Source organism: Oryctolagus cuniculus, chromosome 12 (genome assembly GCF_051225735.1).
Source record: "Oryctolagus cuniculus isolate XC-2025 breed Fujian yellow rabbit chromosome 12, ASM5122573v1, whole genome shotgun sequence".
Classification (NCBI taxonomy): domain Eukaryota; kingdom Metazoa; phylum Chordata; class Mammalia; order Lagomorpha; family Leporidae; genus Oryctolagus; species Oryctolagus cuniculus.
Window position 1 is genome coordinate 69,448,183 of NC_142878.1, and position 72,089 is coordinate 69,520,271.

The 72,089-nt window shown below is 40.7% G+C and overlaps 1 long non-coding RNA gene and 1 pseudogene across 1 annotated transcript; one reads left to right on the forward strand and one right to left on the reverse strand.

Moving 5' to 3' along the window:
• The first annotated feature begins 18,170 nt into the window (after nt 1–18,170).
• Nucleotides 18,171–26,848, forward strand: LOC149123099 (uncharacterized). Its single transcript, XR_016217569.1, has 2 exons — nt 18,171–18,667; nt 25,960–26,848. It is a non-coding gene; the product is annotated as an uncharacterized LOC149123099 (long non-coding RNA).
• Nucleotides 26,849–40,666: 13,818 nt separating this feature from the next.
• LOC100352859 (eukaryotic translation initiation factor 1 pseudogene) lies at nt 40,667–41,143 on the reverse strand (annotated as a pseudogene).
• Between the last annotated feature and the right edge of the window lie 30,946 nt (nt 41,144–72,089).

Consider the following 72,089-nt stretch of genomic DNA (forward strand, 5'->3'; position numbering starts at 1 on the left):
ATCAAAATGACAGCTGTTGTAGACAAGTGCTGCCACCTCTAATCTGCCACTCTAGTTAGATTTCTGCTCTTTGCCGTCTTCCGTCCTCCATGAATGAAGACGTCCTCAAGTGGGATGAAGCAAGAAAAGCTAAAGAATGAGCTAAAAGTATAGGAGATGAAAGGAAGAGGAAACCCCTATGGTATAAAAAGAATGTACAAAAATCAATAACAAGAATTAAAAAAGGAGATACTATAAAGGTCATAGATATTAGAAGTAAAAGAAAAATAACTTGATGCCAGTAAAATTTTAAATGTAGTTGAACTGAAAACTTACCTTACTAAAACTGGCAGTAAAATGAACCAAACATGAAAATGCCTTATAACAAGTAAAGAAATTAAATGTGTGATTAAAACTTTCCTGTGAAAGAAAGTCTTCAATTAGCTTCACTATGGATTTATTTCAAGCATTTAAGTTAGAAATAATGCCAACCTTACAGGAACTCTTTGTCTTATGAGGTCAGAATGATCTTCACACTTATCAAGGCTAACATAGGAAAGAAAAAAAGAGGTATGGGACCAGCATTGTTGCATGGTGGCTTAGCCACTGTCTGCAATGGCTGGCATCTCATATGGACAGCAGTTGGAGTCCTGGCTGCTCCACTTCTGTCCATCTCCTTGATAATGTACCTGGAAAAGAAGCAGAGGATGACACAAGTGCTTGGGCCATTGCACTCACATGGGAGACCCAGATGAAGCTCCTGACTCCTGGCTTTAGCCTGGTGAACCCCATTCATTGTGGCCATTTGGGAAATGAACAAGTGGTTGAAAGATCTCACTCTCTGATACTCCTTCTTTCTTTCTGTAACTCTACCTTTCAAATAAAATCTTTTTAAATAAAAAGAAAGAAAAAATGTAGGACAAACTGATTCTTTTCTTTTTTCTAAATATTTGCTTATTTATTTGAAGAGCAGAGCTAGAGAGAGTGAACAAGAGAGAGAGATTTCTTCCATCCTCTAGTTTTCTTCCCAGTTGGCCACAATAGCTGTAGCTGGGCCAATCTGAAACCAGAATCCAGAAGCCTCTTTCAGCCTCTTTCAGGTGGGCACCAGGATCTAAGCACTTGGGCCATTCTCCACTGCTTTCCATTTTTGCACATTAGCAAGGAGCTGGATCAGAAGTGGAGCAGCAAGGATTTGAACTGGCACCCAAATGAGTTGCCAGCACTGTAGGCAGAGGTTTAACCAGCAATGCCACAGCATTGGCCCCCAAACTGATTTTTGAACATAGAAATGGAAATAATTTTCAACAAAGGAAACTGAATCCAGCAGTATCAAAAGATCGATTCATTGTAACTAAGTTCTGTTTATTACAGAATTTTGACATTAAATTAATATCTAAAAGCCAATTAATATAATTTATATCAATACAAAGAGAACTATCATATTATATAACTATCTTAATGCATGTGGGAATACAGGTGATAATATTCATTGTTCATTGACAATAAAAACTCCTGAAAACTAGAACTAAAATGAATATATAGAAAAATGTATAGAAACGTTCAATTTTAATAGTATATGATCATAACAGTTTCTCCTGGGAGGAGGGAGGAGATATAGAAAGTGTTATCACTATTTCTGTCATATCATACAGTAGTAGATACAGACTAAAATAGCAATATTAAAAATGAAGGAGGAAAACTACTTATTCATATAAAGCATGATTATGTGCACAGAAAATCCAAGAGAAACTGTAGTTAATTAGTTAATTATTAAAACTAGGGGCAGGCATGGTAGCGTAGCAGGTAAAGCCACTACCTACAACACCAGTGTCCCAGATGGGGACCATTTAGTAACTTGACTGCTCCACTTGGATCCAGCTCTTTGTCATTCCGCCTGGAAAAGCAGCGTATGATGGCTCAAGTGCTTGGGCCCCTGCACCCACATGGGAGACTTGGAGGAAGCTTTGGGTTTCTGGCTATGACCTGGTCAAGCCCCAGCAATTGTAGCCATCTGGGGAGTGATCCAGCAGATGGAGGATTTCTCTTTCTTCCTCTCTCTCTAATTCTGCCTTTCAAAAATTTTTTTAAAATATAAAAATAAATAAATAAAGCAGTGATTAAAACTAAAAAATTGTTTATCAAACTTGTTAAGTACAAGGAAATCACAAGATGGAAATAAATTTTATTTCTCTATACCAGAAAACTGAATATTTTAAATTTACATTTACATTTAGCATTGAAAACATCAAGCATTAGTATGAGCACTTTGGAAAACAATTTGGCAACATCTACCAAAGATGAATGCATACATATCTTTGGGACTCAGCAATTCTACCCTTAGGTATAAAACCAACCAAAAGTCATTTATTTATAAGCTTACAGGAGCACCATTCACAATGGCCCCTTTCAGGTGGCATAAATAGTAAAATGGAAAAATAATTACTGTATTTTCAAAAGGCCATGAAAGTTAATGAATAAAACATCAAAATTGTGGGTGAATTTTTTAAATATAATCTTGGTCCCAAGAAATCAACTACAAAAATATTCCTCCTGGATGATTCAAATTGTTTGAAGTTCAAAAGTGGAGTTCACTGGGCAGCAGAGTGGCTTCTGAGATGCAGGCAATGTTTATTTTTTGATCAGATGTTGATTATAGGGGTTGTTTCAAAATTCCTAAAAAATAATTGAATTGTTCCTTGATGGTTTACATGGTTTTATTACACACTAACATGTAAAAGTTCTAATAGATTGTAAAATGTCTTTCACAAAACTACTGATATGGATTGGAAAAGTCAAACTTTTAATCATGGCAGTTTGCCAAAACTAATATATAGATTTGATTACAGTCTCCATGTTCTGAAAATTGACTAATGACTCTAAAATGTATGTAGAACTTTAAAAGTTGACATAGTAAAAACAAATTTGAAAACTAAAATATGGTAAAAAGATTTCCTTTTCTGGATCAATACTCACACTAGAACTATAGTAATTAAATAGGGAAGATATTTTTTAAAGGTAAATAGAATAGATTTGCATGGAAATGAAACCATGCTGTAATACTGCAAAAGCACAGGAAAAAGGCACCTTATTAAAAATTTTAGTGTGATAATTAGATGTTAATCTAGAGACAGAAGTTCATTCTATGTGACTTTTGAAACTAAATGTGAAACAAAGCCAATAACGTTTATAGAAAAAATACAGCAAATTATCCATATAGCTTCATGATATATAATCACTTTTTTCAAAGATTTATTTATTTATTTGAAAGTCAGAGTTACACAGAGAGAGGGGAGGCAGAGAGAAAGAAAGATCTTCCATCCTCTGGTTCATTCCCTCATTGGCCAAATGACTGGAGCCGCACCAATCCTAAGGCAGGAGCTAGGAGCCAGGAGCTTCTTATGGATTTCCCAAGTGGGTACAGGGGCCCAAGGACTTGGGCCATCTTCTACTGCTTTCCCAGGCCACAGCAGAGAGCTGGATCGGAAGTGGAGCAGCTGGGACTCAAACCGGCGTCCATATAGAATGCTGGCACTGCAGACACCAACCCCTATAATCACTTCTTAAATGTTGACATGAAAACTAATGATAAACAAACACTTTAAATTAGTTTATAATAAAATATCAATAATTGATAAAAATTATAAACTGACATAAACATTGAGATTAAAAAATAATAAACACAAAAACATGGAATGAAGAAAACAATTGCCACACATATCATTAATTATTAATTAGGTAAAGGTACCTACTCAAAAAATACATTTGCAAGTTCTACAAATAAAAAAACCTGCACACATCTCAACAGAAAAATGGCAAAATACTTGCATGTGAAATTTACCAAAAGGGATATTGAAAGACCAAAGGTTGTGCAATGCCTTTATTAGTCAAATAAACAAAAACAATAGCAATAGTGTAACAACCAAGAGAATGGCTAAAATAAAGTATCAAATGTTGGGAAGGATTTGGAACAACTGGAAATTCCAACACTTACTTATGGAAGCATAAATTAAGATTGTTTTGGAAGGCCATTAACTGTTATCAGTTAAGTTTGAAGATATTCCTATCTTATAACTCAGGAATTCTATTCTTAGCTATATACAGAAATGCAGAAGCAATTCAATTACATGTGTGCCAATAAGATATTATTAAGAATATTAACAGTCACAAAATTCACAATAGCTCCAAAAATCAAACTTACCCACTTTCTGTCAATATTAGAAAGAATAAATAAATGTGGCATAATCATAAAATGAGAGAGTTTGCATCAATGAAGGTAGTGAGAAATAGCTATTTGTAACAACATGAATGAATCCCATAAACTCAGTGTTGACAGAAAAGAGCTTCACCATGAAAGAACCCATGTGGTAGAATTGCAGTACAGAAAGAAAAGAATCCCATGATCTCATTCACTCTTAAAATCTCATTCACTCTTAAAAAAGAGTCTCATTTATGTAGCACTCAGAACAGTACACAAGAAAAATGTAGCACTTAAAAATGCACATTTATATGTTAATACTATAAAGGAATACAAGGGGATGAGAATGAAAAATATCAGGGACCTGTGTGTTAACTTTGGCTGGGAGAGGAATTAGAGACTGAGCTGAAGCGTGAGGATGGGGCTGAGTCTTGCTTGATGTTACCACTAAGATATTTTTCACCACTTTAAACAGACTGGAAAGCAGGGAGGTCACATGTTCTGCCCTCACCGCCTAACTCCAAGACCCCCTTCGTTATATGTAGGGTATATGCTGCAGAGTGCTTTCTGATGCTACGCAGTAAACGAACTAGACAAATTCCAAATGAACAAAAATAGTGTTCTCTCCCTTGGATATTAATCTTAATCCCGGGGTTCTCTTTAATCCTAGTCCTGGCATAACTAACATGTTTGTGAGGGCTCAAATTACTTAAGTATCAATAGGTCTCTTAATGAGATGGCATCCTTCATTGGTATTTAATTTTATTGCTTACTTTGTTAAAATGTTTGTGGTGCTTTAGTCCATTCACCAGAGAAATATGAGGGTCACAATGCAGGTGGCTAACTGTGTATCTTTTTGACAGGTTTTAGATGTCTGTGATCTTCCCCCATGTGGACTCTTCTATATTGCAAGTTAGGAGCAGCAGTTGAAACTTCTTCCTCATGACCATTCACATGAGACTTAGGACTTGTCTTTACTTTGTGAAATTTTTTTCTTAGGAACATTATAACGTACAGATAAGTTGAAAAACTTCTACACTGAATATTCACATATTCAGTTACTATACTCCAGCATTAACATTTTTAAGTTGCTTTATCACAATAACTGTCCATATCCATCATTTATTAATCATGAATCCATCTAGTCACACGATTACTATTGTGTTTCATAGATCAATGATTTTTCATCAGGTAAACCTAATGCAAGCTAGACTCAATCCAGCAAATAAACATTTTTCAATAACACATCTCCCGCCCACCATGTCTTCAGTACTTGAAAAAAATAAATGATCCCAGGAAGGACTTTTTTTCTCTTAACTGTGAAACATTTTTTATAACTTTGCTTGCTTTGTTGTACCTATTCTCTTCTTTTTTGTTATTTTTACCTGTAAGTTGAAAATAAACATAGGATTTAACTTAAAGTTTTTTATTTTTTAATATTTATTTATTTATTTGAAAGTCAGAGTTACACAGAGAGAGGAGAGGCAGAGAGAGAGAGGTCTTCCATCTACTGGTTCACTCCCCAATTGGCCGCAATGGCTGGAGCTGTGCCGATCCGAAGCCAGGAGCCAGGGGCCTCTACCTGGTCTCCCACGTGGGTGCAGGGACCCAAGCACTTGGGCCATCTTTTACTGATTTCCCAGGCCGAAGCAGAGAGCCGGACAGGAAGTGAAGCAGCCGGGATTCGAACCGGCACCCATATGGGATGCAGGTGCTTCAGGCCAGGGTGTTAACCCACTGCGCCACAGCGCTGGCCCCAAACCTAAAGTTCTGCATGTAGTTTCCTCATAGATTTCCTAGAGCTTTAGTATGTTACAAATTCTTAACACTTCAACCTAGAAGACAGAATATTTTTATAAACAACAAATACACCAGGCTGAGTCAGTAAACAATTTACAGCTATGTCTCATGGGATATTTGCTAATGTATGTTTTCTAAATATGGGTAATTTAGAGCTCATATATGCCATTATCTGGTGAAACAATTTGCATTGAATCTAATGTAACCTAATGTTTTTAATGTACTTTTTTTCTAAATTCCCAAGAGATACGATTACAGCAAACTGCACAGTGAAGAAAGCTTTCATTTTTCCTGTGCAATGGTTTGATTTTTCACATGTCAGCTGGAATGAAAATTAGATTCACGGACAGCTCTACACCTGATGACTCTGACAAGGTATGAAGTGCTAAGCTTTCTATGCGTGTGATGAACATATGCAAAGTTCTTTTTTTTTTTTTTCCCCTTTTGTCTAAGGTTTCATGCTGTCTATTCTGGAGTAAAGAAATTCTAGTCTTGAAGGCATCAGCTGTTCTGTCTGTAATGTCTGTGTTTTCCAAATGCTAAGTATAGAGGAACGTCAGTTCTCTGAGGCCTTGTTGTATGTAACATGACTTGATTTTCCGAGGACTGGCAATCTTCGTGGCCCTCCTGGTTGATTTGCTGAGCTTCTGTTTGCTTACGAGCCGGCTTCCTTTGGAGACGTCCTTGAAGAAAATTCAGCAAAATTATAGAACTCTATGAATGAGTGGAGACATTAGTCTGAAGTAGAGGAAGCAGAAGAAATCCAGGGGGCAGACTGTTTGTTGACTTACATGGAAGCATTACTATTTAGTTGATTATTTTGCAAAGTATAAATGATAGTTTATACCTAAAGCACATTCAAATCTTAAGCATGACTTAAATTTTAGCATAGCCGCAAGAGCAAAAGAAAGTGTGCCATTCTGTGCATGTGAGAAAATGCATTCTGAGTTTGTTGCCAACTAATGTTGCTGTAACTCCTCAAGGGTAAATCAAGTACTGGTGAGAGTGGTTTAGAGACCTGGATCCAGTTCTTGAACTAATTTTTTAAGCCAATATGCAGCAAGATAAGTTAAATCTCCATTGTGTGATACAAGATCAACATACAACACTGGCAGATTTCTTTTTTTTTTTTAATTTTTTTTTTGACAGGCAGAGTGGACAGTGAGAGAGAGAGACAGAGAGACAGAGATAAAGGTCTTCCTTTGCCGATGGTTCACCCTCCAATGGCCACTGCGACCGGCGCACCACACTGATCCGAAGGCAGGAGCCAGGTGCTTCTCCTGGTCTCCCATGGGGTGCAGGGCCCAAGCACCTGGGCCATCCTCCACTGCACTCTCGGGCCACAGCAGAGAGCTGGCCTGGAAGAGGGGCAACCGGGACAGAATCCAGTGCCCCAACCGGGACTAGAACCCGGTGTGCCGGCACTGCTAGGCAGAGGATTAGCCTGTTGAGCCGTGGCGCCGGCCAACACTGGCAGATTTCTATGCATTAGCAAAGAAGTATAAGGTGTGCACAATGATAATTGAAAGAAATTAAACAAATAAAAGTAGAAAAAAATCCACATTCATGGACTGGAAGACAATGTTATTAATGTGGTAACATTACCTGTATTCATTCTCTAGTTCTCATGTAATAGATTGTCACAATTTAAGTAATTTAAAACAATGCCAGTTTATTTTCTTACAATCCAGAGGTCAGAAGTCAAGCATAAAATCAACACATTGGCAGAGATGGCTCCTTCTGGAAGTTCTAGGGTGGAAATCAATTCCTTGCCCTGTTAAGTTTATTGAGGCTCCCAATATTCCTTAGTTGTAGTCACATAACTCAAATCTCTAATACTAGTATCAGATTTTCAATAATGGTGCCAGACTGTTCAAATAGAAAAGAGGAATTTTTTTAAACAAATGAGTGGGAATAAATAGATTTCCACATGCAAAAGAATGAAATTAGACTTCATATCTCACATGTTATTAAAAAAAAAAAACCTCAGATTGATTGAGAATCTAAACATAAGAATTAAATCCAAAGATTTATTTATTTATTTGAAAGTCAGAGTTACACACAGAGTTCACTTCACAAATGGCCACAACAGCTGGATCTGCGCTGATCCGAAGCCAGGAGCCAGAAGCTTCCTCTGAGTCTCCCATGCAGGTGCAGGGGCCCAAGGACTTGGGCCATCTTCCACTGCTTTCCCAGGCCACAGCAGAGAGCTGGATCAGAAGGGGAGCAGCAAGACTTGAACTGGTACCCATATGGGATGCCGGCACTGCAGGTTGCAGCTTTACATGTATGGCACAGTGGGGGCCCCAAGAATTAAATCTATAATGCTCTTTTTTTTCTTTCTCATTGTTTTCTGAATCTATAAAATTCTCAAAAGAAAACGTAGGTATGTATCTTTGTTACTTTAGGTTGTCAATGGCTTCTTAGATGTGATATCAAAAAGCAGAAAGAACTAAAATATATATCTGAATTCATCACATTTAAGGATATTTTTGTGTATTGAAACACAGTGAGGAAAGTGAAAACACAAATCAAAGAATGAGAGAAAATATTTGAAAATCATATATCTGATAAAGGTCTAATATATAAGACATATAAAGTACTCAGGAACATAATAATAAAAATATTGGGGCTGGTGTTGTGACATAGCAGGTAAAGCCACCGCCTGCAGTGCCAGCATCCCATTTGGTTGCTGGTTCAAGTCCTGGCTGCTCTACTTCTGATCTGGCTCTCTGCTATGGTCTAGGAAAGCAAGATGGCCCAAGTCCTTGGTCCCCTGCACCCACGTGGGAGACCCAGAAGAAACTCCTGGCTGACGATTGACATAGCTCCAGCTGTCGTGGCCAGCTGGGGAGTGAACCAGTGGATGGAAGTCCTCTCTCTCTCTCTCCCTCTCTCTCTACTTCTGCCTCTCTGTAACTCTGTCTTTCAATAAAATAAATAAATCTTTTAAAACAATAAAAATATTAATAGTATAACTAAAAATGAGCTAAGGATTAAATTTTTCTCCTAAGAAAACATGGATATGGCCAATAAACACTTGAAAGTATATTCAATACCATTAGTGATTGAGGACTTGCAAATCAAAATCAGAATGAGATATCGCTTCATCCACACCAGGGTGGCTGTAGCAATACTTTTTAAAAGGAAAATGTGTATTGATGAGAATGTGAAGAAATTGGCACCCTCAAACATTGCTGGTGGGAGTGTAAAATGGTGTAACTGCTGTGGAAAAGCTTGGCAGTTCTTCAAGAAGTTAAATAGACTTATTTGTCCTGGCAAATCTACTCCTAAGTTTGATACCCAAGCAAACACAAAACATATGCTCACCCAATGTTTATAGCAGCATTATTCATAAGAGCCAAAAATTAGGAAACAATCCAAACATCCATTGACTGATGAATAAATATGTAAAATCTAAGTATGTACTGATAGTGGGATACTATTTGTATGTAAAAAGGAGTTAAGTATTGGTACAAGGTACAGGATGAGTGGTTCTTGAAAACATGCTAAGTGAAAGAAATGAAACACAAGAGGCCACATGTGTATGGTTCCACTTATATGAGATATGCAAAAATGGCAAATTCATAGAGACAGAGTGTAGATTAGTGATTGCCAAGCACTGGGAAGAGGGGATATGGAAAATGATTTCTGGCAGGCACGGAAAGTGACTGCTAACAGGTAGTGAATTTTTATTCAGCATGATGAAAATGTTCTGAAATTACATGGTGGTGATTATGGTACAACCTTCTGAATAAACTAAAACTGAAACTAAAAATTAAAAACCTTTAGATTGTTTTAAAAATACACATTACAGAGTATAGAGATCAATCCAGGAAACAAATAATTCCTCTATTACTTTTTGAAGATACTGACATTGTTGTTTGACTCTGAATAATTTGTTGAAGAAACAAGATGTTGAATATTCTGAGCTCAAAAATTACATTGTGTGTTCCAGTGGGTAGTGAATGATGTCTTGTGCCTTCCTTTCTCTTAAACAGAATAGGCTACTGCTATGTCATATACTGAGTCTGTATGTGACCAAATCCAGTGTTGATGTGTGACACAGAGAGAAGGGACATGGAACAGGTGGGATAGAAAGTGAGTACAATGTGGTGTGGACTACATGTTTGTATCCCTGCAAATTCACGTGTTGAAACTCTAACCCCTAATGTGATGGGGTATGTCATTAGGTTTAGATGAGGTTGTAAGAAGGGGGCCCCCATTGATATCAGCTAATCTTATTAATAATTTTAATATTAATAGTTTTATGGGCTCTCACCATCTATTCAGATAAGAATTCTGAGTATTGGCTTAAAATAAACCAGACTACATGGCAAGTTTTTAGTTTTATTCAGTGAAGGAAATGCACAGGAAAGTGAGGGCTTTATTTAGGGGAGACAGAAGTCTAAAAACTAACTTGGGTCCATCCCAGGCAGAGAGCAGGCCAGGAGCCATGTGGAGCAAGGCGTATGATTGTGAGTAGCTACATCTAGCTTAGCACGGGCAGGGAAGCAAAGGCAGAGAGGTGGCCAATAGCCCGTGTCCCTGAAGGTGCTGGACAACAAGGGAGGGGCCCACCGTGCTCTAGGCCTTTTATTTACTTCCAAAGGGGAGTGGTTATGTAGTCTGATTGGTAGGTGGTGTCCAGGTGGGGTTAGGTAGGGGAATGAGATCACATAGGGGGTGTGGTCTTCCACCTCACAAATTTAATCTATTTGATCCTATCTGCTTGCCTATATCACTATGGTGAAATTTCCCTGTAAGAAGACAAGAGAGACCAGAGGTGTCTCTTGCTCTCTCTCATGTGAGGGCAGTGAGAAGGCAGCCATCTGCAAGTCATAAAGAGGACCCTCACCAGAATATAAATCCGCAGACAATTTGATCTTGGACTTCCTCAGCCTAAGAATTGTGAAGTAGAGGGGCCAGCGCTGTGGCACAGTGGATTAACGCCCTGGCCTGAAGCCCTGGCATCCCATATGGTCTCCAGTTCTAGTCCCGGTTGCTCCTCTTCCCATCCAGCTCTCTGCTATGGCCTGGGAAAGCAGCAGAAGATGGCCCAAGTCCGTGGGCCCCTGCAGCTGCGTGGAAGACCTGGAAGAAGCTCCTGGCTCCTGGCTGATGTGGCCGTCTGGAGAGTGAACCATCGGATAGAAGTCCTCTCTCTCTCTCTGCCTCTCCTCTCTCTGTGTAACTCTGACTTTCAAATAAATAAATAAACCTTTTTTAAAAAAAGAATTGTGAAGTAGAAATATTTGTTTATTTAATCTACCACCCAGAATATGTTTGTAGTAACATCTCAAATTCACTAAAACATTATGCAACAAGATAGGGTAGGAAAATGGAAGAAGACTAGTGAATAGAAAATTATTTAATTAGGTCAGAGAGATTTTGCGAGGGGGCTGATGTAATATTGCTTCAGTTGTTTTATTTTTTTAATTGAAAGTATTTGCATGGATTACAAATGGATTGTAGGTGGATCATAGTAACATAACTCCAGTAATCAGATTCTCTTAACTTCTTTTTTGAAATAAAGTTATAGTAGATTAAGTATGCTTATTAGTTCTTATTCATATAGGAGTCATAGAGGTGATGTCGCTTTCATTATGTCTTGTGATATAATGATGGGCATGCCACTTATAATGTCCTTGGGGAAACTCTGAAGCAGGCAAAAACGAGGGTCTGTAGAATTCTTTGACATTGAAATGGTCATTTTACTTTTGTTTATGTGTAGTAGCTGGAGCCTTCAACATGAGAATTTAAGAGGTTTAACAGGTAAAGATGAGGTGATTAACAAGGCAGTAGGTGAAAATACAGAACAAATTAAGATCCTTGCCAGTGCTAAAGGGAATGCCTTCATGTGAGAACACGGAGATTTCTCTTTGTATGTTTGCGACTAGAGCTCCCTTTCACATCGAGCCATTCCAGTCATGACTCTCTCGGCCAGTGGACATGGTGTCATCTTGTTATTCCTGGCATTCCTTCAGGCTGAACCACTGTGCAGGATAGCAAAGAATAGCAACAAACTGCGGTCAGTAAGCAAACTAGATCTATGAGTCACTGGACTTCTGCAAATAGTTATGTTCCAAATAGAGATAGGTGCAGCCATATGCAAAACTTGCTTCTTCCTTCAAAAACTCCCATGTACAAATTTATCCTCAGCTGATTCTCTTCAGCTTTTGAGGGGAAAAATGTCTGTTCAGCTTTCATTCAGAGAGTTTCTTCTCTTAAGCATTGTCCTAGCTTTGTCTTAAAAACTCGGCACCAGTAGCTATGTAATCTTGGGGAAAATGCTCCATCCTCCTTACCTTATTTGCTCATCTGCAACACGGAAATAAATAATGCTTGCCTCAGAAGAAAAGATAAGTGGCGATTAAACTAGATAATATCTTTAAAATGCTTCACAAAATACCCAAAACAATAAGTATCCAATTTATGATAACATATTTCAAAGCTAGCATTTCTTCAATTCAGAGTTCTTAGAACCAGAAATCTCATTCTCCTTTCTTTTCTCCATATGCATTAAACCTGGTGACTGTCTCTTATTTTTTTATTTTTATTTTTTTGACAGGCAGAGTGGACAGTGAGAGAGAGACAGAGAGAAAGGTCCTCTTTTGCCGTTGGTTCACCCTCCAATGGCCGCAGCGCGCCGGCCGCGCCACGCTGATCCGATGGCAGGAGCCAGGTGCTTCTCCTGGTCTCCCACGGGGTGCAGGACCCAAGTACTTGGGCCATCCTCCACTGCCTTCCCGGGCCACAGCAGAGAGCTGGCCTGGAAGAGGGGCAACTGGGACAGAATCCGGCGCCCCGACTGGGACTAGAACCCGGTGTGCTGGCGCCGCAAGGCGGAGGATTAGCCTAGTGAGCTGCAGCGCCGGCCTGTCTCTTATTTTTCTTACCCAGTACTTGTATAAATAACCAGTCTTTTACATTTCCAGTAGTAGCTGTACTCTCTTGTGCACTAACCACTCACCTTCATTGCACTAGATGTGTCAATTTCTCCTCATCTTCTAAATACATTAAATCACAGCCTGATCCATCAGTCTTCCCCCCCACCCCCAAAAGCTATAATTTATTTATTCATTTGAAGTGCAAAGTGACATCTGCTGGTTCACTACCCAAATTGCCACAATGGCTGTGGCTGAGCCAGGCTGCAGCCAGGAGCCCAGAACTCCATCCAGGTCTCCTACTTGGGTGGCAAAAGCTCAAGTACTGGGTTGTCTTCTCTGCTGCCTTGTGAGCATATTAGCAGGGGCCTGGACTGAAAGCACAACAGCCAGAACTATAGCAGAACGGCAGTACTCTAAGAGACGGTGGTGTCGCCACCTGCTGTGCCACAGTACCACCCCGATCTATCAGGCCTTAGCCTTTATGTTGGAAAAGGACCCAAGGATTTAGGCAGCATCTTTCTAAAGTCCCAGAAAACTAACCGTGCACTTACAAATCTGCATGTCTGACCTTGGAGCGGGGTGCACTAAGGAGCTGGCCCAGAGGCTGGAGGTCCTAAGGAGCATTTCCCCACAGGAAGTGAGGAGGGCCGACTTCTGCACTTGCCTGCCACTGTTTTCATCCACGCCCAGCCATTGCACGGCTTAGAACCTCTTCCTTCCAAATGCCAGTAGTGGGCTAAAGAAATCTGCAAATCACCGATGAGTACCTTAGGGTGCATTCAAATAAGGTTCCTTTTGGTGGCATTTCTTTCCTGGGGATTTCTGAAACTTCAATACCTAATCACCATCTGAAGTTGCTTATTGCAGATGCAGATTCTTCATTCATTTCATCTGAAAAGAATCCCAAATGGTTTTAATGTAGGTGCTACCTGTTCCACACATTGAGAAATGCTACTTAGAAACTGGAGCAGCAGATCTCACATCTTACAGGGAAGGAAGCCGAAACCCTGAAGATGCGCTCACAGCTGAGAAGCCAAACATACAATATACATTTATAAAAGCAAAACACCTTAATCAATATTTCACTCTGTAAACATGAGCATTTAATTTTCATTTAAACCAGGTAAAATCAAAGTCTTTTGCTTAAATCAAGGAATGAGTATACTTCAAGGAGAAGTCAGTCCTTTGAGACATATTACAAACGCTGAGGATTGCATGCCCTTTTATGAATTAAATCCACCACTGGTGGCTTTGTTCTTATTATCCTAAGGAAATGGTTTGCTTTGGCTGAGATTTTAGAAGAAAATTCTGAGAGATCAATTTTGAAGACATTGGAAGAAAATATCATTAACTACAGAGAAAGTTCAGGCGAGATGAAATCCATGAAATGGGAAAAGTTTTCCCTAAGAAGAACATCATTATAGCTTTTTCTGTAGGTGCTTTAAGGGAGAAACTGCTACATAACAAAATGGTTTTGTTTTTGTGGAAGTTAATTAAAAAGAATCTATCTGTAAAGATATGGGTTGCATGAGCCATGGAATCCTGGGAAACAGGAGCTGAGGCAGAGGTGATGGCAAAGAGGGAAGAAAATAAAAGCAAAACCATGATGATGGCACAACCTGCAATGTCTCCAGAAATCAGGAGAATGGGACCAACAGGAATGAGATAAAAGATAGGACAGAGCACAGAAATGGTGGTTTTAAATCTTTCCACCACACACACACACACACACACACTGGAATAGATATTTTCATTTAAGCAATTTATTTGTTAGAGTCCCCTTTTAGAGAGTATCTCCCATTTACTGGTTCACTCTCCAAAATGCCTGCAACAGCTGGAGCTGGGCAAGACCTAAGCCAGGAACCCAGAACTCAGTCCAGTTTTCCCACTGTGGTGGGCAGGGACCCAAGTTATTGGACTATCACCTCCCTTCTCCAAGGATGCACGTTAGTTAGCAGGAAGCTGCCATCAGGTGAGCCAGGTCTGACACCCACAGACTGAGATATGGGATACAGGTGTCTCAAGTGGTGTCTTAACTGCTACACCAAACTCCTACCCTTAAAGTGTTTTTACTTTCACTCTTTCCTAATAGATTTGTATACATGCATAGTTTATATATTTTTGTTATTTATATTTTTAATAACATAAGGAAAACAGATTTAATGTAGCTCATAGTTACATTTTCTTTTTAAAGTTTTTGAGATAATTTTTGAGTTCACTTTATAGTCAGATTTAATGCTCCACTAAATAGATTATTCAACAGACAAAAAGTAGAAAGTTTTTATATTCAGTGGGAATATAGACAATAGCTATAAACAATAGTCAAATCCTTAGATGTCAATTTCACTCATATACATTTATTTTTCAGTTATTTATATATTAGCTACCACTGATCAGAGAAAACATGTATTTATCTTTTTGAGTCTGGTTTATTTCAGTAGCATAATGATCTCTAATTGTATCCACTTCTTTCTTTTTAATGGCTAAGTGGGATTCCAGCACATGCACATACATGCATGTGTGTGTATGTGTGTATTGTTTTTGCTATAAAATGAAACAGAGACAGTTGAGAACTAGAATTATTCAAACACCATTTCTGGTTTTCCCATTTATATACAAATATCCTTAATCTTCAACAACCTGCCTTTTACGTTAAGCCACGTTTAAAATCTCATCCTAGAACTTATCTGTGTTTTGTTTTTGTTACAAAATTTACTATTTGTATAAGTTTTTTTGGTAAAATTCTGGTCATGTATCTTATGATCTTTATTTTGAAAAGTTAGCTATACCCTTTTCACGGAGTGGGGTGGGGAGGATGTTTTTAATCTGAATTTTCTTTTCCTTTATTGTTCACATAGCTTTTTTTCTTCATTGAAACCTTTTCCTTTTTCATTCTTTGACTTTCTTTCTCTTCTCTTTTCTCTCTCACTCTGCCCCCTTTTCCTCCTTTCCTCCCTCTTTTTTTTCCCTATTTCATTTTCCTTTTTTAAATTTTTTTCTTTAATATTCAACAGGCAACTTCCATGTATCCCTTTGTGTACCTGTGAAAAGCTGAGTTCACTCGCAAGACTCCCAAATACTCATTTACAGAGTTGTGCTCTACATGCCTATCACCTGCAGTACATAGACATACATATATACATACGTACATATATATACATATACTTACAATGCACCTATATATATATTATATATTTATTTAAGGTATCTTAACTTTCAAAGTCTTAAATGAGTAACACCCAAGTTTATAGTCAATCCATGAAATAATCAAGGCATGACAATTTCCCTTCCTTCTGACCTTGTCATCTTCATCTCAAGATTTTTAATTTCTAAATTCTTATGCATTCTCTAATTCTCCTTTTTCCATGGCCTACTCATGATTAAGTATATTGACTCTTTACATATCCTTGATATCTCCATACTCTTCCATTTTTGCATTTATGACTATATCTTTTTGGCCAATTCACATTTAAACCATTATATGCCATTTTTTCCTTTACTTAAAAGAATTTAGTGTATAGAAGCCAATTCTTATGAAAACGTGACAGGAAAGAATATTAAGGAAATTACAGAATAAAATAAATCAATCTTTTGCTTAAATCAAGGAATGAAAATGTTACAAGTAAAAGTCAATTTCTTATGGGCAACATTACACAGTCTGGGACTTGTATACCCTTTTATGAATTACAATCCATGGGTGGTTTTGTTATCTTTTTTTAGGAAAAGGTTTGCTTTCACTGAGATTTTAAAAGAAAATTCTGAGATCAGTTTTCAAGGCATCAGAGTAAAATATTACAAACCAGAAACTCAGAAAAGACCTCTTATTTCGATTCCAACCTTAACATTCCAAGATATCTACATCTGTTTCTTAGGTCCATGCTTTCACTGTATCTATGACACTATTTTTCTCTGCTCTTATTCTATTTTTCAAATCTACCAGGAATTAAAGGGGAGAGAGAATCACAGTGCTACAAGACATATTATCAAATCTTGATTTTCCAAATATCACCAAACTACTTAGTGATGACAAACTTCAGTTTGTTGCTTATCTAGTCTACCTTAAGAAAATCTTAGTAGTGGCCGGCACTGTGGCTCACTAGGCTAATCCTCCGCCTTGCGGCGCCAGCACACCGGGTTCTAGTCCCGGTCGGGGCGCCGGATTCTGTCCTGGTTGCCCCTCTTCCAGGCCAGCTCTCTGCTGTGGCCAGGGAGTGCAGTGGAGAATGGCCCAAGTGCTTGGGCCCTGTACCCCATGGGAGACCAGGAGAAGCACCTGGCTCCTGCCATCAGATCAGTGCAGTGCGCCGGCCACGGCGGCTATTGGAGGGTGAACCAACGGCAAAAGGAAGACCTTTCTCTCTGTCTCTCTCTCTCACTGTCCACTCTGCCTGCCAAAAAAAAAAAAAAAAAAAAAAAAAAAAAAAAAATCTTAGTAGTGTCTCAGAAGGGACAGAGAAAATGTGGGATATTTAATAGGATTTTGAAATCTGGTTTCAAGTATGTCTTCAAGTGCAGAAATTTGTTTTGAACTGGATAATATAGAATACATGAGGGGCTGGTGCTTGGCACAGTTGGTTAACACCCTGGCCTGAAGCACCAGCATCCCTTATGGGTGCCAGTTCAAGACCCAGCTACTCCACTTTTGATCCAGCTCTCTGCTGTGGCCTGGGAAAGCAGTAGAAGATGGCACAAGCCCTTGGGCCTCTGCACCCACGTGGGAGACCCGGGAGAAGCTCCTGGCTCCTGGCTTCAGATTGGCACAGCTCCGGTCATTGCGGCCAATTGGGGAGTGAACCATCAGATGGAAGACCTCTCTCTCTCTACCTCTCCTCTCTCTGTGTAACTCTGACTTTCAAATAAAATAAATAAATCTTTAAAAAAAATTAGAAAACATGATATAATAGTTTAGGATTGGTAGGTACAGGAAGACAATTTCTTGGCAATGAGTTCCAAGAGTTAGGATATGAATTGTCTTTTATTGCTTTCTAGTCAATAACTGATGAATCTTTTAAGTTTTCTAATAGGACATCTTATTTTCAAGTTTAATCTCAGAAAGGAGTTTCTTGGGATAGTAAAGTTATATTGAACTATTTTCTTAAATTCTCCTTTTCTTCATAAAGACTTTTAAAATTACTTAGTTTTAAGGCATATATTACAACTGCAATAATGCATATATTTGTATGAAAAAAATAGGCAGAACAATATTTCACTTGCTGGAAACAAGTGCTTTTGAGTTTCTACCAGCTTCAGAAACTTTGCATTTTTAACAATTTTTCTTTACAGAAGAATGGCATACTGTCGGGGACCACGCAGCATGTGACCTCTTAGTTGAGAGACAGGGCTGGACAGGCCAGACCTGATAGTACTGATAACGCAACCTTGTGTGACCTTGTGCCTTAAGGCCTTGTAACCTTTCCCCTACTTGCACTAGCATTGCAGCTACAAGATAAGCCCACCCTCCTTCCCCCTCCCGATACCCTGCCTCGATGATATATAAGTGTGTGGTTGAAAAATAAAGTCGCAGCTTGATCGGCACCTGTCTTGCTGCCATCCTTGTGTCTCCTGTCCCTTTCATTTCTCCTTCTAGGTGCTCGGCCCCAGTTGCTGTCCCGCGGGACGGGACAACTGGCGCCCAACGTGGGGCTCGAGTGTGGCCCTTGGGGTTCGAGTGCCTGTAAGATTGGAGGAACGCCGCCTTCCAGGAGGAAAACTTGGATCCAAGTGATTGTGCGACCGGCTCGGAACTGCCCACCCGAGATCATTAGCATCGGTCGACGCTGCGGAGTGAAGACGGCGCAAGGTAAGTGACAGCCATGGGACAGGCATTATCGTCACGGGAAATGTTCATTTCAGGTCTCAGGGAGGCCCTCAAGACACGAGGAGTTCGGGTTAAAAATAAGGATCTAAAGGCATTTTTTGAGTATGTAGAAAGATTGTGTCCCTGGTTCCCCAAGGAAGGAACAATTGACGAGATCAAGTGGGAAAGAGTTGGAAGTTGTTTAAAGGATTTTCATGAGATCTTTGGCCCTGCAAAAGTGCCTATTACGATTTTTTCATATTGGAACCTGATTAATGACATTCTAAAAACCCGTCACCTAGATAAGACTATTGATGCCCTAGTAAGGGATGGTGAGGAGACGTTACAGCAATCCTCCCGACCTGCATCTAAATGCCCATCTGTCATTCTAGATATACCCTCCACTGATGATGACCCCAACAATAAAATTAAAGAGTCCACTTTAGCCCCTACCAACGAAGCGAGCCGACTATATCCTGCCATCCGAGACAAATTAGATTCAGATGAGGAAGCTGCCCCAGAGGAAGAGGTCGTGCACTATCATAATTCCAATTGGCCCCAAAATGTTAAAAATCCCCCGCCATACAATACTCACCCGCACCTTCCCATTTGTGCCCCCGCTCTCTATGACTTTAACCCTCCTGTGCCTGACTTGTCGGCCTTGCGACAGTCACTTCAACAGAGACGAGAGCACATCCAGCTCCTTAAGGAAATAAAATCCCTTGACGAGGAGCTCCGCCACCTTGCCTTAGAGCAGCCCCTTCCAAAACCTAAACAAGGTAAAGTCAGGTCCAAAACCCAACCCCTTCTAGCTTTCCCTGTAACCAGGAGGCAAGCCGGAGGTCATTCTGAGCCTGCTGCTGATGGGGAAAATGAGGCTGAGGAGAATTCGCCCCACCACTCTGAGGAAGATAGTGAGGAACCTGGGTCGGAGGAGGAAGATCAGGTCCCCAATCAAGGACCTGGTAATGGACAGCCGCCACCCTATAAAAAACTTAGTCTCAGATTTATTGAAAAACTTAAAACTGCTTGCACCCAGTATGGTCCCACTGCCCCGTATACTCAGGCCTTATTGGAAAGCCAGAGTGCCCGGTGGCTTACACCTAATGATTGGGACTTCCTCGCCAGAGCTGCTCTCAGCGGAGGTGACTATGTCCTGTGGAGGGCTGATTATGTTCAAATTTGTAAAGAAATAGCCCAACAAAATTTTGCTAAAGCTTCATCTAAAAATTGGACCCTCAAAAAACTTTTGGGAGATGCCCCGTATAATTCCAACAATTCACAAGCCCAGTTCCCTGATGGACTTCTGGCGCAAATTAAAACTGCCGGACTAGGGGCTTGGAGAAAGCTCCCTCAAAGGGGAGCAGTCACTACCTCTTTGGCTAAGATTCAGCAGGGGCCCGACGAGCCTTATAGTGATTTTGTCTCGCGCCTTAATGTTGCAGCTGAGAGACTAGTTGGCCCAGGAGAAAATGGAAGTGCATTTGTTACGCACCTCGCCTTTGAAAATGCCAACCCAGCTTGTAAAGATATTCTTTGGCCTCATAAACATAAGGGTGATCTTTCAGACTATGTGAGGCTCTGCGCTGGTGTGGGATCGGCCCATGCCATGGGCTTGGCAATTGGGGCCGCACTCAAACTGACCCAAAATCCCTCCAAGGGGACCTCCACTTGCTACGCCTGTAAACAGCCTGGACATTTTGCCCGCGAATGTCCAACTGCCTTATCAAACAGGCCCATGGCCCAAGGCGCGGCTCCATCTCCTCCAGGTAGGCCGCTCCCCTCCACCCCATGCCCCCGATGTCATAGGGGTTATCACTGGGCAAATGAATGCAGGTCAAAGACTAATTCTTCAGGCCAACCCCTCCCTCCTAGTGTGCCGGGAAACTCCCAGAGGGGCCAGCCCCTGGCCCCAGTTTCTCAAAGGACAAACCCTGGGGCAGTACGGTTTGTCCCTTCCCAGCCTCAGGCTCAGCAAATACCTCAACAATTGCTTCTCTCCAACGAGCAACCCCCGGTAGCGCAGGACTGGACCTCTGTGCCGCCTCCGATACAATATTAGATTCCACCCAGGGCCCACAAATTATCCCTACAGGGGTGTGGGGCCCCTTGCCTTCGGGTACCTGTGCTTTTATTCTTGGCCGAGCATCAGCCACCCTTAAAGGCATTCAAGTTTTTCCCGGTATTATTGACGGTGACTTTACCGGGGAAATAAAAATCCTAGCAGCCGCTATCAATGGAGTAGCTGCCGTTCCACAGGGCACCCGTCTAGCACAACTGGTTCTTCTGCCTTTAATTACTGGAAGTACATCCTCAATTTCTTCCAGGCCCCGAGGCATTACCCCTTTGGGCTCCTCGGATGCTTATTGGGTCCAGCCAATTACAAAAAATAGGCCTGTGTTAACCCTTACTATTGAAGGAAAGGATTTCAAGGGCATTTTGGACACAGGGGCAGATGCCACGGTCATATCTCAAGATCATTGGCCCGCCCATTGGCCACTGACCGCATCTCTCACCGATTTGCGAGGTATAGGCCAGTCCAATAACCCCCAAGTCAGCTCAAGGGTATTACGCTGGAAAGATAAGGAAGGCAATCAGGGCACTGTGACTCCTTTTGTATTACCAGGCCTTCCTGTTAACCTGTGGGGACGTGACATTCTCTCCCAAATGGAAGTTATCCTGTGCAGCCCTAATGCTGTGGTCACACAACAAATGCTGCGCATGGATTATGTGCCTGGCACAGGACTTGGAAAAATGAGACAGGGCATAACTCAACCTATTACAGCCCCCTCTAAAACAGATAGACATGGGCTCGGATATTCGGATTTTTAGTAACGGCCACTGGCCTTCCTGTACCCCATGCAGATAAAATCACATGGAATACTCAAACTCCTGTTTGGGTGGATCAGTGGCCGCTTACTCAAGAAAAGCTAAATGCCGCTACAGCGCTTGTACAGGAGCAGCTCACGGCTGGACACCTAGAGCCTTCCAATTCTCCCTGGAATACGCCCATTTTTGTCATAAAGAAAAAATCTGGTAAATGGCGCCTTTTACAGGATTTGCGCGCCGTTAATAAGGTCATGGCACCCATGGGTGCCCTCCAACCTGGCATCCCAACCCCCGTGGCCATCCCAAATGGTTATTACAAAATAATTATAGATCTCAAAGACTGTTTTTTCACTATTCCTCTACACCCTGATGATCGTCCTTATTTTGCCTTTAGCCTCCCCCGTGTTAATTTCCAGGGACCGATGCAAAGATTTCATTGGAAAGTCTTGCCCCAGGGAATGGCCAATAGCCCCACCCTTTGTCAAAAGTTTGTAGCACAGGCAGTGGACCCGGTTCGTTTACACTGGCCGCACATTTATATTCTACATTATATGGATGACATTTTACTGGCGGCTCAAAACAAGTCAGACCTACAAGATTGCTTTACAGCACTTTCTAAAGCCTTTCTTGCCCTTGGTTTACAAATTGCTCCTGATAAGGTCCAGTTACAAGACCCCTTTACCTATTTAGGTTTAAAATTACAACAGGATTTGGTTTTTGTGCCCCGCATCCAGTTCCGCTTGGATTGCCTCCATACCCTTAATGATTTTCAAAAACTTCTAGGAGATATTCAATGGCTCAGGCCCTATTTAAAAATATCTAATAATGTCCTTTTGCCCCTCAATGACATTCTGCGAGGAGACCCAGATCCCTCTTCCCCCCGCGAGCTCACCCCTGCTGCGGGAGACGCATTAAACCAAGTAGCGCAAGCCATCAGCCAACAGTTTGTTTCACAGATTTCTTATACTCTCCCCCTGCTTTTTGTAGTTTTAGCCACACCACATACGCCCACTGGAGTTTTTTGGCAAAAATCCATCATGCCCAATAAAAAGGGTCAACCTCTTTTCTGGGTTCATCTCCCCATTTCCTCATCCAAGGTAATTGCAGTATATTTGTCTCAGGTTGCTTCAATAATCATCAAGGCTCGTTTCCTTTCCCGCCAATATTTTGGAAAAGACCCCGATGTTGTAGTAGTGCCATATACCCGAGAACAGACCCAGTTCCTTCTTCAAACTTCTGATGACTGGGGAATAGCCATGTCAGGATTTATGGGAGTCATTGACAATCACCTCCCTGATGACCCCGTGTTACAGTTTGCCCAATCCTATTCCTTTATTTTCCCAAAAAATACAAAAAGTAACCCCATTCCAAAGGCTGTTACGGTGTTTACAGATGGGTCCTCCAATGGAATGGCTGCCTTCGTGGCAGATAACCGTTCCCACGTATTTAAAACATCTTATCAGTCGGCTCAGTTGGTTGAGCTGTATGCCATACTTCAAGTCTTTACACAGTTTTCCAGTCAGGCTGTAAATATTTATACCGATAGTGCATATGTAGCTCACTCCATTCCGTTGCTTGAGACTTCTCCTTTTCTTAAAACAACTTCCAACGCTATGCCCTTGTTTATACAAATTCAAAAGCTAATACGAGAAAGACAACAGCCCTTCTATTTGGGACATATTAGGGCACACACAAGCCTACCAGGGTCACTCTCAGAAGGTAATGCCCAGGCAGATGCTGCTACAAGGCTTACCTTCCCCACAACTGTGGGATCAGTGCAGGAAGCTCAGAACTCAGAAGGTAATGCCCAGACAGATGCTGCTACAAGGCTTACCTTCCCCACAACTGTGGGATCAGTGCAGGAAGCTCAGAACTCAGAAGGTAATGCCCAGACAGATGCTGCTACAAGGCTTACCTTCCCCACAACTGTGGGATCAGTGCAGAAAGCTCAGAACTCAGAAGGTAATGCCCAGACAGATGCTGCTACAAGGCTTACCTTCCCCATAATTGTGGGATCAGTACAGGAAGCTCAAAACTTGCATAGGTTGCATCACTTAAATGCTCAATCTCTCCGTTTGTTTTGTAAAATTTCACGAGAACAGGCTCGTGAAATAGTCAAAAAATGCCCCTCATGTGTTACAAGCCAACCTGTACCGCATTTAGGAGTCAATCCGCGTGGTCTTCTCCCTAATCAACTGTGGCAAATGGATGTCACACACTTCCCAAAATTTGGCAAACTAAAGTATCTCCATGTCTCTATAGACACCTATAGTGGCTTTGTCTTTGCCTCCCCCCACACAGGAGAAGCTGCTAAGGATGTTATCTCGCACCTTATCACAGCTCTTTCTGTACTGGGAAAACCTGTTAAGATTAAGACAGACAATGGTCCTGCTTATGTCAGCACTAAGTTTAAACAATTTTGTGAGGCGCTCCATATTAACCACATTACAGGAATTCCCTACAATCCACAGGGACAGGGAATTGTTGAAAGAGCCCATCAAACACTAAAAACTTGGCTCACTCGGCTTGAAGCCACTTCCTTGTCTTTTGCCTCTCCCCGCGACCGATTGAATCATGCGCTCTTTGTGCTAAACTTCCTGACCTTGGATAATAATAATCATTCAGCTGCGGACCGTCATTGGCACCCTTCCCCTGATACGGCTCCGCCTATGGTAATGTGGCGAGACCCCCTCACCAGTAGCTGGCACGGCCCAGATCCAGTACTCATTTGGGGACGTGGCTCAGCCTGCATCCTGGACCAAAAACAATCGGCACCAAGATGGCTACCTGAAAGATTAATTAAACAAGTTAATCCGCCAATTCCTACAAATAATGATGTTGTTCCAGAGCCTGTACTTGGCCCTGAGAACGCCTTTTCTTTATACCCACAGGAATGAAAAGACCCGGCTGGACGCTACTGGGACTCATTACAGGACTCCTTATTATTGCTGGAATTGTTGCCATTGTTGCTATTTGTGTATCTTATCTTCTCTCTATTCTCTCCTCCCCTGCTACATTTCCTGAGGGCTCACTGATTAACCCCTCCAAAGGGCCCTAATACAATGGCCCTCAGCCTTGCTCTCCTGATGATGGCAATCTACACCATCCATTGGGCTCCACCAGTCTTTGCAGGGCTTGACAACCCTCAGGGCATTCAAAAATACCTTCAGCAGCATCACCCTTGTACCTGCTCAGGGGGCATAATAGTATCCTTCCCACGAACCCGTGGCCGTGGCCGTGCTCAAAAGCCGCATTTTACACAAGACTGCGGAGATAAAACTGCTTATCTGACCGTCCCGGGTTCCTGATGGTTCTGTGTTCCCAAACCTAAGCTAGACTCTTACCGCACTGGGGATCAGTGCCCATCAGAGTGCAATAAAACTATCCATTACTCCGTGCACTCCTCCTGTTATACACAGTATCAAACCTGTAATAAGGGAAATCAGCGTTTATTGTTTGCCGTTATATCAGGAGATTATGAGGGAACGTTCGGAGGAGAGTTGTCCTCTTCACGCTTCAGCTCCCCCTCCTGCCCCACTAAGGGACAAGTAGCCTGCTGGTACCCTATAGCCCCTGTGGGAGTGTCTGACGGTGGAGGCCCTCAGGATACCCTTACTAAATTAAAAACACAAAAGGTATTCGAAACTGTATTTGAAAGCCTTTACCCTTCCCTCCAATACCACCCCCTGGCTAAAGTTCATTCCAGAGGAAATAAAGACTTGGATGTCAATACCATCGATATCCTTACCAACACCCATAAACTGCTTAATCTCTCTGCCCCAAACCTTGCAAGAGACTGCTGGCTCTGTTTACGCCAGGGACCCCCCCTTCCTCTTGCCATTTTTCTACCGCTTAATAATACCCTTGAGTTCAATAGTTTCTTGGGCCACCCCCCTATGCAGCCCTTTCCCGTTCTTCCTGTCCCAACGGAAAATATCACTTGCCTTTATAAACCTCCCAACAACAATCCCTTCGATATCGATGTAGGCCTTGCTCCTTTCTGTACAAATAATGTAACAGTAAACTACCCTCTTTATGCCCCTAATTCCACCGTTTTTGTATGTAGGGATAATTTAGCTTATACCATTTTACCAACAAATTGGACCGGTAATTGCATGCATGCTATACCTTTTCCTGATATAGAGATTATCAATGGAGATACCCCTGTTCCTATCCCCTCCCTTGATTATATTGCAGGGAGACAAAAACGAGCTATTCAATTTATTCCTTTATTAGCCACATTGGGAATTTCCTCAGCTATGGTTACAGGATCCACAGGACTAGGAATCGCGGTCCACAAATATAGAGAATTGTCCCAACAACTTATTAATGATGTGCAGACCCTATCTACCACCATTCAGGACCTTCAAGATCAAATTGATTCCCTAGCGGAAGTGGTTCTACAAAATCGTAGAGGCTTAGACTTGCTTACTGCTGAACAGGGAGGTATTTGCTTGGCTTTACAGGAAAAATGCTGTTTTTATGCTAACAAGTCCGGCATTGTTCGTGATAAAATCAAGACACTTCAAGAAGATCTGGAGCGTCGTCGATGTGCCATGGCTGAAAATCCCTTTTGGACTGGATGGAATGGACTGCTTCCCTATTTGCTACCGCTTTTAGGCCCCATTGTTGGGTTGCTTGTTGTGCTATCTATAGGTCCTTGTCTCCTCAATAGGCTGATGACCTTTATCAGACAACAAGTAGATAATTTAGCAGCCAGACCAATTCAAATACATTACCAAAGTCTGGCCATGGAAGATCCCATGGAAAACGTTATCTCTCTCTCTGGCCGGTGAAGTCTGGCCAGCGAGGTCACAGTCCCTCCAACAACTGACTCTCCCCTTCGGTCTGCTGCTGCCCCAGTCGGGAGCCCAGGAAGGGCCCCAGGCCTATCAATAAAATGAGCAGTAAGCCAATGACGGGCACCTTCCCGGAACCTCACCCACCTAAGACAGGAGTCCTTGGGGACTGGCAAGGATATCCAATGACGGGTAAGAGGTGATGGAGCCCCGGGTCGATTCCTAAGACAGGCACTGCTCGCTCATCATGCTTGGCCTAACCGGTAGCCATTTCTGTTTAATTGATAAGAAAGGGGGATATGTCGGGGACCACGCAGCATGTGACCTCTTAGTTGAGAGACAGGGCTGGACAGGCCAGACCTGATAGTACTGATAACGCAACCTTGTGTGACCTTGTGCCTTAAGGCCTTGTAACCTTTCCCCTACTTGCACTAGCATTGCAGCTACAAGATAAGCCCACCCTCCTTCCCCCTCCCGATACCCTGCCTCGATGATATATAAGTGTGTGGTTGAAAAATAAAGTCGCAGCTTGATCGGCACCTGTCTTGCTGCCATCCTTGTGTCTCCTGTCCCTTTCATTTCTCCTTCTAGGTGCTCGGCCCCAGTTGCTGTCCCGCGGGACGGGACAGCATACCTAAATCAAAAGTCACAAGCTCAAATAGTTAAATGAGCCAGGACCAAACCATTAATGCATCAACTTGTGGATCCCACAGTCTGGGTTAGTCAGGACTATGGAAACCAAGGAGCTTGAGAACATTCTTCATTTAAAATCAAGTTAAAACATGTTAAACTTGTCCTGGTCAAATACAACCTATCCTCAGACCAGCTTCTATCCCCAGGCTACCATTTTGCAAGCTTTTTTAATCTGAAAGGATTTCGATGACCTCACTACAATTGACATTGATTATATAATCAAAAAAGTGTTTGAAAGAGATTCCCAGTATCCATTTACCTACTTAGTATCGTATATACAAATAAACATGGAACTCTGTGACTAGCCGGACCCAGGGTTAATGAATAGGCTAAGTTTGCAGGATTTATAGTGATATGGAGCATCACAATGCGGTTCCTGGCAGTTCAGAACAAAGTGAGAGGATTGAGACCTTCAATTACACTTGGGGGAAAATCAAAGCTCTTTCGATTATGGAAGACACTCCTCTAGCAAAGCAAACATTCACAAGTGTTTTTATTTTCATATTTTTTGTGTGGCTTTTCAGCACTGAAATATATTTAACAGCATTTGAAAGCCTGTGCCTTCATTACAAAATCATCATCCTTCATTGTAGATCTGAAAAAAGAAAAGTAATTGGGGGACAAACTGTTGGCAATCTCCATCAGCAGACGGATGAAGTCAGCTATTACTCTCCAGTGTGACTCCTGCCATGACTGCTTAAATGCTCATTTGGTTCTTGGTGTCAGTGAGCTTTCAGATCTGGCACTTTTTGCCTATGCAGCTTCAGGAATTCTATATGGTACCTTGATTACTTACTTTCTGCAGCAGGAGAGGCTGCAGTAACCTGCTATGTCCTAGCTCAGTCCCATTGCCATCAGCAAGAAAATCTCTGAGAGCTTTCAAAGGACAGGCTGTGAGCCAAAAGACAACAGAATCAAATTTTGATGTAAAGATGCAACCAATTTTTGATGTAGAATTACAACCAATTAAACTATGGTTGTTCGTGGAGGTAATTTGTTAGTCATGTGAATGCCTCTTCTCTCTGGCCACTCTATTTGTTTATGATGAGGGCTGGCCTGGAAAAAAATGTAGTCCATAATTCTGGTTAAGAGCCTTAATCATTGGGCTCCATATGGTTTAAAGTGTGTAATATTCCATTTAAGATAACTCATTTCAGTACAGCTGGAAAAATCAGTCTTGTAGGTCCATCTGCCAACCGAGCAATCTGTATCTTTTGGATGCCACTGCCTATGCATTTGCCACTGGCTTCCTCCAAATGTGGGGAAAGCAAATGTGCATGTCCTCAGTAAAAATACAGATGGCCACGTAACAAATTGCTTACTATCCATTTCCAACAGAAAAGCTAACTCTTTATGAAATCTAACCATGCAACAAGGGCTCTGAATATTGCTCACCTTGGAATGTAGGGAGCAGTGGAAAAGTGGGTGAGAGAGTTGGCAGTTGTCATTCTAAGTTAAGAACAGTCTATTGGAGATACATACATATGCTGACCTGACTCTATAAAGAAGGCTGTGTGATGTCTCCTGAATAATGTACATGGAAGAAGGAATCCCTGACGATTCATGGTGACCCCTAAACTGACCTGTCCTTGGAGGTCATTTCACACTTCCCATACTGTGGCTTTCTTCCCAGTGCTGTCTGTGTATCCAGAATACAAAGTCGTCTCAGTCTCTTAGTGTAGTAGAGCTTACTCTGCTGAGTGTTGTCTTTTTGGTATTCATATGTGTCAGATAATCTAGAGTCAAGTAGAAGCAATTTATTGTTGAAAATAAATTTTAGTGAACAAGAAGTGAACTAGAGAATCTTGGTGTTCCTTCTCTAGTAATTCAATCAGCAAAAACACCATAGTCAGTTATTAGGAAGTAGAAGAGATAATTGATACAATTTTCAATTATTTTTACTTAATTATAACTTTAAATTCTGCTAGGAATTTCCTTTAGACAACAGGCTTGAAACAAACTAATACATAAAGCAGAATGACATAACTCATGTAAATTTTGGGAGAGATATTAGAAAGCATCTAACCCATCATTTCACAGTTTCTGAACCTACTTGAAACATGAGGAATTAAGAGCCAGAGAATACAAGTTCCAAATTTCAACTATAACAAAGATCTTGAAGTTAGAAAAATGAAGTCAAATTATAGAGTAATTTGTGGCATGACCTAAAACATCACATTCCTTTTAAAACAGAGAATGCATTAAAATCACTACTTAATTAGTATACCTGAAAGTATAATATGGGAATTACTTTGATTGGGTTCAACTCAGTGCCTCTCATTCCAGACTTATAGAAGCAAAACATCTAGAATTCAGGCTTGGGAACTTACATGTTTTAACAAAGTTTTTGTGGGATACTCATATTAATTCATACACTGAAATTTGAAAAAAACACTTAATACAGCTGCTAAGAATCCATCAAAGGTCTTTAGCAATTTCCAGTGACTGCATTTCTTATCTGATCTAAATAACTATAAGTGTGGTCAGGAGGATGAGTGTCTTTGTACATGAGTGTATTCTAATCAACCAAAGTCAGGAATCTCCGTGAGAGGAGGGGACAGAAAAATAGATGCCTTGCTTTCTGGCCCCAGGGTTGCTTCCCTTCATGTGCATGATACTCTTGTCACCTACAAGAGGGTGGATAGCAGCAACTCCCATCCATGAGTTGCCATCAGAGACTTACCTGATGTTATGGAAATGATCCCCAGAGGGAACCATTTTGCCCTTTTTTCGATCAACAATGAACACATTTCTTACCATTATCTAGACTTCATATTACAGGTTCTGTCTCTAACTTTTTAAAGGAGCAATTTAAAGTTAAAATATGAGAATCACCACAAGATAACTCTGTATAAAGTGTAGAAATATATATGGTGGTTTTTAAAACTTACAGTGTTTTTGGCTGGTGCCGCGGCTCAATAGGCTAATCCTCCACCTTGCGGCGCTGGCACACCTGGTTCTAGTCCCGGTCGGGATGCTGGATTCTTTCCCGGTTGCCCCTCTTCTAGGCCAGCTCTCTGCTGTGGCCCGGGAAGGCAGTGGAGGATGGCCCAAGTGCTTGGGCCCTGCACCCCATGGGAGACCAGGAGAAGCAACTGGCTCTTGCCTTTGGATCAGCGCGGTGCACCGGCTGCAGCAGCCATTGGAGGGTGAACCAACAGCAAAGGAGGACCTTTCTTTCTCTCTGTCTCTCTCTCTCACTGTCCACTCTGCCTGTCAAAAAAAAAAAAAAAAGCTTACAGTGTTTTTGCTCACATGGACCTTTCTAACACATTTTATTTTTACACTATATGCATCTATAATTGACATATCATACTTGGCACAGATATTCATGTACTACCTGTATATTTTGACATATATACATACCCATGAAGCATCATTAAAAATAAGGTAGTGAATATATCCATCAACTGACATGGTTTTCTTATTCCCTGTTGTAATCTCTTCTTTCTCTTCTCTTCACCCATTAGAGTGCCACTTTACCCTCTACACATTCAAACATTTTCAGAACTATGGGTTAGTTTGTATTATCCAAAGTTTGGCCCAATGGAATCATGTACCTTGTGCTATCTGGTTTATTCTACTTAGCATAATTATATTGATTTTCTTCCATTATATATCAGTGGCTCAGTCCTTCTGAAGACTGAATAGTATCCCATGGTTGATTTAACCATTCATTTGTTGATACATTTAGGGGGTCTTCCCATTCTGGATGTTGCAAATAATACTATTATAAATGTTTGTGTACAAGTCTTTGAGTAGACATTGTTTCTTTTCTATTGGGTCAATACCTCGTCCAAGTCAAATGTTAGATGTGTGTTTAATTCTATAAGATGCTACTGAACTGTTTTTCCAAGTGATTATACCATTTCCATTCTATTCAGCAGTCTATGAAGGATTCAGCTTTACATCCTCACCTACATTGGATTCTTTTCATTTTAAATATTTTAATAGCTGTCGTGTATAATATTGTAGTTTTCACCTACACTTCCTTAATTATGAATGATGCAGAACATCTTTTCATTTGTTTATTTCCTATCCATAAGAAGTCTGTTCAAATCTTTTGCATGTTTATTTACTTGATGCTCTGTTTTCCTGTTGTTGAATTTGAGGAGCTGGTTCTGCATTCTGAATAGCATCCTTTATCAGGCATGTGCCATGAAAATATTTTTTCTTATGCTCTGGGTGCCTCTTCATTGTCCTATTAGTATTTTTTAAAGAATTATTTGTGTTCTTGAAAGACAGAGTTACAGAAAGAGAAGGAGTGACAGATCTTACCTAGCTGATTTGCTCCCCAAATGGCCACAAAGCTGTGGCTAGGCCAGGTTGAATCCTGGTCCCAGGGACTCTCTGAGGGTCTCCCACATGGGAGACACAAACCCAACTAACTGGATAGTCATCTGCTGCCTCCTGGGTACATTAGGAGGAAGCCAAATCAGCGGCTTGGAATAGCCTGGACTCAAAGCTGATACAGGCATTCAAAGCACTGGCTTAACTTTTTGACCCACAACACCAGCCACCAACAATATTTTTTTGAATAGCAAATATTCTAATACAGACAAAGCCCTATTTATCAATATTTTCTTTTTTTGATCATACTTTTGATATTGTATTTAAGAAATTATTATCTAACCAAAGGTTAGAAAGATTTCCCCTTTTGTGTTCCTCTTGAGTTTTAAAGCTTTAGTTTTTTTTTAATCTATGTCTAAGATTTTTTTAATTAGGTTTATTCTCCAAGGATGGTTCAGAGGATACATGACTTCTTCTTTGAAACCCATCATTGTCTAGGCAGGATTTGTGGCATTGTGATGCTCAAAGGGGCATTAACAAAAACAGGGTCCTATATGTAGGAATAGAGACTAAAGGCAAACCACAAATATGGAGGTTTTTTTTTAAGACGTATTTTATTTGAAAGGCAGAGTAATAGATGCAGAGGGAGAGACAGAGAAAGAGAAAGATCTTCTGTCTGCTGGCTCACTCCCTAAATGGCCCCAACAGTCAGGGTTGGGTCAGGCCAAAGCCAGGACTGGGTCTCCAATGTGGGTGCAGGAGGCCGAGCACCCAGACCATTGCCGGCCTCACACAATGGAGTTTTTAAAGGTAAGCGCCCAGGCTGACAGGTGTTTCCATTTCTATTGATGATGAGATTTCCTGCATTGCTCTCACCCTGATCCTGATGGGGACATTTGGAGAAGGCTGATTGGGGATGGGGAGAGTGATGCAATCATTATTGTGACACACACTCCAATTCTCTTTCATTTTTGAAGCAGAAGCCCCTCCCACTTCTCATCACCTGGCTTTTATCTCCTTAGTTGGCTAACCTGCACATTGAGAAATCCTGGGAGAAAAGGGTATGCTCAGAGATAGTGCCTTGTATATGGGTTTGTAGCCCTCTGATGTGAAGAACGGGAGGGTGTGCAGTACTTCCTACAACAATTATGGAAACATAAACCTATAGCAATCCATAAATTATTTCTGAATTTATTTTAAAATATTCAGCTTTGTAGAAGTATTCAGCTTCAGTCTCTGCACATAAATATTCTGCCAAAACAGCATTTTCATTAACAAGATTGACTGTTAATGGGAAAATGTTCATACCATTTTGTTAAATGAAAAATTTAGATTACAAAACAATATGTAGAGTTATGGAGCTACTTTGCAAAAAAGTCTATGCATATTAAAGGACAGGAAATACACACAGAAATTATTTTAAAATTGTCTTTATATGGTAAGAATGTGATTTTTTTTTAAAATCTGGGGCTGGCATTGTGATGTAGTGGGTAAAGCTGCCACCTGTAATGCTGGCATCCCACTTGGGTGCCTATTCACATCCTAGCTGCTCCACTTCCAATGCAGACCCCTGCTAATGGCCTGGGAAAAGCAGCAGGAGATTGCCCAAGTGTTTGGGCCCCTGATGTCCACTTGGGAGACCTGGCTGCAGGTATAGGCACCTGACTTTTTCCTAGCCCAGGCCTGGCCACTGCAGCCATTGGGAGAGTAAACCAGTGGATGGAAGTTCTCACCTGATGTGTCTCTGCCTCTCTCTCTCTGTAACTCTAACTTTAAAATACATAAATAAATCTTTTAAAAATGTATTTAACTTTCTATTTTGAGATGATTTTACCCACATGTAGTTAAAAGAAATATTACACAGAAATATATTTACCCATAATGTATTACAAAGTTATAGGAAAGGTCTTCAAAAGCTTCATGGAAAAAAAGTACTATGAAAAAATTAGGTATAGCTGCAAAATTTGTTTTGGAAAGATATATTCATTTTTTGAAAGGTAGCGTTATGGGACTGGGGGAGAGACAGAGAGAGAGAGAGAGAATATAAGATTTTCCATCTGATGTTTCACTCACCCAGGGCCTACAATAGCCAGGGCCAGGCCAAGCCAAAGCCAGGACCATGGAATTTCATCTACGTCTCCCACATGACTTGCAGTGGCCCAGGTACTTGGGTCATCTGTTGCTGCTTTCCCAGAAGCATTAGCAAGGATTGGAAGAGGGACAGCCAGAACTCAGGCACCTGTATGGGATTTGGGATGCTGGTGTTGCAGGTGATGGCTTAACCAGCTATGGACCCGGGACTTCAAAATAATAATAATAACAATAATAATAATAATAATTTGGAGCAAATTGAACCTTTAATTGCATTTTTCTGTGAACTATTTTTTCACAAATATTTTTCCTAGATGATCTCCCTCCCCCCCTTTTTTTTCCTAGATGATCTTCTAATGAGAATGAAGTTATATCCCATAAAACCTATCTTAAGTTGAAAGTATCAGAAATCAAATATGCATTTAGGGGGCCAGTATTATGACACAGCAGGTTAAGCCACACCCTGCAACACTGGCATCCCATGTGAGCTCTGGTTCTAGTCCCAACTACTCCACTTTTATTAAAAAAAAGGTTTAAAAACAAGATTTATTAGAGTCAGAGACCACCAGGCAGAGTGGCATGGAGGGGGACAAAACCTAAAGGTATTGGGGTTTTAAGCACAATTTGACTACTCCATTTTTGGTCCAGCTCCCTGCTCATGTGCCTGGGAAACCAGCAGAAGACGGCCCAAATGCCTGGATCCCTGCCACCCACATGGAATACCTGGATGGAATTCCATATTCCCGGCTTCAGCCTAGCCCAGACCTGGCCTTTGGTGGCTATTTGGCAAGTGAACCAGTGGATAGAAGATCTATTTCTTTCTCTCTGTCTCTCCACTTCTATCTCTAACTCTCCCTTTCAAACAAATAAGTCTTTTTTAAAGAAACATGAATTTAGGGGCAGGTGTTCATTGGCGCAGTAAAGATGCTACTTGGGACACTCACATCCAATATCAAAGTGTTTGAGTTTTTTTTTTTTTTTTAATATTTATTTATTTGAAATGTGGAGTTACAAAGGCAGAGGCAGAGAAAGAGAGAGCTGTCTTCCATCTGCTGAATCACTCCCTGGACAGCCAGAGCTGAGCTGATCCAAAGCTAAACCAGGAGCTTCTTCCAGGTCCCCCATGCAGGTGCAGGGGCCCAAGCACATGGGCCATTTTTCACTGCTTTCCCAGGCCATAGCAGAAAGCTGGATCAGAAGTAGAGCAGCCAGGACTTGAACCAGCATCCTATGGGATGCTGGCTTTGCAAGTGGCGGCTTTATATGCTGCTTTATCTGCTACACCACCTTCCCAGCCCCAGTGTGTGATTAAGGCCCAGTCATGTCCTGATATTAGTTTCCTGCTAAAGTGCTCCCTGGGAGACAGCAGGTGATAGGTCAAGTACTTGGGTCCCTGCCACCCGTATGGGAGACAGACTGAGGTTTGGGCTCCTTGCTTTGGCCTAGCCCAGCCCTGCCCCAGATGTTGCAGCCTTATGGGGAAGTGAACAAGCAGGTGCAATCTCTTTCTTTCTCTCTCTCTCTCTCTGTGTGTTTCTCTCTCAAATAAATACAAATAAATATCATTTTAAAAAGTCATTTACTACAACTAACCTGACAAACATGATTGCCCAGCAGCACAGCACATGGTAGCATAGCAGCTGTTTACCCTCAACATCATGTGGCTAATAGAGATCTGTGGCACACTTCCTCTGTCCAGTATTGCAAGCCGAAGCTTGTGAAAAGCAGCTGAACAGTAAGTTTCCCTTAATAGGATTTGCAACACCTGTGTCAATAAAGTAGTACCCCGTGTGCTGGTGACCATGATACAAAATATAAAATGCCCAAATGACACTCATTGCTACATTAAATTCTACAAAGGAAAGATTCAGCCTGATCACTTGTTATCTGCATTACTCAGCTCACTTTAGTCACTCCGCATTCCAAAGGGTTCCATTCAGGTGGAGCAGCTTTTTCTGCATTGTTATTTAATACCCCTCTGTGTCCTCACATATCTGAGTCTGTAAAATAATTCCGTTCTAAGATACCAAGATGAGCTCCTGAGGTTGAACAAAAGATTTCACTTGTCTCACGAGGAATTCCTACTGCTTATAAAACAGAAATCCTGCTTCCCTTTAGAAACAGGGTAGCCATGAATCACGGCATCACGCTGGCTCGATCATAATCTAACACTTCATGCCTCAGACAACAACTTGATTTGTCAAGAGACTGGCCCTGCGAGGGCTGCCAATAGTATCGATGCCCATTGAAGAGGATATAATTAAGCCCTTGGTGAACTAATTTCATTTTCTTTTTTAACAACTTGGAGTGCATACGTACAAAATAGAAAATAAAGAGAAGGCTGTAAGGAATCTTGCTCTGCCCAAATACCAGCAAGGATTTCACTTTTCTTTTACCTGACAAAGGGTGTTTAGAGATTGAAAACAGTCTTCTCTCCAACACCCCACGTGCGCATATTTGTTCCTACCCACTAAGCACTATCAGGTGTTCTCTAGGTATAACATTTTCTTACAAATTAACTGCAGAAAGACTCAGTGCTTCCTGCTTGTTATCTGCTTCCATTATGGCTTGAGGACAGAGAAATTGATTCTGACTCACTCTACCACTTGCTATGAGCAGTTTGGAGTAAAAGGATTTGTCGATTTGGATAATTTCTTAGAAGCTTGTTATTTGCTTGGGAATACATCTATTACTCAACGACCGGAAATATAAAGAGCTGAATCAGCCATATTTTTAAGTTAAACATTTTAAGTTGAGATGGGGAAGGAGCAGTTTAATGGTAATCTTAGTCATTATCATATCAGTATAAACTCTGAAATTTGGAGAAGCTCACGTTCTGGTAATGCAAAGAAATAAATTCTCACCCAAAAGCCTCTCTACCTTGGGCTGTTACCTGTCTTCTGTACCAAAATGAACACTACAAAATACAGGGAAGTGAGCTTATTATGCTCATGCTACAAGATCTGATCAAAAACATTTTATTAGTGGAATATTAACACAATAGCATATATCATCTTTTTTTTAAAGATTTATTTATTTGAAAGAGTTACAGAGAGAGAAGCACAAGCAGAGAAAGACAGGTCTTCCATCTGCTGGTTCACTCTCCAATAGGCCACAATGGCCAGAGCTGCGCTGATAAGGAGCCAGGAGCTTCCTCTGGGTCTCCCACATGGGTGCGGGAGCCCAAGGTCTTGGGCCATCAGGCCACAAGCAGAGAGCTGGATTGGAAGTGGACTTGAACCAGCGCCCTTATTGGATGCTGGCACTGCAGGCAGAGACTTTACCCACTAGACCACAGTGCCAGCCCCACAGATATCATCTTAAGGGATTTCTGTTCTGCTCTGATATCCGCTTAGTTAAGCATGCTGGTGTTTCGCTTGTACCTCTCTCCCTAGGCTGATGTACAGGCTGCACGTCAGGTCAGAACCTGTGTTGAGAGTAGGCTGGAGAGCCACCCTCACATCAAGCCCTGGCTCTGTGGTAGGCAAAGCTGGGTTGTGTAGTCGGTTAGATTAGAACTAAGGTTATTGAAATCATGTGGTCAAAATTTGTCATCTCAGGGTAGACATGTGGTGCAGCAGCTAAGATGCAGCTTGGCACACCTGCATTCTGTATTAGCGTGTCTTGTTCGAGTCCGAGCTCTGCTTCTGATCCAACTTCCTATTGATGTGCTCCCTGGGAGGCAGCAGGTGTTGGTTCAGGTACTTGGATCCCTGCCACGCACATGGGAGGCCTGTATTGAGTTCCTGGATCTCAGATTTGGCCTGGCCTAGTTCTGGCTTTCATGGGCATTTGGGGGGAGTAAAGCAGACTTTCTCTGTTTCTCTGCCTTTCAAATAAAAAAAATTAAATATCTCATGTACAGAACCTGTCTAGGTAGTTGTTTTGCCCCTGGAATACAACTTCATGTTCCAGAGTTTCCAGTGTTACAGAAGAGTCAGAGCTAGTATGTAGAGCCGAGGAAATCTGGGTCATTATGAGAAAAGCACAAACATGGTAAGTATAGTTTGTATATCCTCGCATTTCCTTGCTGACTATTTTGTTCTTCCTTTGCCCTGTTTCCCAATACTGGCAGGTTCCCAGTATTTTCAAGCTATGGGGTTTTCTCATTCCAAGAGAAAACATTATCTCATGATTCACTAATATGTTTGTGCATGTGATTAGTATATTTTGTCCTAGGATCATTGGAAGATCCAACAAGAACAAGTAGTGAAGCATAGAAAGAAAACTGAATTGATTTGTGGCCCTTGATGGGAGAGAAACTTAGAAATACAAGATCTTCCCCAAACTTCCTGTTTCAAGTTATATGGGCACTTCTCTACCCGCTTCTTGTACAGATTAGCTGAATCATTGAGCTTGCTCCATGGGACGTTATTCTAAAAGTTTTGTAAACTTTCAGGAGGCTAGGCTTCTGATTCGAGATTGGAAGCCTCATCTCCATTTTCAGCCCTGTGTGTCTAAATAAGTTTTGAATCCTTTCAGTTGCAACTAACAGAATACCAAATCAACATATGATTTAAACAGGTAGGGCTGGGCTGCTCTCACATAACAAGGAGTCCAGATTGAGTTGCTGGAATTGTTTAAGAACTTCAAATCCACATATTGACTTTTTGTTGTCATGATTTTCTAACCTTACCTTTTGATATTTGTTACAACCTAAATCCTGAGCCTCATAAATTAGTTCTAATCATTTGACACACTTGTATACTTTTCTATCTCTATCTGTATTAGTAGGAAACTAAGTATTGTTTTCTTCTCAAAAGAGGGACAAAATAAATTGGAGGCAGAGGCAGTAGCCAGTCATGGTTAGTAGACTGAATGTCAGCTGCTATCATGGTAGCTGGGCTAGTATTTAATCTCAGGAATGGGTTAGTAGGATCCACAATGTTTTAATGGCTATATCTTTGTAGGTACATCCTAAAGACAGAGCACTTTTTTGTTCTAGCTCTGCAGTCCCTTTGGCTGCATATGTATTGGCTCATCCCCTGGACTTTCTTTGATCTTTCCCTGCAAGAACCCATGTTTCAACACAGTGTTGTACCTAACAGCTACACTAAGTGCAAAGTCCTAAGCCTTCAAAATGAGGAAACAGCTATGGTTCAGGAACTATATATAGATTCATTTCCCTGGAAGGTACCAGCCTTTCATCTGCACAAATCCTGCTGTTGGCTTTGAACCAAAACTATCCTACTTTTGGCCTTTCTCATGCTCACCAGAGTTGGAATTTGTTTCAATGGTTTGCAATCCTAGTATCAGAGAACTCTTTCCCACAAAATTTTCTCCACTCCTCTCCCGAATAAGCTGTCATGATTTTCAAATTTCAGTAATTCCTGTTCTTTATAGGGCATTGCCATTTTTTCCCATGATAGCCTGCCCTGCCTCGGCTAGACTTCTTGATGCTTTCTGAGTGCCCATGCCCCTCGATTCTTGTATTACCTGAGACATTTCTTTCCCTCTCCCTCTCTATCACTCTTTCTCATTTCTCATTCAGCTTTACATATACATCCATGTTTCCTGTAAACTACCAGTTTTTTTTTTTTTTTTTTTTTTTTTTTTTTTTTTTTTTTTTTTTTGACAGGCAGAGTGGACAGTGAGAGAGAGAGACAGAGAGAAAGGTCTTCCTTTGCCGTTGGTTCACCCTCCAATGGCCGCCACGGCCGGCGCGCTGCGGCCGGCGCACCGCGCTGATCCGATGGCAGGAGCCAGGAGCCAGGTGCTTTTCCTGGTCTCCCATGGGGTGCAGGGCCCAAGCACCTGGGCCATCCTCCACTGCACTCCCGGGCCACAGCAGAGAGCTGGCCTGGAAGAGGGGCAACCGGGACAGAATCCGGCGCCCCGACCGGGACTAGAACCCGGTGTGCCGGCGCTGCTAGGTGGAGGATTAGCCTAGTGAGCCGCGGCGCCGGCCAAACTACCAGTTTTTTAAAAAATATTTATTTATTTATTTGAAAGTCAGAGTTACACAGAGAGAGGGAGAAACAGAGAGAGTAAGAGATCTTCCAACTGCTGTTTCACTACCCAAATGTCTATAACAGCTAGAGCAGGGCCAGGCTGAGGCTGGGTTCAGGAGCTTTGGATCTCTCATGTGGGTGACAGGAGCCAAGGTACTTGGGCCATCCTCTGCTGCTTTTCCCAGGCCATTAGCAGGGAGCTGCATTGTAAGTGGAGCAGCTGGGACATGAACCAGCACCAGTATGTGACACCAGTGTCACAGGGTGGTGGCTTTACCTGTTAAACTATCTTTACCCCTAAACTATCTTTTTCTTCCATCTAACCACTAATTCTAGGTTGATCTATTGCTTCTTTTTTTTTTTTTTTTTTTTTTTTTTTTTTTTTTTTTTTTTTTTTACAGGCAGAGTGGACAGTGAGAGATAGAGACAGAGAGAAAGGTCTTCCTTTGCCATTGGTTCACCCTCCAATGGCCACTGTGGCCGGCGCGCTGCGGCCAGCGCACGGCGCTGATCCGAAGGCAGGAGCCAGGTGCTTCTCCTGGTCTCCCATGGGGTGCAGGGCCCAAGCACCTGGGCCATCCTCCACTGCACTCCCGGGCCACAGCAGAGAGCTGGCCTGGAAGAGGGGCAACCAGGACAGAATCCGGCGCCCCGACCGGGACTAGAACCTGGTGTGCCGGCACCGCTAGGCGGAGGATTAGCCTAGTGAGCCACGGCGCTGGCCTGATCTATTGCTTCTAATTATGTACCTACAGCCAACTCTATCCTATTCTCCTGATATTAGGAATATTATTAATAGTTGCCTTTTCAACATCTCAATCCCAAATGTTAACCAGAATTTTCATTTTCAATGTTAAAAATGTGATTCATGACAAATCACATATAAAATATATTCAACATCAGTAGCAATAAATAAATGCAAATTAGAACCTCAAGGAGATTACTACACACCCTAAGAGTGACTACAGTAAAAAATAAATGCTAGTGGATCACTCACAGAATATGGGTGGGAAATTAAGCCCCCAGAGTGACCCTGGGATTCAGTTTAGTAATTTCTGAAAACATGTTATGACCTATGACCTGGACTCTTGGGCATGTACCCCAGAGTATGAAGAGTTATGTTCACATCAAAACTTAAACATGGATCTTCATAGTAGCTGAAAACAGTCAAGATGATCATTAATGGGTGACTGGTTAAGCAAACTATGGTGCAGTGTGTCAGTGTCAGCATCCTGGTTTTGATACTGTACTGTGGTTTTGCAAGATGTTAGCAAGCTGAGTGAACAACATGGAAGATCTTTCTGAGTTATTTATTTACTTTTTTTTTTTTTTTGCATGGCTCTTTTCAGTTTATTGCATGAAGGAGTTACACTAGTCCAGGTTAAAAGCAGACCCTAAATGGTTACATCATACAGGCTGTGAGATATTTAAACTTGTGACAAGGGACAGAAAGGCAATTCTACTCATTGCAAGGAAATCCTGTTACGCTTCTGTGCCACAAACACTTGAAACCCATGAACCTTCAGCTGATTGTCCTTAGCCAGTCCAGTCTCTACCAGGAACTGGCGCTGGTTCTTGTGCTGGTTACCCTGTAGCTGAATTACTTCTCCATATTCTGGGTGCTCCACATATTTCTTAAACACCTTTACTAGTTTCTTTTTATCATAATCATCAACAATCCCTTGGGCAGTAGGAAGGGTCTTCCTGCCAGTTCTCTGTTGAATTCTTACACGGATATAATCCTCAGTGCCAGCAGGAACCAGGTCATCACCCTTACTGACATCAGCAAAGGGGTTGAAAGAGTGGAGGTTCTGGACAGCGGACATAAAATACAATTCCTTTTCCTCGGCAGACCAAAATGGCCTGCGGAGAAGGTGGGGGGGTGGGGGACAGAGCATCTGGAAGACAGAGGGCTCGAGGGAGGGGCTGCTGAGTCCTCACTGGCAGCTCAGTGTCTGGGGCCTCTGAGTTATTTCCAACAACCGTATGTGAATCTACAATTACCTTCAACTTTCACAATTGAATTTAAAAAGTTAATTACATTTGTTTAGGGTAGAATAGAATAAGAAAGTTGGTAAAGCATATGGGTGGGAGCGTGGGCATGGTGGGAAGAATTACTATATTCCTAAAGTTGTAATTATGTAATTTGTATTCCTTAAATAAAAGGTTTCTTTGGGAAAAATACAAAGAAATTAATTTAATTCTGAATATTAGAAAATGCCCTTAAAATTATAATCCGTGGTGTAACTATGTCCTTAATCTTATATTATTTCATTAAATCTTGCATTAACAGTAACCTAAAAAAACTTAATTCTTCTTCATTTGATACACTTGTGCATTGACTTTCTCCTTTTTTTCCTGTTAGTAATTCTACATGGAGTCATTCTGTCTTGGATTTCCACAGGAGTCCACACCCAAAAAAAAAAAAAGAAAAAAAAACAGGAAAGGTCCTTTTTAATATAAAGATACTCATGTTCTTTTCTTTTATAAAAATTTGTTTGTTTACTTCACAGGAGACACACACACACATCTTCCATCTGCTGGTTCACTCTACAAATTGGCCGCAACGATTGGTGCCAGGCCAGGCCAAAGCCAGGAGCTTCAGCCGGGTCTCCCATAAGGGTGCAAGGGCCCAAGCACTTGGTCCATCTTCTGCTGCTTTCCCAGACATATTAGCAGGGAGCTGGATCAGAAGTGGAGCAGCAGGGACACAAGCTGGCGCCCATATGGGATACCAATGTTGCAGGCAGCTTAACCCATTGCACTGCAGTGGGTCTTGTTAAAAGACATTTCAAGTATGTCTGACTTGAAACAGATAATATTTGATTAATATATTGTACCAATGGCATGCATCTTTTATTGCTCTCTGTTCTGAAGGGAGGGAAGAACTTCCAGTTCATGCATGTCCTTACCCAAGAGTTGAAGGGGCCCATGAACCCAGGTGGCTCCCACAACTCACATGACCATCACACTCCTGGAGCCCTGATGCCCCTGGGTGTTGCAGGCATGACTGTGGATTTTCATATTGATACAGAAGCCCCTTAGTCTGCTCTCAATCCCCAAGGTGTAACCCTACCCTCAAGGAATTGTGTCATCATGGGAGTAGATGGCAACTCCCACTCCCAACAGTTCACTTTGCCTTTCAAGTACTACCTAACTACCGCAGTTAAATTAAAGGAAATTTCTAGTGGAGTACATATATCAAGAATTAAACCTCTACCTCTGGAGTTCTCACAGACACACTCAGAGGATAGCTCTGCCTACTCTTCTGAGTCAATTGAGTACCTAAAATTTATCCTCAAAAGATTAAAAGGTAAGTAGAATTTTTGCTTTTGCTGTAAATTTCTCCCTAAAGAGAACAATTGGAATTGTTGCGCTTCCCAGATGACATGCTTTTCCTACTTTTTCTATCTTAGTCTGGAAACTGGCCCTTTGCAGGAAAACTCCCTGGTAAACTATTCCACTCTTATTCCTAAAGGAGAAAACCATATTGTAAACCATAAAGTCACTTGAAGAAATCTGCTGTCTTGGGTGACTGAGCTCAGACTGCTGGCCAGGCTCTAGAATGACTGTAAGATTCTTCAGATGCCCCAGCTAAATCGGCCGTGGACAACCAATTAACCCTGGATTACCTACTGGCAGAATAGGGCAGAGCATGTGCAGTGATTAATAAAACTCATGGACCTTAATGTAGCAACAGTGAGCTTGTGGAAGAAGATATCAAAGGGATTTACGATCAAGCCAAGAGGCCCTATGATTTTGGTAATGGAAGTCCCTTGGCTTCCACCATCCGCAAACAGTAATAAGTGCTCCTGCATCTCTGCTCTTTCTCCTTTTCAGCCCATGTAGACTCATCTTAATTGTCAGATTTTTCTCTTCTAGAATCCAATGGTTTCATGTAAAGATGATAGATATGCAGGCATTCTAGCCATTACCAGTGAATGGTGACAGACTTCTAGCTCCTCCAGTGGAATACCTAGGTCATTTAGCAAGGAATTTTCATTCCCTGGCTAGGCAGGGACAATGTTCTGACACAGAATGAAGTTACAGAAGATGGACTTTCTTCCTTTTGCTTCCCCTATAAGGATTAATGGGTACAAATATCTGAGGGAAGAAAGAAAATATAGATAAAAAGACAGTTCAGAATCAGAAAAAGAGCCAGAGGAAATATGTGCACCATACCCTTGCCCTTGGCTGCTTCTAAAATTCCTCACAAATCCATCAACCTGAAATCACAATTGTAGCAAAGCCACAGCACAGAACCTGTACATGCCTGCTGATCACATCTGAACAATGACCTATAGCATATTATAATTCCATTATCATAAAATTACTGTGGCTGGTACTCCTACTTTGGTCATACATCAGATGACATTATACTACTGAAACTTCCTTAAAATACCAGAAAATGGGAAGTCACAAAAGTTCTGAAAATCTCTGCCATTTCCTAGAAAGCTCTACCCAAAACATCACCTCCTGTGCCTCCAGGGAATGGGGTGCAGGTCTCTCTCAAGAGTACTCACATCACTTCTTGAATATGTACTTTCGCTCTGCTAGCAAATCTTATTCCTCTGCCAACCTTCATCTACATCTTGTCCTTAAATTCTTTCTTGCCTTGGAAGCAAGAACTTGGACCCAAACATCCCACAACGTAAGCACCACCTGGATCAAGAAATATGGGTATAGACTCAGGGAGCTCCAGAGATATTCACTGCCACCAGCCAGATTGTTTTCAAAGTAACCAGCTTTCTGACCTTTATTTCTATTAATTAGTTGTTCCTGTTATTCTACTTTGTATAAATAGGAGAAATGATACAGACAAAAATGAAATCCAATTATCTTTCTCACTATCTCTTTTCCTCCTTAAGTGTCTTTCTACTGGCTTACTGAACTAGAACTCCTAAGTCATCTTTTTCTCCTTTTTATTCCCTTATTTATCATTTATGCAACTCTAGTGTCAGTCAACTAAAAATTTTTCAAATTTATTCTTGGGTACTTCTTGCTATGAGTATTTATTTAGTAGATCACTACACTTTTTTTTTTTTCCTGGAATTTGTGGTAAACACCTACATGATTGCCCTGTGCTCCATATTACTCTCCCTGTCTTAATCTTTTCTCCCTGTGACTTCCAATGTGCTCTTTCTAAAATACAGGATAATCAGTCCCCCACTTGCTCGAGATCTAGCTTTGTCTTGTTTATTTCTGGATTTTATACAAGGCTCTGGATGATCAGTCTCTTGAACATTTTTCCATGTTCACTCTGCTTTCAGATCCCAGAATGCGCTCTACTCCAACCATATGGTCTGTCTTACAGTCTCCAAAACGGAAATACTCTTTCATGCACCTCTAAGTATTTGCAAATGCTCTGATTTCTTCCTAGGATGCTTTTCTATCGCCTTCTTTATCTAGTGAAAAGCCTACAAAACCCTCCAATCTCAATCAAAATATTCTCACTATTTCTCCCCTAACTCCCAAATACAATTAGTAGCTTTGTGTGAGACTTATTCCAGTATAATTCTTAGATACTTTTTTTTTTTAGAATTTTTTTGAGAGGCAGAATTAGACAGTGAGAGAGATAGAGAGGAGAAAGGTCTTCCTTCCATTGATTCACCTCCCAAATGGCTGCTATGGCCAGCACGCTGTGCCAATCCGAAGACAGGAGACAGGTACTTCCTCCTGGTCTCCCACGCAGGTGCAGGACCCAAGCACTTGCGCCATCCTCCACTACCTTCCCAGGCCACAGCAGAGAGCTGAACTGGAAGAGGGGCAACCGGGACAGAACCAGCGCCCCAACCGGGACTAGAATCCGGAGTGCCAGCGCTGCAGGCGGAGGATCAGCCTAGTGAGCTGCGGCGCCAGCCCTTAGATACTTCTATGTAATATGTCTACAAGTATTTATTGGCACATCTCTGTTTCACAGATTATTTTCTCTGCTCATAGATTTTTCTACTCTTCCATATATCCTCTGTTTAGAATATACATATTATACAATAAGAGTTACTTTTCGAATGAACAGCAGTAAAATTAAGAATAAAAATGGCAAATAGAAGCATAATAATATTCTCCACAAGCACCAAGAAAGTAAGGGATATGTTCTCACACAAAAAAGGGCATTAAACTAATCTTAAAGAATGGGTAAAATCTGGTTTGAAAATGAATCAGAAACATATCTGTCATTAATTATAAGCAGAGACACTTTTTTGGGGGGAGGGTGGTGAGTAGAGCACCTGCTGGTTCCACACATCACTTAGAAAATGCTCTTCAGAGCGTTTCGCATGATGAAACTATTTCTTTGGGCCATCTGACTCAGTCTCAGGCCTTGGTTCCTGAATAGATCTTGACAAATTAGAACTCATAAGAGAAGCATTGGCCTAGAATTAGAATGTTTCTAGGTTCCAATCCCTGCTGTTTGCAGTCTTTGATGTTTGATTGGTCTTTGATATGTTCCATATTAACCTCTGTATAACAGGGAATACATGCCATTATCCAAGGGTGTAATATGAGAATTGAATGAATAATATTTATAAAGTGCTCAACACAATGCTTGGCAAGCTGTCAGTGCTTTGGGAATTTTAGTGTCCTGTTATGGTTCCCAATACATGCTTGTGATGTTTTTCTTTGATGCACTTACTGTTTATGGCAGAAGCGGAGATGGGAGAGTGGAGGTGGAATATTGTGTATATTGACTGTGTGGAAGACTATGTGGAAGAGCCACTAACACTACCCAGGGCTGAGCATAAACAGTAAATCCTGCTGTGGCCCTGTGTTCTGCTGACCTCTGAGATTCTCTGGAGGCCCAAAGTGGCCTGGACTGCTGACACAGGCATGTTGAAAACTGTGTTGCTCTGTTAAAAAAGCTAGCTCACTTCACCTGACTCGGTACAGAATCAGAGCACCATACTCATTCCATCTGATTTGTGCTTAGAAGAGATAAAGAGAAACGAATGTCTGAAAACAAAACCCACATGCCGAGACAGCTAATCTTCCAGCTGCCATCAAGGTTGCACATAAATGAATCTATTCTTACCTTGATGGTCTCTATTCCTGTGGCTTAACAACACTGTTCAAGCATGTAGTATAGTATAGTATGTAGTATAGTATATTCAGTATAGTACATCTGAAACTGTGAGGATTGAAGATCCTGCAAGCAATGGCTGACCATGATTCAGCTGCATCTCCTGATATTTGAAAAGAAAAAAAATAGCTACAACATAATTTTTTCTGTATGATACCACATACATTATCTTATGTGGCATACTTCATTTTTTACAGATTTATTTATGTGAAAGGCAGAGATGAGAGAGAAAGAGAGAGAGAGAAAAAGAGAGAGAGAGAAAGAGGTCGGTCTCCCATCTGCTGGCTCACTCCCCAGGTGGTTGCAATGGCCGGAGCTGCACTGATCCGAAGCCAGGAGCCAAGAACTTAATCCGGATCTCCCACATGGGTGCAGGGACCCAAGCACTTGGCCAACTTCTGCTGGTTTCCCAGGCCATAGCAGAGAGCTGGATTGGAAGTGGAGCAGCCGGGACTCGACCTTGTACCTCAGGATTCGACCTTGTGCCCATATGGGATGTTGGCACTGCAGGCGGCAGCTTTACCTGCTATGCCATAGCGCCAGCCCCAGTAACAGATACTTTATTAGCATCTTGTTTGCTAGGCACATTATTAAATGCTAGGGAATCTGTGACAAACAACAAAGATGAGATATGACCACAAAGTTTGAATCCGTGTAGCCAATCAACAACATGTTTAAGCAAGTCCCTTCTTCACACAGCTAGTAAGATGGGCAGAGAGCTCAAATCACATAATTATTTAGCAAGATATATATTGAGCACTAGGAGACAGGTGCAGTAAAAAAATACATTGGAGATGGGCAAAGATGCATGATGTAAAGCGATCCTTAGTGGATGATTTGGATTATGAATGATAAAGATATTTGTAGATAAAGACATTGGGAGCAGGAGGAGGGGTTTGCGAGAGAGAGAGAGAGAGAGAGAGAGAGAGAGGGAAACGACCTGTATTAATTTTCTGTTGTGCACATTGAATTACCACAGAGCTGTGCATGAGTTAGCTGGCCCCACTGCTGAGGAATCCCAGGGTTGCAGTCCAGTTTTCAGCCAGCTGTGTCCTCATCGGGTGGTCAGGTTCTCTTCCAGGCTTACCTGGAAATTGGCAGACTTTTTATCTGGCAGCTGCAGAACTCATGTTTAACACGTCTTCACAGCTAACAAGACAAAGACATTCTGACATTGCTTTTAAGGACCTCGCCCCATTAGCTCCGCCTCACCCAGTATAATCTCCTGTTTGACTAATCCACAGTCAGCTAATTAGTAATAAAATTATAGGAGTGATATTCTGTCAAAGTCGCTGGCCCCAATCACATTCCAGGGGAGGTGATTATACAGGGCATGAACATGACGAGACAGGAATCTTAAAGAGCATGTTAAAAGTTTGGTCAAGGTCAGACTAAGTTGTCAGCTGACATTTCTGTCAACGACAGTTAGCCATCTGCCTTGATCTCACGTGTGTCTCTTTGCCCTGTCTAGGGGAGATTTGCAGTGTTGAGAGTTAGCTTGCAGAAATGGTCTAGGTAGGTTCAGTTGTGGTTCAACCTCTCGTGGAAGTATGGCTTCAGGTAAGCTACTTGACCTCTCTTATGGCAGGAATTATGAGTTCACTTAAAAATTTTGATGTTATCTTATGTGGATATTATTAGGTTAATTGTAATTTTAAACTAGTACATCTGTGACCATTTGGTAGATTTAATTGTAAAGGAAATTTCTTCCTTAGAAGAAAATAAGTACAAGTCTTCTTATTAACAACAAATATCGTGATGAGAATGAAAAAATAACCTTATCTTATTCTGTAACTGAAGATCACACACTGTTTGTGTGTTAGGTGCTAAAAGATTTTGATTTGTTAAACGGTTGAGCCAATAAGTACAAGGACAATTTAAAAATTTCATGGGAAATTATTTCTTCAATTTTTCCACAAAATTTTTCAATATTTACTTTTTTTTTTTTTGACAGGCAGAGTGGATAGTAAGAGAGAGAGACAGAGAGAAAGGTCTTCCTTTGCCGTTGGTTCACCCTCCAATGGCCGCCACGGCTGGCGTGCTGCGGCCGGCGCACCGTGCTGATCCGAAGCCAGGAGCCAGGTACTTCTCCTGGTCGCCCATGGGGTGCAGTGCCCAAGCACTTGGGCCATCCTCCACTGCCTTCCCAGGCCACAGCAGAGAGCTGGCCTGGAAGAGGGGCAACCGGGACAGAATCCGGCACCTTGACCGGGACTAGAACCCGGTGTGCCGGTACTCCTAGGTGGAGGATTAGCCTATTGAGCTGTGGCGCCAGCCAAAATTTTGCAATATTTTCATACCAGATCCCTGCTTCTAAGGGGAAAATCTTTAGTGTAACAAACCCAGTGAAAAGAGCCTTCTCGAAGAACATGGAGGCATGAAGTAATGAGGAATACATTCATCCTTTTAAAAAATATTTTATTTCTTTATTATTTGAAAGGCAGAGAGCAGGGAGATTTTTCATTTGCTAATTTACTACCCAAATGCCTACAACAGTTGGGGCTGGGGCTCACCCAAACCTGAAGCCTGGAGCTCGGCCCGGGTCTCCCACATGGGTGGTGATCATCCAAGTGCTTGAGCTCTCAGCGGCTGCTTCCCAGCATAAGCATTCGCAGGGATGCTGAATAGCACAGCTGGAACCAAAACCCAGGCGCTCTGGAATGGGATTCAGGTGTTCCAAGCACAGCTTAACAGTCGTGCTAATGTCAATGGAGAGGGGGTAACTCAGTGCTTAAAATGCAGTTACAGTTTGGTGCTTCCTCAGTGGACAACTTGCTAATGTGGAGGACATATCTGGACAAATGTAACGTTGATATCATCCTATAGGAGACTCAATCTTCATATCCATCAAGGGATGGATTTATGAAATATGAATTTCAAAAAAGGAAACTTGAATTGTGAATGTAACCTGCTTGGGGACAAATGTAATATACTGAGAAGACACAGAAGTGGTTTCTCAGAATCCTTTTTCTTCCATATTATCCATTGTTTTTCCTTTTCAAAAAGTCTGACTGCAAATGCTCAGTGGAATGGGTCTGTAGACATGTATGTTCTAGAGAATTCAGCTAGGCCATGATAGTCTATTGGAGAGTATTGTGATATAGCAGTGGTTTTCATAATGCATTGAATTAACTGGGTCTAGAACATTGGTTCTCAACCTTTGGTATATAGATTCTGATATACAGATGAGAATTCTCATATACAGTGTGGTGAAGTCACCTGATGGTGTAATGTAGGTGGTCTTTATTTTTTTTTTTTAAAAGATTTACTTACTTGAGGGGCGGAGTGACAGACACAGAGAAGGAGAAACAGAGAGAGAGGTCTTCCATCTGCTGGTTCATTTCCCAAATGGCCTCAATGGCTTATGTTGGGCTTATCTGAAGCCAGCAGCCAGGAGCTTCTTTCGGATCTCCCAGGTGGGTGCAGGGGCCCAAGGACTTGGGCCATCTTTTACTGCTTTCCCAGGCTGTAGCAGAGAGCTGGATCAGAAGCGGAGCAGCCGAGACTAGAATCGGAACCCATATGGGATGCCAGCACTGCAGGCAGTTGTTTTACCCGTTATGCCACAGTGCTGGCCCAAGGCTCTCCTTTTGAGAAAACAAAACTTGAAATCACTCAGAACAGAGATTTAGCAGAAAAATCTTTTCCCCTCAACCTCTTTCAGCTCTAAGAGCCTGCCATTTTTATCATTTATACGTAGAACATCAGAGAGTTCTATAATGCAAGGTAACAACATAATGCAACTAAATCACACAATAACAACTCCTTAACATGTATTGTGGGATTATTATATCTATATTCAGCTGGTGGAAAAAGCCACTGAACTCACACAAAGATCTCAGCCTAGAAAATGCCAACAGAGTTGAATGAACTAGAAAATTTTAAGACATATATTAACACAAAAAAAATAAGAAGTTAGTTTATTTTGAAACGATAGTTTATGCATCAACTAGGGTGGAATTAGCTAGTCTCTTGGTCATTCTTAATATTTTCCCAGGCAGGACCTTTTCCACGTTGAGAAGGATGGACTTGTGGGGAAAAATAAAGGTGAGACCTCAGAAACACAAGTTGTATCCTTGTGAAGGGAATTATGAGGGCTCCAGAGAATGAACTCTATTCCTGGGGCATAAGTTTGAGGGAGAGGTGCTTACCTCTACGGGGGCTGTTTTCTACCAACAGATAGATCTGCTGTGCTTCTCAGAGGTCTGACTGTTATGGCATCTGAGGGAGGAAGGGCAGGAAGTTTATCGTGGGACCACCACAGACCTTTGGTCAGCCAGTCAGGGACAAGTTGATGGAATCTCAGTCTTTGGCAGTGCCATGGGTGAAAGACAAGGGGATGACAGAGCCCAAACCAGCTGGTTTCTACATATTCTCTTCTCAATGCACTCTTGATAGTCTGTTTCCCACAACCCAGAATCTTAGTATCTTCTGTGAGACTCACACAGTTCAAAACCTGGCTGTACTTTGTATCTCAACCCTGAAGTGCACTTTCAGTGGAGGCTTCGGATTCTCCCAATCTAAACTAGGTTCTCAGTAAGTATTCCTGTGTACAGAACTTCATGCTTTCCTTTATACTGTTACTTGTAATATGTATCAAACTGTTGTCTTTTTCTTCCAGGAAGATAGGCTCTTTAAAGACAGGGATTTTGCACACTATGTTCCTATTGGATCTGTTGCCAAATTTATTCCAATATGTATAGTCTGTTACCAGAAACAGACTGAATCATCTTGAATAGATAACAAGTGAATGAAAGGATAGGTCAATCAATAGCTGTGGTATATTTGCCCATTGCAACATATGAAACAAAGAATGAAACCTCTGCCCATGTGAGTTTCTTTATCATTAGGTGTAACTTGATTTATATTTAATTTTTACTGTAAAACTGAAATAGTTTTATAAACTATGCTCCTTGAAAATTTATCATCCAATTATTCCATTGCTGCCCAATTATTCCACAACTATTGCATAAACATTCAATCTCACTTTTAAAAAACTTTATTTAAGTTATACAAGTTTCATGTATTTCATATATACAGATTTAAGAACAAGGTGATACTTTCCACCCCACCCCCCCTCCCACCCACATTTGAATCCTTCTTCCTCCTCCCTCTCCCATTCCTATTATTAACTTTTACAAAGATTTAGTTTCAGTTTAATTAATGATCATAAAGTTAACCCTACACTAAGTAAAACAGTTCAATAAATAGTATGAAGGGGGAAAAAAAACCACTATTCCTCAACAGAAGAGACAAGGATTGTAAACAATCATCAAATCTCAAAGTGTTTATTTCACCTCAATATACCTATTAGTTACCTCAGATCAGGGAAAATATATGGTATATGTCCTTTTGGAACTGGCTTATTTCACTCAGTATAATGGTTTCCAGTTGCATCCATTTTGTTGCAAAAGACAGAATTTCATTTTTTTTCACAAGTGAGTAGTGCTCCATAGTGTATTTTTACCATAATTTCCTTATCCTGTCAAGAGTTGATGAACATCCATGTTGATTATATATCTTAGCTGTTGTGAATTGTGCCGCAATGAACATGGGGCTACAGATAATTCAATCAGATGCTGATTTCTTTTGGTTTGGGTAAATTCCCAGAAGTCAGATGGCTGGGTCATATGGTAGGTCTATATTCAGATTGCTGAGGTGTCTCCATACTGTCTTCCACAGTGGCTGTACCTATTTACATTCCCACTAACAGTGGATTAAGATACCTTTTTCCCCATGTCCTTGCCAGCATTTGTTATTTGTTGATTTCTGTATTAGAGACATTCTAACTGGGCTGAGGTGAAACCTCATTGTGGTTTTGATTTGTATTTCCCTGATGGCTAGTGATCCTGAGCATTTTTTCAAGTGTCTGTTGGCCATTTGAATTTCCTCTCTTGAAAAATGCCTGGGGCTGGCACCGTGGCTCAATAGGCTAATCCTCTGCCTTGTGGCGCCGGCACACCAGGTTCTAGTCCCGGTCGGGGCATCGGATGCTGTCCCGGTTGCCCCTCTTCCAGGCCAGTCTTCTGCTATGGCCCAAGTCCTTGGGCCTTGCACCCACATGGGAGACCAGGAGAAGCACCTGGCTCCTGCCTTCGGATCAGCGCAATGCGCCGGCCGCAGCGCGCCGGCCGTAGCGGCCATTGGAGGGTGAAACAACGGCAAAAGGAAGACCTTTCTCTCTGTCTCTTTCTCACTGTCCACCCTGCCTGTCAAAAAATAAAAAAAAAAATAAAGAAAAAAATAAAAAGAAAAATGCCTGTTCAATTCCTCTGCCCATTTCTTAATTGGATTGTTTGTTTTGTTGTTTTCAAATTTCTTAAGCTCTTTATAGATTCTGAATATTAACCCCTTATCAGTTGCAAAGTTTGCAAATAATTTCTCTCATTCTGTCAATTCCCTCTTCACTATGATGAGGTTTTTTTGCAATGCAGAAGCTTCTCAGATTGATGTAGTCTCACCTGTCAATTTTGTCTTTAATTGACTGTACCTCTGGGATATTTTCCAAGAAGTCTTTGCCTATGCCAGTGTCTTTGCAGAGTTTCCCCATTGTTCTCCAGTTATTTGAGGATATCAGGTGATAGATTTAGTTCCGTGATCCACTATGAGTAGATTTTTTGTAGGGTGTAAGGTAGGGGTCTAGTTTCATACTTCTGCATTGGAGATCCAGTTTTCCCAGCACCATTTGTTGAAGAGACTATCCTTGCTCTAGGAATTGATTTTAGCTCCTTTGTCAAAAGTAAATTGGATGTAGATGCGTCGATTGATTTCTAAGCTTCTATTCTGTTCCACTGGTCCACACATCTGTTTTTGTGCTAGGACCAGGTTGATTATAACTGCACTGTAGTATGTCTTGAAATCTGGTATTGTGATGCTTTCGGCTTTGTTTTTGTTGTTAAGATTGCTTTAGCTATTTGGGGTCCCTTGTATTTCCATATGAGTTTTAGCATCTTTTTTTCTTGATCTGAGTAGAATGTCATTGGTATTTTTATTGGGAACACATTGAATCTGTAAATTGCTTTTAATAGTATGGATATTTTGAAGTTATTGATTCTTCTAATCCTTGAACATGAATGATTTTTTCCATTTTTATGTCTTCTTCCACTTCTTTCTTTAACATTTTGTAAATTTCATTGTAGAGATCTTTGACATCCTTTTGTTAAATTTATTCCAAGGCATTTAATTCTTTTTCAGCTATTGTGAATCAGATTGATCTTAAAATTGTTTTTCAGCCATGGTATTGTCTGTGTATACAAAGGCTGTTGATTTTTGTGTGTTGATTTTATATCCTGTCACTTTAACAAACTCTTCTATGAGTCTTTTAGAACTTCACTATATAGAATCATGTCAACTGCACATAGAGATAGTTTGACTTCCTTCTTTCCAATTTATATCCCTTTGATTTGTTTTTCTTGCCTAATGGCTCTTGTTAAAACACCTAGGGCTGTGTTAAATAGGAATGGTGAGAGAGGGCATCCTTGTCTGGTTCCAGATCTTAGAGGGAATGCTTCCACCTTTTCCCCATTTAATAGGATGCTGGCCGTGGGTTTGTCATAAATTGCTTTGTGTTGAGGAATGTTCCTTTTGTACCCTATTTTCTTAAGGTTTTCATCATAAAAGGATGCTGTATTTTATGAAACATTTCTTTGCATCTATTGAGATAACCATATGGTCTTTGTTCTTCAGTTTGTTATTGTGATGTATCACATTGATTGCTAATGTTGAACCATCCTTAGATACCACTATATTTCCCACTTGGTCCTTGTGAATGATCTTTCTGTTCTGTTATTGGATTCAATTAGTTAATACTTTTGTTGAGGATTTTTGCATCTATGTTCATCAGGGATATTAGTCTGTATTTCTCTTTCTCTGTTGTATCTTTTTCTGGTTTAGGAATTAAGGAGATGTAGGCCTCATAGAAGGAGTTTGGGAGGATCCCTTCCTTTCAATTATGTTGAATATCTTGAAAAGAATTAGAATTAGTTATTTTTTAAATGTCTGGTAGAATTCAGCAGTGAAGCCCATCGGGACATGGGCTTTTATTTGCCGGCAAGGTCTTTATTAGTGATTCAGTCTCCGTTTTGGTTATTCATCTATTTAGGTGTTCTATGTCTTCATGACCCAATTTAGGAAGGTTGTATATGTCCAGGAATCTATCCATTTCTTCTGGGTTTCCCTATTTTGGCATACAGCTCTTTGTGGTAATTCCTGATGATTCTTTTTATTTCTTTGATATATATCATTATATTTTCTTTTTCATCTCTGATTTTATTGATTTGGGTCTTCTCTTTTTTCCAGTTTTTTTTTTTTTTTTTTTTTTTGTCAATTGGGGCAATGGTATATGAATTTTGTTCATTTTTTTAAAAAATCAGCTCTCATTTCACTGATCTTTGTACTTTTTGGTTTCAATTTGCTTATTCTTTAATTATTTCTTCCTATTAATTGGGGGTTTGTTGTTCTTCTAAGTCCTTGAGATTCATTTTATAGCTCATGTATTTGATCCCTTTCCAACTTTTTTATGTAGGCACCAATTGTTATAAATGTCCCTCTTATCACTGCTTTTGTTGTATCCCATAAGTTTTGACATGTTGTTTTGTCATCCTCGTTCGTTTCAAGATATTTTTGATTGCTACTATGACCCACTGTTCATTTAGGAGCAAGTTGTTCAGTCTCCATGTGTTTGCATTTGTTCTAGAGATTCTTGAGTTGTTGATTTACGCCTTCATTCCATTGTGGTCAGAGAAGATACATAATAAGATTTCAATTTCTTGGAATTTGCTAAGACCTGTTCTATGGCCTAGCATGTGGTCTACCCTAGAGAAAGTTCTATGGACTGGTGAGAAGAATGTGTATACTGCAACTGTAGGATGAAAAGTTCTGTAGATATCCATTAGGTTCATTTGGCCCTTAGTGTCTACTAGCTCTGTTGTTTGTTGAATTTCTATCTAGTTGATCTGTCCACTGATGAAAGTGGGGTGTTAAGGTCCCTCGTAATTAGTGTATTGGATCTATGTCTTCCTTTAGATCCATTAACATTTCTTTTAAATAGCCATGTCCCCTGTAATTAGGTGCAGGTACATTTATTTATTTTTATGTTTTTTAAGGATTTATTTTATTTATTTGAAAGACAGAGCTACAGAGAGAGGTATAGACAGAAAGAGAGGTCTTCCATCACTGGTTCATTCCCCAGATGGCCACAATGGCCAGAGTGCACTGATCCGAAGCCAGGAGCCAGGAGCTTCTTCCGGGTCTCCCAAGTGAGTGCCGGGGCCCAAGGACTTGGGCCATCTTCTACTGCTATCCCAGGCCATAGCAGAGAGCTGGATCAGAAGAGGAGCAGTCAGGACTAGAACTGGTGCTCATATGGGATGCCGGCGCTTCAGGCCAGGGTGTTAACCCCATTGTGCCACAGCACCGGCCCCGCAGATACATTTATAATAGTCACGTCTTCCTGTTGAGTTGATCCCTTAATCATTACATAGTGCCCTTCTTTGTCTCTTTTAACAGTTTTTGTGTTAAAGTCTATTTTGTCTGATATTAGGATGGCTACACCAGCTCTTTTTTGGCTTCTATTAGCATGTTTTCAGAGGTTTCACTCTGCCCTGACAGCCAGTTCAGTCAACAGAGAGGCAAATGTTCCCCGAGACAGCTCTGCCTAGGCAGCTTTAACCCCAGAGATTATAGTGTGTTGGGAGACTGGTTTTCTCTCTTACGTGGGTGCCCAGCCACCTGTCAGTTCTCCCAGCCAGGCTCAAAGTCAGTGAGGACTATGTATTTTTCCCCCGCTAGAATCTCTGGATCACACACGTACACAAGAGCCACTGGCTGAATGTTGCTCTCTCCCCACCACTGCTGCCAGTACTGCTGAGAACAGAGCATTCTGTCTCAGCCAGTGGCTGTGCATAATGGTTCCTGCCCTTTCTCAGCTGGGCACCTGGCACTGTTAAGGGGAGGTTGGGGTGAGATAAATGTGCCCTTTTACTTCTACTGGGTCTGCGGGTAACTGCTAGCCCCTAGGGCTCCAGTCTGGACTCACACCATGGTCTTCCTCTGGCGAGATCACCACAGGTTGCTGTAGTCTGGTTTCACCTCCGGCTCTAAGCTGCCACATGCTGTGGGTCTCAGCTGCTGCAGTCATATGTTAAGCCTGTGTTTGTGCTGTGTGTGTGCATCTTCCACACAGGTCCATGGCATTTGTCTTTTTTTTTTTGTAGAATTTCCAGTATGGTTTTCTCTTGTATTTTTCAGAGAGTGCACCTCGCATTTTTTTTTTAACTATTTATCCCTGGCCTAGTGTAGTATGTCACTAATTCACCATCTTGGAATCTCCTCTCCATGTGATTTTGTTTTTGGCCCTACTCTTGTTTATGCTCTGGTCCCTAATCTCCTTTAATGACCTTCTCATCATCTGTGGCTGCCTACACCTGCCTATATACAAAGTATAGCTGGTTTCCCTTCCTCTGTAAAACTCTGGACATTACTAAAGAAGATGCATATCTGGCTGGCGCCGTGGCTCACTAGGCTAATCCTCCACCTTGTGGCGCCGGCACACCGGGTTCTAGTCCCAGTCGGGGCGCCGGATTCTGTCCCGGTTGCCCCTCTTCCAGGCCAGCTCTCTGCTGTGGCCAGGGAGTGCAGTGGAGGATGGCCCAAGTGCTTGGGCCCTGCACCCCATGGGAGACCAGGAGAAGCACCTGGCTCCTGCCTTCGGATCAGCGCGGTGCGCCGGCCACAGCGCGCCGGCCGTGGCGGCCATTGGAGGGTGAAACAACGGCAAAAGGAAGACCTTTCTCTCTGTCTCTCTCTCTCACTGTCCACTCTGCCTGTCCAAAAAAAAAAAAAAAAATGCATATCTCCTTTGTTGTCTGTATGTATTCCATTTTCAAGCACTATTCTCTAACATATCAGCTTCCTACAGCTGCTCTATTAAAATTGTTACCAAGTTGGTAACTTACACAGCACAATATCATGTCGTGATTCTGGAGGTCAAAAGTCCAGAATGGATCTCTGGGTACTAAAGGTGAGGTGTCATACAGGTCATGTTCCTCCTGTAGGCTGTCGGGGAGAATCTGTTCCATGCTGTTTTTCAGCTTCTAGATGGGGTCTGAATTCCTTTGTGTGTGGACCTCCTCCATCTTCAAAGTGAGCCAAGGCTGGTTGAGTCCTTCTCAAATCATTGTGATCTCCTACTTCTGTGTTTCATCTCAATTAAGAGAGCAGTCAAAGCTTCTAGGAACAAGGGCATGGGATTCTTTTCTGAGGTTTAGGGGACAGTGTTGCACACACCACACCTCCACTTTCTCCCTGATTACCTTCTAGCACAGAGTGGTCAGTCCTACATGATGAACCCTCCTAGGCCTCATTCCTTTGCCTTCTCTCTGTCACAAAACCTTCACTAGGACATTAATCCACCATCAATGAGGCTATGCAATAGTCACTTTGCACTTGCTATTGACAAATGTGACATTCATAGTTCAATTTGCTTTAAACTGGAAAATCCATGACGTTTTACACTACTATTTTGCTGAGGTGCACATTTGAATCACAAAGATTTGGAATAAGATTCCTAGTGAGAAAGTATATTTAGTTCAGTCCACATGAAATGTCTACACCTAAAACAGTTCTTTTGAAAACTTATTATAATATTATATGGCAAAAATTATATTCTATAGTATGGCTATGTTTGCAGCATTTCTGAAAATCTATATTCTTGAATATCTTGGATGAAGTGAACAAAAATTCACATCTAATCTTACCATTTATCATCACGATAACGCTACTAGAAAAGTTTTGCAGAGACAGAAAATAAACAGAGGTCTTCTAAAGCTTTCCTGATGTCTAACAACTAATAAAGGAAGGAAAAGGATGAGAAACAATTTAGTGCAACAATAACGCTCTTTCCACTATTCTAAATATCCAAATGTGTTTGTGTGCTTTCCTTTTGTGAAATTTATCATGTAAAATCACTGCAGCTTCCAGGTGGCGGAATTTCTCAGCTCAGCAGATTGGGTCCCAATTAAGTCCCATTGTGTGTTGACATTCTTCCTCCTGAGACCCAAATAAAGGCCTCAGACAGCTTCACAACCTGTCTATACATGGGAAAACGGGGTATTTCTTTTCACAGCAAAATAATCTTGCATATTTAAAAATATTTGTATTGGGACACTAGTATGAAGAGAAGGCAGAATATAGGAAATATACCCAATTTTAATTGAGTATTACTTAGAAAAAGAAGCATTATAAAAAGAAAGTCATTTCTACATCATAGTGTGTGGAGTGGTCAGCTGAGTACTATTGAACTCAATCAGAGTTAAGAGTCACAGAATTTAGGTAGGAACTATATTTCTGTAGCCCCAGAAATAACTGGTAAAGATGAGACTATTAGGCTGATGGGGTTCCTACACTCACCATGCCGATGTCCAGCATGTTACCAATTCTGGGAAAGTCAAGGGACTATTAACTTCATATATGAAGTTTTCAAAATTACCCATTCCTCTATCCATTCCCCCATGCAAATATTAAATATAATTTTCCAGGTGGAATACTGAGGATTCTTGGAGTACCAGTAATGTTTTAGTCTTAATTTGAGTATTGGTTATGAGTATGATCATAAGACCAAAAATCATTTATTTGTATACTTATGTGCAAGTCTTGGTATGTATATGGTATTTCAATAAAATTTTGAGGGCTAGCACCGTGGTTCACTTGACTAATCCTCCACCTATGGCACCAGCATCCCATATGGGCACCGGGTTCTAGTCCTGGTTGCTCCTCTTCCAGTCCAGCTCTCTGCTGTGGCCCAGGAAGGCAGTGGAGGATGGCCCAAGTGCTTGGGCCCTGCACCTGCATGGGAGACCAGAAAGAAGCACCTGGCTCCTGGTTGGTTTCAGATTGGCACAGCACCAGCCGTGGTGGCCATTTGGGGAGTGAACCAATGGAAGGAAGACCTTTCTCTCTGTCTCTCTCTCTCTCACTGTCTATAACTCTACCTGTCCAAAAAAAAATGTTTGAAATGTAATCAACATGGAAGTAGAAAATGGAGATGCATCAGAGATTTTAAGTAATGAAAAAATCAGCAAGAAATCAGTTCAGAATACATTTGAGGAACTAGAATATACAGGCAACATAACAAAGTTGTCTTCCAGGGGCCAGGGCTATAAGAACTTATCCAAAACTTGCAAACTAGCAAAAGAGATTACTAGGTCTTCTTTCAAGGCAGCCCTGGGACTTGTGCCTTTGATTGAGTTTTTTAACTGGGTTAGTTTAAGGGTGGTACTTCTCAATCAGGGACTATTTTTGTAGTGTTATTCTATCACACAGTACTGATTTCATCTTCCACGTGGTCCATCATTAGCTAGGTAGGAGGAAAAAGTAATTTAACAATATCTTTGCAAAAAATATCCTTTGTCAAACAATGCCATGAGTTGGGAGTAGCCATTTTTAGTTCTCGCTGTTTCTACATTTAATTTTGTTCTAGACAGAGGGGTCAGAATGTGCCAGAGTTAGGTAAGAGCTGTAATTAAATTCTGTGTTAGCTGTTCACCTCTCACTTACTGGCAGCTCCATTTTCCAACAGAACTATGTCCTTTCTAATCTCTTCCTGCTGTACATAGTGAAAAGATATTAGCTTTGTGACCTTTGGCAATGGCAGTAATAATCAAGATATAGTTTAACAATTTTTTCCCTAAACTCCAGGTGGATAAATGAGCTTCCAAACACAGTGTTTCAAATTTTAGAAAGGTGACACAAATAAGGCACAAAAACAATATGGTACATATTTCAGAATACTCCCAGTGAGATTTGTGGCAGCATCATATAATCAAGCACTTTAATATTTCTACAGCTGAACACATGGACATACACCATCAAATGGGATTAAAACATCTATAAATAGCCTCACACCATTTCAAGTCAGGCTTTGCTACAAAATGATTTTGTGTCAACATAACAAAAATATTTTGGTTTCCAGGGTCTTTGAATTTCAGAATTTTCATGTAGGGATTATAGATCTAAATGATAAAAAAAAATTACAACAGCAAAAGCCATATCTGACATTTATGAGCACTTACCAGGGAACTGGACTTGTGTTATATTATAATTATATGATATTTCAATTCTCCAGTAAGTACCTTTATTATCATCCTTAGTGGGCTGACATTTGAAGAGTTAAGTACTTGGTCAAGGTCATAAGATTTAGACCTAGGATATGTGATCTAGGGCTCAGGCTCTGAAGTAGTAGTCTACACCAAAACCTAAAATGTATATCACCATTTAGTGGTCAGCTTTTACTTTTCATTCTGCCTCAATATTTCTACCAAAGATGGGTTAGAACATCATAAGTGCAAGTATGTAAGGGCAAGACAATGTATTTGTTCCTTCTGCCTTGCAGGGATTTTTTTCTAGAAAATATGACTTTAAGTATAACCAGCTCATTCTACTCAGAATCACAGATTCTCTTTGCCAGGTTTAATTCACTTTAAGCTTTTCTATCAAGATTTTTATATGTAGAAACAGGGCACTCACTATGTACAGAGTAAAAAACTGATAGTTAATATTTCAATTGTATCCAACTCCATTTCTCCTATTGATACAGGTTCAGGGAGAGTTACAATCCACATGACACTTTCATGAAATGGTTCCCAAATGATTTCATTAAAAATTTTATGTGGGAAAATTCTGTTGAAGGATTGACCCAAAGACAACCCAATAGGGAGTCATAGAGCCTATAAGATATGAGACTCCCCCATGGGAAATTTATAAACAGCCCTTTTATGCATGACATTTTGTGGATTACAAATATACATTTTACCTGCCACTATGCTCATGATTTTCAAGTGCTTTAAAAAATAATTTTAGAAGTGCTGTGTATTTTCCCAAGTAATACATCACTGTTATTTCCATGACTACAGAGCTATCAGTTAACTGTGTAACTGCACCTCTAACTTCTTTACTCCTCTGTTTATGATCTGTGAAGCAGGTTATTATTTATACAGCATCTTTTTCCACGCCTTTATTTTGAACTTATTCATATCTATTGTTTATCTCCTACAGACACTGAATAGTTGGATTTTGTTTTTCTTAACCCATTCTGAAGACTCTGCCTTTCTATTAGACTATTATATACTTTCACATTTTAAAGATAATAAAATTATTTATATATAATTCACATATATATTGTATACCCTTTTAAAATGTAAAATTTAATGGGTTTTAATATATTTCTGAGGTTTTACACTCATCACCACACTCTAATTCCCCAACAGTTTTATCACTCCCAAAAATAACCCCATTATCTTTCCCCAAGCCAATCAAGAGCATTAATATACCTTCTAAATATAGCGATTTTCTTGTTAGAGACATTTCATAAAAATGGAAGAATACAACATGTGATCTTTTGTGTCTGGCTTCTTTCACTTAATTTTTTCAAGGTTCATTTGTCCTATAGCATGTTTATTTACTTCATCTTTTTTATGGTTATCTAATATCCTTTGCATGGCTGAATCATATTTTATGCATATTTCATCTTATGAACATTTGAACTGTCTTTGTTGTCTACACAAGGCTTCTATGAACATTCATGTAATTTTTCAATATGGAAATAGGTTTTCAATGCCATTTTGGTATATATCTACGTATGGAATTGCTGTGTCATAAACTCAAAAGTTAGCATTTTGAAGGACTGCCCAGAATTTTAATTCCTATCATATTGTGTTAGTATTTGGATTTCCCAGCTTCTTGCCAACACTTAGTATTTATTTTCAGTCTTTTTGACTAAAGGGTGTGAAATAATATTTTGTTGTGGTATTCACTGGTATTTCCATAAATATTAATGACATTGAATATCTTCTGTGTGCTTATTGGGTATTTATTTATCTTCTTCAGACAAATGTCTGTTCAACTTTTTGTTTAGTTACTAATTGAGTTTTATAATTTTGTATTGTTGAGTTAGAAGAGTTCTTCAAAAATAGATATGAATCTCTTAAAAAAAAAAAAAACTCTTACAAATGTTCTCCTGTTCTGTGAGTTATCTTCTTTTTTGGTTTTATCCTTAATGACAAGAAACATTTTTAAAATTTTTATGAAATTCATTTTATTGTTATCATATCAAGAAATTATTCCATTACCTAAAGTCATAAAGATCTATGTTTTCTTCAAATAGTCTTATTGTTTAAGCTCTTAAATTTAGTTTTCTAATTTGTTTTCAGTTAAATTTTATATATGGTGTGAGTAGGGGTCTGAATTATAATTGCTATGCCTGTTTATAGTCTGACCATTTTATTATCATTATTTTTTGCTGTTCAATAGAACAAGCCTTTCTCTTAGAATCTATTTTGTCTTTTTATATCCACTCCAATTCTTGTACTTTTTACCTGCAATACATTTATGCCTCTGAATTAATGGTATTCTTTTTATGTATAGCATGTACATTAATAATAGGGTTTTATTTATACCTCCAATCTCTCGGATGTTTTCATCCGTTCATGTTAATATAGTTATTGGTGATGTAGATTTGAATCTGCCATCTTGTTTGTTTTATGTTTGCCTGTGTCTGTTTTGAGCCTTTATTCATCATTGTTGCTTTTTATTGTGAGGAAGTGATGTATTACAGTGCACAATTTTAATTGTGTATTTTCTTACTTCTTTTACTATAGTTTTTTGAACCATTTTCTGTATTGGTTGCCTGCAAGATTACACCTAAGATATTTCCTTAACTGCACCAACATAACTTTAATAGCATACAAAAACTTTTCACCAGGCTAGTGTTTTTCACCAAACCTTTGTACTAGTATTTCACACAAACTGCATATTTGCTCATGTTAAGCTCATACAATTGACTTATATCTACTACTCAATGCAGTTGTCTTTCAAGTCAGATAAGAAATGAAACAGGTAACAAGCGTTACATGAACGCTTTTACATTCACCTATGTGTTTACTTTTGCTAGTCTTCTTTATTTCTTATTTTAGGTTTCAGTTTCTATGAATTGACTTTAATATTTATCCTACAAGAATGTATTTTTTAAATTTCTCTCCTTATCAAGGCAGGTCAGCTACTAAGAAATTATCTTTAAATTTTTGATTTTATGCGTTTTGGTATTAAGAATTTTTTGTCTAGGTTAGTATGGAAAATGTTTTTCAGTTTTTTAAGATATATTTATTTATTTGAAAATCAGAGTTACACAGAGAGAGACAGAGAGGTCTTCCATCTACTGGTTCACTCCCTTGTTGGCCAGTCCAAAGCCAGGAGCCAGGAGCTTCTTCCAGGTCTCCCACACGGGTGCAGGGTCCCAAGGACTTGGCTATATTTCACTGCTTTCCCAGACCATAGCAGAGAGCTGGATTGGAAGTGGAGCAGCTGGGACTTGAACTTGTGCCGATATGGGATGCTGGCACTGCAGGCGGTGGCTTTACCTCCTATGCCACAGTTCCAGCCCCAACTTTTTTCATTTTTTAATTAAAAGTTTCATAGGTTTTTTTTTTGGGGGGGGGGTAGGGTGAGGAATAAAGGATGTGTCTGTTGTGTTGAGTGTGGAGATGGTTTCATGGGTGTACATTTACATCCATTCTCATCAAGTTGTTTTCACTATGAATGTACAGCATTTCATATGCATGTAAAATTTTAAATGAGTCAATCAAAAAGTTAATGTTAAAAATCCATTCTTCGTGTCAAATGTCCCTTGATAATGGGGATTTTTGAGATTATATATGTTGAACTTACTTATTTTTGTTCTTTAGATATTTTGTTTTTAATTTTAAAATTTCCCCCAGAAATATTTTATTTAAGAAATCCAAACTTCATGCATTTCGTAAGTATGACTTCAGGAACATAGAACACAGTGATTCTTCCCACTCTACCTGCCCACCCACAAACCCACCCCTCTTCCTCTTTCCTCTTCTATTCCTGTTATTATTTTTTACTAAGATCTATTTTCAGGTTTTCAATTAACATTATATTTATGAATAATTGTATACTAAGTAAAGAGTTCAACAAACAGTGTGAAAAAAAAAAACAAAAAACCTGTTCCTTAACAGTTGAGATAAGGATTGTTCAAAGTCATTGCATCTCAAACTGTCAATTCTACTTCTATAGATTATCATTTAAATGCTCTATTAGTTATCAAAGATCAGGAAGAACATATGGTATTTGTCCTTTTGGGACTGGCTTATTTCCCTGAGAATGACGTTTTCTAGTTTCATCCATTTTGTTGCATACAACAGGATTTCATTTATTTTCACTGCTGTGTAGTATTCCAAAGTGTACATATCCAATAATTTCTTTATCCAGTCTTCAGTTGACAGACATTTGGATTGATTCTTTATCTTAGCTATTGTGAATTGAGCTGCAATAAACATGGGGGTACAGATAACTCTTTCATATGCTGATTTAATTCCCTGTGGGTAAACTGCCAGGAGTGGGATTGCTGGGTCAGATGGTAGTTCTAGACTCAGATTTCTAAGTTAACTCCATACTGTCTTCCACAGTGGAATTAATACCAGTTTACATTCCCACCAACAGTGGATTAGGATATCTTTTTCCCCACATCCTCACCAGCATTTGTTGCTTGATGATTTATGTATGAAAGCCATTCTAACTGGGGTGATGTGAAACCTCAGTGTGGTTTTGATTTGCATTTCCCTTACAGCTAGTGATCCTGAGCATTATTTTCATGTATCTGCTGGTCATTTGGAGTTCCTCTTTTTGAAAAATGCTGTTTAAGTCCTTCACCCATTTCTTAGCTGGGTTTTTTGTTTTGTTTTGATGAGTTTCTTGATCTCTTTATATATTTTGGGTATTATTCCTTTACCAGTTTAATAGTTTGCAAATAATTTCTCCTATTCTGTCAGATGCCTCTTCACTTTGCTGAATGTTTCTTTTGCAGTGTAGAAGCTTCTCAAATTGATGTAGTCACATTTGTCAATTTTGGCTTTGATTGACTCTGCATCTGGGGTCTTTCCCAAGAACTCTTTTCCTATGCAAGTGTCTTGCAGGGTTTCCTCAATGTTCTCTAAGAATTTGATGGTATTGAGTTGTAGATTTAGGACTTTAATCCATTTTGATTGGATTTTTGCGTAAGGCTTAAGTAGGGGTCTTGCTTCATACTTCTGCATGTGGAAATCCAGTTTTCCCAGCACCGTTTGTTGAAGAGACTGTCCTTGCTCCAGGAATTGATTTTAGCCCCTTTGTCAAGGATAAGATGGTTGTAGACGCCACGGTTGATTTCTGTCATTTCTATTCTGTTCCATTGGTCTATCCATCTGTTTTTGTACCAGTACCAGACTGTTTTGATTAAAACTGCCCTGTAGTAGGTCCTGAAATCTGGTATTGTGATGCCTCCGGATTCATTTCTGTTGTCTAAGATTGCTTTAGCTATTTGAGGTCTCCAGTATTTCCATATGAATTTCATCATCATTTTTTCTTTATCTGAAAAGGATGTCCTTTGTATTTTGATTGGTATCATATGGAAACTGTAAATTGCTTTCAGTAGTATAGACATTTTGATGATATTGATTCTTCTAATCCATGAATATGGAAGATTTTTCCATTTTTTGTGTCTTCTATTTCTTTAATTCTTTGTCATTCTCATTGTAGAGATCTTTGAAAGCCTTGGTTAAATTTATTATAAGATATTTGATTTTTTTGTAGCTATTGTAAATGAGATTGATCTTAGTTACAAGCTTGTTCTCACCTGTGGCATGGTCTGTGTATACAAAACCTATTGATTTCTGTGTGTTGATTTTGCATCCTGCTAGCATTCCAAACTCTTCTGTGATTTCCCATAATTTCTCTGTTGAGTCTTTTGTGTCCCCTATATGTAGAATTGTGTCATCTGCAAATAGGGATAATTTGACTTCCTCCTTCCTGCTTTGTATCCCTGATTTCTTCTTGCCTAATGGCTCTGGCTAAAACTTCCCTAACTTTTTAAATATCAATGATGAGAGTGGGCATCCTTGTCTGGTTCTGGATCTCAGTGGGAATATTTCCAACCTTTCTCCATTGTCATAAATTGTTTTGATTGTGTTGAGGAACGTTCCTTCTATATCCAATTTGCCTATAGCTTTTAACATGAAAGGGTGTTGTATTTTATCAGATGCTTCCTCTGCATCTGTTGAGATAATCATATGGTTTTGTTCTTCAATTTTTTAATGTGATGTACCACATTGATTAATTTCTGAATGTTGAACCATCCCTGCATACCAAGGATAAATCCCACTTTGGGTGAATTATCTCTCTGATGTGTTATTCGATTCAATTGGTTAGTATTTGTTGAGGAGTCTTGCATCTATGTTCATCAAGGAAACTTGTCTGTAGTTCTCTTTCTCTGTGGTATGTTTTTCAGGTATAGAAATTAAGGTGATATAGTTCATAGAAAGAGTGTGGGAAGATTCCCTCCCATTCCATTGTTTTTGAAAAGCTTGAGAAGAATTGGATTTAGTTCTTCTTTAAATGCCTGGTAGAATTTGCAGTGAGGACATCCTGTCCTAGGCTTTTCTTTGTTGGTAGAGTGTTCATTACTGATTAAATTTCCATCTTTGTTGTTGGTCTTTTTAGGTTTATTTGTCTTCATGGCATAATTTAAGTAGGTGTCCTGGAATCTATCCATTTCTTATAGGTTTCTCAATGTGTTGGAATACAGCTCTTTCTAGAAATTTCCAATGATTTTCTTTATTTATGTGGTGTCTGGTATTACGTGTCCTTTTTCATATCTCATTTTGTTGATTTGGGTCTTCACCTTCCTTTTTTTGATTAGTTGGGCCAGTGGTGTGTCAATTTTGTTTGTTTTTTTTTTGAAAAACCAGCCCTTCATTATGCTGTTTTGCATTGTCTTTTAGGTTTCAATTTTGTTTATTTTTAATTATTTCTTTTCTCCTACTAGTTTTGTCTTTGGCTCACTTTGTTTTTTTTGTTTGTTTGTTTTGTTTTGTTTTTTTGGTCCTTAAGATATATTGTTAGCTTATTGATTTTGGTGCCTCTCCAATTTCTTGATAAAGGTCCCAAGTTCTCTATACTTTCCTCTTAACACTGCTTTTGCTGTATCACTAAAGTTTTGATATATTATATTGTCATCTTGATTCTTTTGCAGAAATTTTTTGATTTCCCTTTTGATCTCTTAATGACTCACTGTTCATGTAGGAGCATGTTGTTCAGTCTCCATGTGTTTGCATATGTTCTAGAGGTTCTTACAGCTTCATTCTATTATGGCCAGAGAAGATGCATGGTATGATTTCAGTTTTTATTAATTTGTAGAAACTTGCTTTATGGCCTAGCATGTGGTCCCTCCTAGAGAAAGCTCCATGTACTGGTGAGAAGAATGAGTATTCTGCAATCGTAGGATGGAAAGTCCTGTAGATATCTGTTAGGTCCATTTGGTCTGTAGTATCAATTAACTCTGTTGTTTCCTTGCTGATTTTCTGTTTGGTTGATCTGTCCATTGCTAAAAGTGGAGTGTTGAGGTCCCCTGTTACTATTGATTGCAATCTGTGTCTCTGTTTAGATTCATTAATATTTTTTAAACAGACAGGTGCCCTGTAATTAGGTACATATATGTTTACAATAGTTACATCTTCCTGTTGAATTGATCCCTTAATCATTACATAGTGCTCTTTTTTGTCTATTTTAATGGTTTTTGTGTTAAAGTGTATTTTATCTGATATTAGGATGGCTAGACCAAGTCTTTTTTTTGTTTTGTTTTCATTAGCCTGAAATATCTTTTCCACCCTTTCACTTTCACTGTGTATCTTGGTTGGTGACATATGTTTCTTGTAGACAGCAAATAGATGGGTTTTGTTTTCTGATCCATTCTTCCAGTCTGTATCTTTTTTAAAAAAATATTTATTTATTATTTGACAGGTAGAGTTACAGACAGAGAGAGAGAGACAGAGAGAAAGGTCTTCCTTCCATTGGTTCACTCCCCAAATGGCTGCTATGGCCAGCACTGTGCCGATCTGAAGCCAGGAGCCAGGTTCTTCTTCCTGGTCTCCCATGAGAGTGCAGGGGCCCAAGCACTTGGGCCATCCTCCACTGCCTTCCCGGGCCACAGCAGAGAGCTGGACTGGAAGCGGAGCAACCGGGACTAGAACCCAGTGCCCACATGGGATGCTGGCACCGAAGGCAGAGGATTAAGCAAGTGAGCCACGGCGTCAGCCCCCAGTCTATATCTTTTAACTGTAAACTTGAGACCACTTACATTCAAGGTAACTACTGATAAGTAAAGACTTGACCCTGCCATTTTTCTATAAATTTTCTTGTTGTTTACTTTGGATTTACTTTATACTTTTACTTGTGGGGAGCAACCCGGACTAGACTAAGTTACTGGAATTAAGACTTATTCTATGCATCTGCTCTCCCACAATATGGCGCTGAGAAGGGAGAAACAGCTTCTACACAGCTGCCTCCAGTTCAACCAATAAACTGTAGGACCTGCTCCTGATTGGAGGAGAGCAGCGTACTTGGCGTGTGGGTAGCAGAGTTGGGATTGGTGGAAGAGGACTATAAAGGAGGAGAGAGACAACATGCACCAGGAACATCTAAGGGGAACATCTAAGGGGAACACCTGAGGAACATCTGAGCAGCCCCCCACCCCCGAGAGAGCCAGCCGGTGGTGTGCCGCTCCCCTGCGGAAGTGGGGAATGTGGCAGGGGGAACCGCCCTTCCACGGAGGTGGAAGGGACGGCAGCCAACCATGGAAGAACCAGCAGCAAACCCGGGGAGGGCCGAGCAGACGAAAGAACAGCGCAGGGTCCTGTGTCGTTCCTCCACGAAGACGGGGAGCGACATTACTGGGAGAATTTCTGCCTTCACCTATTTTCATAGTGGTGACCATGTTTCTGTGTTTTTGTCTGTAACACATCCTTAAGCATCTTTTGTAAGGCTGGGCGAGTGGGGTAAAATTCTTTCAATTTCTGTTTGCGATGGAAGTTCTTTATTTCAGCTTCATTCATAAATGAGAGCTTTGCAGGGTACAGTATTCTGGGTTGACAGTTTTTTCTCTCAAGAATTGGATATATCTCACCGTTCTCTTGTAGACTATAGGGTTTCTGATGAGAAGTCAGCTGTGTCTAATTGGAGATCCTCTGAAACTAATCTGGCATTTCTCTTGTGTACATTTTAGAAACTTCTTTATTTACTGTGGAAAGTTTGACTACAATGTGTAGTGGTGAAGATCTTTTCTGGTCATGTCTATTAGGATTTCTACGTGCTTCCTGTACTTGAACGTCCCTTTATTTCTCCAAATTGGAGACTTCTTCTATAATTACTTTACTAAATAGGCCTTCTAGTCCATTCTCCCTTTCCACACCTTCAAGAATTACTAATGCCCATATGTTGGATTGTTTGATAGTATCCCATAAATCTCCTACACTGTTGTTAAGTTTTCCTATTTCCTCTTGTTTTTTTTTTGTTGTTGTTTTTTGTTTGTTTGTTTGTTTTTTGTTTGACTGGAAGATTTCCAAAGATTTATCTTCTAGCTCAGATACTCATTCTTCTGCCTCACCAATCTGTTGTTAAGGCTTTCCACCACATTTTTTATTTGTGCTATTAAATTCTTGATTTCCAATGTTTCATTGGATTTCTCTTTAAAATCTCAATTTATCTCAATTTCATGAGAAAACTTTTCATTCATGTCATGTACAGATTTCTTTATTTTATGGATTTGCTTTTGCTTACTTCTAAGTAATCCCCTTATCTATTTTTTTGAATTTTGTTTCTGGCATTTTTTCAATCTCTTCATCTTCATATTCCAGTATTGAAATGTTGTGTTCTGTTGTGGGCTTGATCTTGTCTTCCTTATTCTTGTTTCTTGATTTGCTGCATTTATTATTAGGCATTTGTAGAGATACTTACCTTTTTTTTCTGTGATGTTTTCACCTTTAGATTATGCCTCTGTGGCTTAGTAGAGTTACTGCTCTTTCAGTGAATTCCCAGAGACATGTGCTGGGCATGGTCAGGCAGCTCTGTTCAGTGTTCCAAGGTAAGGGAAGTGTCTCGGTGACACCCAAGTTGGGCATGGTAACTCATTTTTTTAAAATCAGTGTAGAGATTTGTTCCTCTCTGTTTGCATAATCTCACACTCATCCTCTCTCCTCAAAGGAGAGCAATACGTAGGCACTAGCCCCAGTGGGCACAATATTCAACTGCACTGCCACAGGAACACACAAAAAATCTGTGCAATCCTCAGTCTGAGAACAGATCTCACAGCAGTCACCCTCACCCAGGAATCAGGGGCCCCAAGCATGTGGATCTGCCCCCAGTGACTGCCCAAAGTCTCAGCCACACCCTGTACCCTCCCACACATCCACAGTGTCTCACAGTCTGGGCACATGAGCCTCCCGATGTCACGAGCACCCAGCGCCCCGTCCATGCTCCCAGCCAGACTCAGGCGTCTCCTCTCAGCTGGTTGCTGGGTGCATGGACAAGCTGGGACAGCTGTTACCCATGTTCAAAATGGCACCTGCCTGCCCCTCCCTAGTTACACAGACCGGTGCCAGGTGGTTGGGGAGAGAGAAATGTGCCCCCAGTTTTTCTCCTCTGGTTTGGAAGGTATGCTGTCCCCAACAAGGCTCCAAGCCTGATTCACTCTAGGCTCTCCCACAGTTTTATTGTCAGTGGCTTGGGCTGCTATAGTTTGCTCTGTTCTCACCTCACTCCAGACTTGATGCTGAGGTCCTCAGCTGCTGGGGTCCTGAGTTGTGTGTATCCACACTTTCCATGTAGGTCCACACTGTCCCTCTAATTTGCGTGGAGTTTCCTCTTGAGTTTTCTAACTCTTCCCTAAAATTGCACTCTTTTCCTTTTTTAAATTATCTTCCCCTGGATTAGAGTAGTAAGTTTCCTCCCTACTCTGCCATCTTGAAAATTAATTTTACACTATAGTCAAAGAGTACTTTTACTTTTTTTTTTTTTGACAGAGTGGATAGTGAGAGAGAGAGAGACAGAGAGAAAGGTCTTCCTTTGCCGTTGGTTCACCCTCCAATGGCAGCCACGGCCGGCGCGCTGAGGCCGGCGCACCGCGCTGATCCGATGGCAGGAGCCAGGTACTTCTCCTGGTCTCCCATGGGGTGCAGGGCCCAAGCACCGAATCCGGCGCCCCGACCGGGACTAGAACCCGGTGTGCCGGCGCCACTAGGTGGAGGATTAGCCTATTGAGCCGCGGCGTCGGCTGAGTACTTTTACTTTCTGAACACTATAGTTAATTTGCATAGTTTTATATTTTATATCTAAGACTATGATTATTTTAAATGAAGTTTTTATTTTTGTTTTCAAGTTCAATAATAATTGATTACAAAAATAACAGGATTCTTAGTATTTTAACAGGCCACATTTTCAAATAGGAAAATTACAGAGAGTGAATTCTGGTGACCAAAATGGTAACATTATTGGTTATTAGTAAAGGAATAATATTAAATAGTGATTTATGGGTAGCAACATTAAAAAGCCCTGGCTTCCAGAAGCTAAAATGTTTCACTGGGAAGTGATTCAAGTCCTTCAAGTTGTCAGCTCTTCCCTGCCTTTTGCACATGTTCTTTGCTCAGTCTAGTGCATTGCTCCCCACTCTCCACGACTTAGTTGGCTTTTTCCTGTCTTGTGGGTTGCAGTGCCCACTACACCTCCTCAAAGAGAAGCCTCATGGTCATTCATCTCTGTACAGCATTCTGTGCTTTTCCTCATAGTATCCAATTCAATCTATACTTGTTTGTTTA